General features: G+C 36.5%; 4 protein-coding genes, 1 long non-coding RNA gene and 2 pseudogenes across 5 annotated transcripts; 2 read left to right on the top strand and 5 right to left on the bottom strand.

Annotated features, from left to right (window-relative positions):
• Positions 1–1,753: 1,753 nt before the first annotated feature.
• Positions 1,754–2,672, bottom strand: LOC149223676 (21 kDa protein-like). Its single transcript, XM_089383383.1, has one exon. The coding sequence runs from the start codon at positions 2,517–2,519 to the stop codon at positions 1,884–1,886; it is 636 nt and encodes a 211-aa protein (XP_089239509.1). The 5' UTR covers positions 2,520–2,672; the 3' UTR covers positions 1,754–1,883.
• Positions 2,673–26,674: 24,002 nt separating this feature from the next.
• Positions 26,675–28,098, bottom strand: LOC149223675 (G-type lectin S-receptor-like serine/threonine-protein kinase At1g11330). The gene is made up of 5 exons (XM_089387969.1): positions 27,991–28,098; positions 27,660–27,819; positions 27,434–27,558; positions 27,134–27,350; positions 26,675–26,989 (listed from the first exon to the last, which is right to left on the bottom strand). The coding sequence occupies exons 1-5, from the start codon at positions 28,096–28,098 to the stop codon at positions 26,829–26,831; spliced, it is 771 nt and encodes a 256-aa protein (XP_089244095.1). The 3' UTR covers positions 26,675–26,828.
• Positions 28,099–29,818: 1,720 nt separating this feature from the next.
• Positions 29,819–31,111, top strand: LOC149223674 (nematode resistance protein-like HSPRO2 pseudogene; annotated as a pseudogene).
• A 19,518-nt stretch (positions 31,112–50,629) lies between these two features.
• LOC149223673 (uncharacterized) lies at positions 50,630–51,479 on the bottom strand. The gene is made up of 3 exons (XM_089383382.1): positions 51,369–51,479; positions 51,143–51,268; positions 50,630–50,899 (listed from the first exon to the last, which is right to left on the bottom strand). Exons 1-3 carry the CDS (start codon positions 51,456–51,458, stop codon positions 50,714–50,716), a joined length of 402 nt encoding a protein of 133 aa, XP_089239508.1. The 5' UTR covers positions 51,459–51,479; the 3' UTR covers positions 50,630–50,713.
• A 3,429-nt stretch (positions 51,480–54,908) lies between these two features.
• On the bottom strand, positions 54,909–56,201 carry LOC149223672 (nematode resistance protein-like HSPRO2 pseudogene; annotated as a pseudogene).
• A 2,133-nt stretch (positions 56,202–58,334) lies between these two features.
• LOC149223671 (uncharacterized) lies at positions 58,335–58,838 on the top strand. Its single transcript, XR_016248991.1, has 3 exons — positions 58,335–58,362; positions 58,464–58,588; positions 58,672–58,838. It is a non-coding gene; the product is annotated as an uncharacterized LOC149223671 (long non-coding RNA).
• A 3,090-nt stretch (positions 58,839–61,928) lies between these two features.
• Positions 61,929–63,052, bottom strand: LOC149223670 (21 kDa protein-like). The gene has a single exon (XM_089383381.1). It carries the CDS (start codon positions 62,690–62,692, stop codon positions 62,057–62,059), a length of 636 nt encoding a protein of 211 aa, XP_089239507.1. The 5' UTR covers positions 62,693–63,052; the 3' UTR covers positions 61,929–62,056.
• Between the last annotated feature and the right edge of the window lie 9,037 nt (positions 63,053–72,089).

Genomic DNA, 72,089 nt, shown 5'->3' with positions numbered 1-72,089 from the left:
GTCGGTAGCAACGAATTTGACTCCTGCAGAGGATAAAGCGGCCACGGATGGAATAGCTTGTTCGTCTCGTGTGGGCGGTATGATCTTTTCAGTGGATTCTTGGCCCTCCCCCTTTTCGGCTCCCTCTGCATCCTCCTCCTCAGATTTCATCTCATCTTGATCGACAAAAAGAGACAAGGGTTTCTTCAGAGCACTCAGAGCAGGCAGATTCCCAATAATAGAAAGAAGATGTAAGGGCAACTTCATCAGAAATCGCAGAGGCCTCCCGTTCAGTGATTGCCGAGGCAAATCTGTAAGAAATCGAAAGGGACCTACCTTAATAGAGGACAAAGTCTTCCATAGCAAACTGAAAGCCTGTGTAACGGTTGACATGTTCTCTGTATCAGCCGTATCTTTCCCCTCCTCAGTTGAAGTTAAATTTTGATTGCTGGAAGCAGGGACGATAGCGTAATACAACACCTCAAGCACATGCCCTTTCTCGTTTATATGGAGCTTTGAATCCTCGGGCAACTTGAAGCTGAAAGGCGATAATTCTTGGCACACAAGCCTCAGCAAACTCGACAGCCTCTCTTCTGCCTTGGCTCTAGAACCCAATTGCAACTCCAAAAGATTTTGCAAAAGAAAGAGCGGCAATTGATTTTCCAGCATCATGAGATCTCTGAAAATGGAGTTGTGGGTAGAACCAGTGCTAGTCGGATGTAAGACTCGCCCCAGCCTAGGTAAGTTTTTCATATGCCCTTTATTCCTAGCAAGATCTATTTCAAAAGCAGCAAGCAGCTCCACTGATATGAAATTAATATGAAATCCTCTCTGAAAGAAGGTGAAGATACAGGGCTCCGCTACCAGATCTAGTTCTTCTAGCAGGTGAAAAAGTAACTAAAGTAAAGGGGTAGTTCATAGAGGCCGCCAAACCTGAAAGCAACTCTCGTGAGCTAGACAGAAAGCTACTACCAGAGCTAGCCCAACCACTGGTTCAAATACAACTGATTCCGAATCAATAGGCTTTCGAACTAAAGGATCCGTCTCTGGGCGAGGTGATAGCAAAGAGCATTGGTTTTCATTCAATCTCCATCGCAGCGACAGGACCAGGTTCAGGTTATACGGATCCAGAGCTACTAGCATCATATTGAGATCGAGCAGTTCCACCGCCTTACCCCGACAGCTGTTGAACCATCGCATGCACCAGCTGCCAATCCACAACTTTGTAACAGGGAACACGAAACCTTACGAAACCTTCGCATACCCTAGCAGATAATAGGAATCGAAGTAATGTTAACATTAAAACCAGACCGGTGACGGTTAGCGACGAAAATGCACCGGGCTTATTGCTTTTAAGCTATGCTCGAGCCTCTTCCGCCTCGGGAAGAGGCCAAATAAGATCGCGAAGCCTGAGGTGTGAATGAAACTTAGCTTAGGTCGGCATATCCCCGCACACATCATTTCCAAACTTTAAGAGAACAACCGAATAACACCTAAAAACTAATGCTATCTCCGTCCGGAACGATTACTATAGTCCTTGCCGGATGCCCAATGGCAGGGACTAATAAAGAAAGGAGCTTGGTTATTTCCCCATCAAGCTTCAAAATTCCCATAGAGATGCATGTGTGTCCTCGGGCCAGTTAAGCAGGGCCGTTTCATATTACTGAATCCAGACCCAAACGGGCATTCAGAATTGTATTTTAAAGATAGCAGATACCTTCCCAGGCAAAAGCGTGCATGCATTAATAACAAAATTATTTTAACGAACATTTATTATATCACTATCACATAATTTGCAATAAAAAGCCCCAAACTTTGCCTCAAGGCCACAGGCTAAAATCTATGGTATACATATTCTATGAAATACTGATTATATTATTTGAGGCGAGGCTCCCTTGAAGGCTTCAGACATGGAGCTCATCTCCTCTTCCGGTGGCAGCTAATGTGTTGACAAGAGCGAGGGCATTACTTATCAATTTGCGAAAATTTTGCATTTGGCCGGTGACCATGGCCGTAACATTCCCGCTGGTGTTGAGATCCTGAAAGCCAGTGAGGCAGGATTCCTGGTCTGTGAGGGCCGCGCTCATCCATGTTTGCACGTTGCTCATATGAAACTGGAAACTGTACGCTTTCAGTTGCTTGAGCTCCACCAGAGATCCTCTAATCTCGTACGTGGCATCCCTGAAATTCCCAATACAATCCTTAAGCGCCGCGTTTTCTCTTTCACTCATCATGGCGCCTCTGGCTTTGAGGCCGGCGGCGCAGACGGAAACGTTGCGAGCATTAAGCAAGCTGACTATCACGGCCGCCTTCACGAGATCAGTCTGCTTCGCCTTGAGAGGCCCGGCGTAGGAAGAGAGCGACGAAACGCAGAGCTGCGGATAGAGAGTCACGTTGCACGAAGTTTTAATGAATTCCGCGATATCTGTGTGGTTATAGTACGCGGGATATTTCACGGCCTCCGTTGTAGCTGCTGCAGCAAGTGAAGGCATTATGAGAGCAAATGTAAGAACAGATAGAATAGCGAGTAATTGATCCATACCCGTTCGAACTGTAGAAAATAAGCAATAAGATGTAAAACCAAGCGAATGCGAATATAAGCTCTCGAAGAGAATTGTAGGTGTGCTTCTTGCTCTGGTGGTTATAAATAGGGGAGTTGGGATGATTATTGCCGCTTTTCCAGGTATTTTTTCAATGGCCCGCCTCCGGCCGCGGCTGGTTAAAGTCGGTGACACGAGTGGATCTTTAATGATGGCGCTAGGAATCCTGTAATGTTTCGCACTCTAGCATGCCTTCCACGATGACCTGTGGCCACACTGGTCAAATTTTATAACAAGTTAAAACGCCGCTTACACAACCAAGCAATTTCAGCACAGTTTGTATAACCAGCGTGCTCAGAAATCCGGGTATTAAGTGGGTTGCCGTATTTGTACCGGCGTAATAGTTGAGCAAACTAATTTTTATAAATCAGGAAGTTTTACTCCAATTATTTCATGAATTCAATATGAGCAATGTCTGTGACCAAACTGAAAGTCGGTTCCCGAGTGGGAAGGCGTTTGAGAGACTTTCACTATGACACATTGTACTTTTAATGATTAAAGTTGGAAATTACACTGATAACCCTCACTAAAGTTGGAAAGTAATTTCATATTTAAAAATAATGTATTAATATTTTATGAGGTACAAGGAGTAAAGTTGGAAAGGATAAGGATAATCCTCATTGAAGTTAAAAGTAATTTCATATTAAAAAAAATAATGTAATCATATTTTTAAATAGAAATTAAAAAAATAATGTAGGGATATTTTTGAAATAAAAATATAAGTATTAATTTGGAATTTCATATTAATTTTTTGTAGCAATAATTTTAAAATAAAAATATAAGTATTAATTTGGAAAGGATAAGGATAATTTTCACTAAAGTTGAAAATAATTTTATATTAAAAAATTAATGTATGAATGTTTTTGAAATAAAAGTATAAGTATTAACTTGGAAAGGATAAGGATAATCCTCACTAAAGTTAAAAGTAATTTCATATTAAAAAATTAATGTATGAATATTTTTCAAATAAAAACATAAGTATTAATGTTGTTTTATTAATTAATATATATTTTAAAAAATTATATGAATATTTTTTTAATTTAAACCAATTATAATTTTATATTTCATTTTTATCATTTAATTTAATTTTAATGTAATGTAATTTAACATCTTTTCCTTACTAGGCTAAATAGCACCCATATGAGAAATAATATATTTTAAGCTATTTTAAATTTTTGTATTAAATTTATGTTAATTAAATTTATTATTTTAAATTATCATTTATCAATATTTATAGTTTGTAATATAAATATTTTTATTTTTGAATTTTGTGAATTTTAAAATATAGTAAAAAAAAAATTGTGGAGGGTAATCTATTTTTATATTTTTTTAAATATTAATGTTATTTAATATATAAAATTTTGATGTAATTAAATATTGATTTATGTTTAATTAAAAAGTTTTCATTTAATTAAATATTGATTTATATTTAATTTTGAAATGCAAACCTTTTTAATTAAATAGTGAGAATAATTTTATTTTTATTATCTAGATGATAAAAATGGTCATCTATATAAAGCAATTTAAATTAGACAACAAAAACATTAAATAATCTAGATAGATAGAAATGGTCATATACTTATATAGAGTAAAAATAATTTCAAAGAGCCATAAGATAAATGTAGGTAAATAATTTCAAAAAGCCATAAAATAAATGTAGGTAAATGTTGTTCATCCCATCCATGTAAGATGGAAGGACAGCCTAAGTAAATAAGCATAAACATACTCACCCTATCAACTTGTAGTCATCAAACTTTCCTTGCTAACATAGCCTAACAAGTCTTGTAAGAATATTGTTTCTACAACTTCATTGGTTTGTGAAAACACTCGATGCATGCACTTGTTATCTTATCAATCTCATTATCAGACTTAATCTCTTTTGTACCACACTTGCTACTATTTATAGAAGTAAATGTTGGTAAATTTTTGGGACTCGGTGCTACTAAATTTGAAGTTCCTTTGAACAAAAACTCAAGCTCATGCAACTGCAAGTATTGGTCCATAGAGGAAAACTCCACAATATTAATTGTAGAGTGATGGCCTTCGAGTTTGAATTTTCTTGAAAGTGGTGTTTAATATTCCATCTGTGGCGTTAAGTGACTTTAGTGGATATGCCTTCTAAAATGTTTTTGTTCTTAAGGAATCCAATTAAAAGGAGCTTGGCCTTCATTTCATCAGCTTTATCCTTAAGGCCATTGGATTTCCCCTTGACCACAATCCACAAATGCTTCACAAATGTTGTACCCTCAATATTAAAGTCATTTGGAGAATTAGAACTGGTGTAAAATTTATTGGGTATTGGGTGGAAAATATATGTGATAATGTTCATAGAGGTGAGAACCAACTTGTAATTACAAAAGGCCACAGAGCACGATTGAGTTCCTTACAAGTGAGGAAGATGATCTGTTGTCAAGTGTTTGAATCACGCTAAGGCAGTTAAGAGACCAATCAAACACACCTTGTACTGTAACAACCTTTCACCTCCTCCCACTCCCACCTATACATGTCTAGGAACAAATTTAGTGAGAAAGAAACAACAATGAGTGATTGGTTGATAAATTAATAGATTTATACATTTACTTTTGTCCTGTTGAAGCTAACATATAATTGTGTTTAGTTTTTTTTTTTTTTACATCTATCACCACAATATGTAATGTGTAATAGAGCTGACATTTAAAAGATGTTGACATACTTACATTACACCTACACATCTCCCCCATAATAGGTTGTAGAGCATCTCTCAACACAATAAACCTAGAGAATGATTTATATCCTTCTGTAACCCTCGAACACCTAAGACTAGTTGCAATTGTCATGTCCACCAGTTATACATGGACTCCTTTTTCTAGCTTGGCTCCAATCATGTAGGTTTGATTCATTCATGCTAGTGAATCTTCATGGCATATTTCCACTCATACCTTGTTAGTTTTAACCCTATAACCTCAAAGGAGGTTCCATCAAAGTAGTGGTAAGAGAGGTACCGTTCCTTCCAAGGGCATCAAAACTCTCTAATCTACATATTATATTAATTTATCCTTAAAATAGAATTTAAAGTGCTCTTTATACACACATACATAAACATATTGGAGAATGAGCAAATTCTTCTTTCGTAAGAATTTATAGCTTAATGTAGGTCATTATAAGATGTGGTTTATTGATTGTCACAACTCTCCACTTCATTAATTTACACATATAAGCCTAGACAAAGGTACGTATCCTTCCACCTCCCTTAAGCACCTAGGGCTACTTGCGTCTATCATCTCCAACAATTCTACATGAACTCCATTGGATAGCTTGGCTCCATTCTTGTAATTTGATTGATCCCTCTTGGTGCATCTTTAAGGCATAGTTTCACTTACACTTTTCTAGTTTCAACCCTACAACCTTATGGTAGGTTCTATCAAAGTAATGATAAGGGAGGTTACATTACCTCTAAGGGAATTATATCTATCTAATCTACATATTTCATTGATTTATCTTTATAATATTATTTATATTACTCATTAGTTATATTTTAGATATTGTTGTAGCGGCTGCAAAACACTCCAAAATTTTGGCCTGCATCCAAATTTCAGAGCCTTCCTTGGTTTTTCCCCTTGATGGTCGCTGATCCAAAATGGATCCTAAAACCTCTAAGTCTAAGTCTTTAATACTATCGAAAAACACTATTGCAGAAGAAAAACCATGAAGAATGGAGGAAAATAGAGTAAAGCGAAGGTTGAAGTATCGTTGAATCAGAGTCGTTGGATCAGACCGTTCAACGATCCAGATCAAATAGGTGGACCGCATTGGAGGGTTCGGCGATATCGCATCGACAGAGTGTGTCGGGGATGGCCCGAGGGGAAATACGACTGTGATTAGCGACACAGCGCAAACTGTTGATCCAGCGTGCAGATCAACGGATGCGATTACACCATTGCATCACAGGTTTCCAAGCGAAGGACTTACCAAGGGCCCGAAGACCATGCGATATGTGATTGCGATATATCGCATCGCAAAAATACAAAGGGGTGAAGGCTCATAGCCCGTGTGATTTGCGATAGTGATCAAGGCTGACCCAAAAGGGTTTATAAATGCAGCTCTATGAAATTTGAGTTCTGATTTAAAAGTGTTTTGTCGGGATTTTTCTGTGTATTGGTGTATTTCCGTTATAAAACTGAAATACAAAGGAGACATGGCATATGGCACTACAGTGATAAAACACGAACCTGAAAGGATTTATGAATGAAACTTTATGTTATTTGGGTTCCGTGGTAATTGGTATTTCAGGCGAGCTTTAGGCAGTAAGTGGTATTGGATGGGCTCCTCCCAATCCCATACACTAATCGACACATAGCACGCAGCAAGGAGAGAGAAAACCGCTTTTTCAGGCGGGTGATCTCCACACAAGTAAGTCATCCGAAATGCACATCAACTGTCAGATCAAATGGTCACAAATCAACGGTGCAGAATGCACGAGCAGGTCGGATGATCAGGATGGATGTGAACCGTCGGATGAGAACAGATCTACGGTGTGGGATGCCAAAGGACTGATAACAAACGAGGCGTAACAACCGTCCAATTCCTTTGTTTTAGAGTTTTCCCCGTGTATTTCTCTATGTAAACAAAGAATCAATTCTTTGAGATTTTTCACCGCGCCAGTCTTTCTGTTTGAAAATAGGTGGCCACCATACCTTAAACGTTTCACAATGATTGTTTAATGGTCGATAGGGAGTTGAACGGACAACGGCCGGGAGCTAGAAAGCCCAAGAACGTAAATGAATGGACATAGCCGAGAGGCTTAAAAGCAACTCTAGGCAGACAAAGAGGACAGAGAAGAGGAGAGCAAGAGAAAGCAGAGGATAGAGAGCAAGAGGGAGAGTCTGTGCACTCTTTTAGTGGTGGCCTGGGTGCAGGCAATATGGATAACCTCTCAAATCTGGTAGCAATTTCTTCAATATCAAGCCAAATTCCCCTCTCTGCTTCAATTGGCGTATCAGTCATTTAACTGACAGCTTCATGGATTTTCCTTCGATCGCCACAACCCTTGTTAATTGAGAAACAGGGGCTCTGTTCCTATCAGAACTGTAATTCCAAAAGAATTAGTCAAAAACACTATCAGCGGGCTTTTAGTGTGGAATTCATGCAACACACTATCGACGCTTTATCAAAACACTGTCATAGATTATAACAGTCTTGGCGTAATTCCAAATGAATTACACTATCGATGCTTTTATATTCCAAATTTTGTGTTATATGCAATATACACTATCAACATGTTTAATGCCCTTCCTCCTTCCTTTTCCCAATGCAATAGTCAGCAATTGCTATTAGCGGCCTCCAAAGCACCAATACTTGGTTCCTCTTGCCTCTAGGATCGTGATGCAATCGTCCTCACGGACCTAACACCTCTTTCCACCCTTCTTTATAATGTTTCGGTTCTAGAATGTCGGGGTTTCGCACTTCGGCAGTTACAAAGGGCTCTCTACTTGTTTGCGCTTCTCCGATGCGATATTGGTTTGGACCCGATACGGCATGAACCAAATCCAATAAAGTTTCAAGTCCGAAACAGTGTTCTGCTTAAGAAAATATCATGATTTCTCTGTGTAAACAGAGTTTGCCCACAAAACCTTGTAAAACAACTTAGAAAGCCTGGACTCACCGATATGAAGGAAAAAACGATCCTAAAGGCTTCAGTCAAGCATCACTTTGGAAAATAATGCGAATTCATCAATTTTCAACTTAGAATAAAACAATTGAGCTGATATGCTCATACAGATATCAATTAGCAGAAGGCCATTAATTCAAATAAACAGAGAGAGAATTTTTCAAGGATAATGCTTCCAGGCACCACTCTTCTGAGAATCTCATTGTCTCTTATTTATAAATAATTGATAAAGCCTTCTCGGCCATTATCCTTTACAAAAGCACACTTTACATAGAATGATTTAAAGTGTAAAGCTTTATTACAGCTTATCCATTAGTAATATAATTAGCATGTTTTATTCTTAATTCTACTCTATCTTGAACTAGAAAAGCATGGAAATTGCTGGCTAAAGGACCCCACTCCCTTGCCTGTAGATTTTTTTTTTGGATTTTTGGAATATGTTTGAAGATGTTTTCCCTCTAAGTCACATGCTCCTACATCAGATTCCTGAGGACAAAATTCTTCATGCGCTCATGTCCATGAGTTCATTTATAGAACTGCCCAGTTTCTGTGGGATGTCTTCTGTAACCCAAGTAGCTTCAGCAGTCGACTGTCCCTTCCATTTTACCAAATACTGGAAGTACTCTCGTCTCCTTGTCTTCTTAAACACCTTCTTGTCTAGAATTCTTTCTGGCTAGAAATTATTTGCTATGGGTAACTGTTTTACCCAATCAATCTCTTGGGTTTCTTGATCTTGTGTTGTATCATCTGTAGTTCCACTCTCATACTTGTACAAGTCTGCAACATTAAAAATTGGTGATATTCCAACATCAGGGGGTAACTCAATCTCATAAGCATTTGCAGAGAATTTCCTCAATACTTTGCATAGTCCAATTTTCTTGAATTTCAATTTATTATACTCCCTCTTTGGAAATCTCTCCTTTCTGAGATGTGCTAAAACCAAATCCCCAACTTCAAAGTTCACCTCTCTTCTTCTCATGTCTGCTCTAGTTTTGTATTTGATGTTGCTATCCTGCAGCTGTTGCTTCACTTGTTCATGTATTACCTGCATTTCTGAAGCAAAGTCTTCACCCTCTGCACTTCTCATCTCTTCTTTTCCCAAATTTCTTAATTCAAATATTCCTCTTGGATGCATTCCATAAAAAATATGGAATGGACTCTGTCTTGTGCTCCTATTAGGTGAGTCATTATATGCATACTCAGCTTGTGCTAACACTTGATCCCATTGCTTTGGATGTTCTGCAGTAGGGCTACTGAAAAGATTGCTTAAATTCATGTTCACAACTTTAGTCTGTCCGTCAGTTTGTGGATGATAGGCAGAACTAAAACATAATTTAGTTCCTAGCTTCTTCCATAGTGTCCTCCAGAAATGTCCCACAAATTTCGAATCCATGTCTGAGACAATACTTTTGGGAAACCCATGAAATCTTACAATCTCCTTAAAAAACAAATTAGCAATGTGAGAAGCATCACTAGTTTTATATAGAAAGGAGGTCTTTTCATTTGTATCATCCAAGAATTGTTCATTTGTGTAATGTAAAGGAGGTTTCCCCCTCGAAGAGGATGAATTCTAAGGCATTTATCTCTCTATTCTATCTTTTTGTGAGCTGGTTTCATAACATTTGGTATCAAAGCTTTGGATTCTAGGGTTTCGTTGCTCCAAACAGGTCATTGTGGAATTTTCGATATAACTTTTTTTATGCGACGTTTCAGAAGCTAAAAAAAAAACCCATTTGATAAGAAATCACGTTGAATCTTGGGTTTGAATTTCAGATGTTTTCGCACTATATTTCCGGAGATATGATCTGAGGAAGTTGGTATTTTTGCAGACTCCTAAATTACATTCCAAACAAGTGACTTGGGGAAAATCGTCATAACTTTCTCTCTGAGCATCGGATTGAAATTTCGTAAGAAGGTACGGAAATAGGATGGACTGTAGTTTCTTGTATATATTTTTCAGTGCCAAAGGTCGAAACAGTGACACGTGGTAGTTCATACAAGTTTGCTCTTTTCGAAAGGTCTATAATCAGGTCATCTTGGGAGATTGTGCATAACTCTTTCTTGGAGAATACAATTTGGATCAGACTGGTAGCATTGGAAAGAGGACACAGAGGGCTACTACAAGTCGCAATTTTAGAACTTAAAGATCCGAAAGTACAGAGTTACAATCGTTTCAAGATCGAGCTCCTAAAATCAAGAAAAAGCAAGATGAGGAAATTTGATGGCAAGGATCCAGTATATTGGATACGTATAATGGAGCAATATTTTGATCTACATGGTGTACCACTGTTACAAAAGGTATGTATTTCATCTTCATATTTAGAACCGGATCAATTTTTATGGTATGAAGGGCTTTGTTCTCGTAAACAACTTGTTACGTGGTCAATTTTCACGGAGGAAATGGTAGCACATTATGAGGATACAAAGAGCAACACCACAACAATTGGAAATGGTAAAAGGGCTTTGTGACATAGTGGAAAGAAAAATTATGTAAACCAGGAAGCATAACCCTCACAACTATAAAGATGGAAGTGTTGTTTCTCCTAGCCTTCCACAACCTACAAGGGTTACACCACAACAATTGGAAGAAAAAAGAGAAAAAGGGCTTTGTTACAATTGTGATAGCAAATGCACTAAAGGTCATAAGTGTGCTGAGAAGAAATTATTTTACATAGAATATGAAGAGGAGGAAGAAAAGGATCAAGAAACATCAAAAGAAGAGGATATACACCAGGAACCCACCCCAGAGAAAGAAGAAATGAATCAGACCATATCTTGTAAAGCATTGGCAAGAATTACCACTTCTCAAATTCTCAAGATAGAAGGACATATCAAGAAGAAAAAGGTGCAAGAAGTGAAAGATCACATCGAGAAAGAAGAAATGAATCCAACCATATCTTGTAATTCATTGGTCGAAATCACCACTCCTCAAACTATCAAGATAGAAGGACATATCAAGAAGAAAAATGTTCAAGAAGTGAAAGATCACATCAAGCATTAAGAAATGAATCTGACCATATCTTGTAAAGGATTGGAAGAAATTTCCACTCCTCAAACTCTAGAGATAGAAGGAAATATCAAGAAGAAAAAGGTTCAAGCAGTGAAAGATCACATCGAGCATCAACAACAAGTTCTCCAACTTTTAAAGGATAACACCACTTCGGTGCAAAATCAAACGAAACAACAGGTAGATCAACACCGTAGTGAAAAATGTTTTGATGTAGGTGATTGGGTATTTTTACTGCTACATCTAAAGCAAGTTATTTATGAGAAGGAAATGTTGGCAATACTACATGCACTTAAAAAATGGCGACCTTACCGAATGGGAAGACTCTTCAAGGATGAGGATGTGGAAGCATTGTTTTTTACTATTTCTATTATCCAACCAGATTGGATAAATGAAGCAAGGGATGAATGGAATAAGGACGAAGAAGTATGGCCACTTATTCAAAAGTTGCAAAAGATCCCAATTCAAACAATATTGCTAGAAATTGAAGAGGAAGGAAAAATCATATTGGAACCTGGAGCAGTCACAGAAACAAGAACCCAAAAACTACGAAATCAATCAATTTCAGAGTATCTCATCAAGTGGAAGAACTTAACCGCTGAAGATTCCACATGGGAGGACAAGAATTTTATACAGAAGCATCAAGAACTACTCAAGTGTTGAAGACAATGCGTTTTGAAGGAGAGGGGCATGTTAGGCCCCTATACTACTAGTGTAACCCATTATTGTTATTAGTACAACCCACTTATTATATTGATGTACCCATGTAGTGCCCATATTGTTACTATTGTGCCCCATAGAAGCCCACTATTGTTATTATTGTGCCCTTACATTATTATTGTTATGTCGGCTCTGATTATGTTATGACCCCTTAGACTCCTATATATAGAAAGGAGGTCTTTTCATTTGTATCATCCAAGAATTGTTCATTTATATAATGTAAAGGAGGTTGCCCCCTCGAAGAGGCTGAATTCTAAGGCGTTGATCTATCTTTTCTATCTTTTCTTGAGCTGGTTTCATAACAATGATAATCTAGCAACATTTCCCTTGGACTTTACACACTGTCCTGAATAATGTCTTCCTTTGTGATGGTTCAACCATCTCCTTTCCTGGCTTAAGCAGAAATTTATTAACTACCAAAGATTCTCCTCTCTGTGGTATATTTTCTTCTTCTGCTACTGCTGCCACTGGTGCTTCTCCCTCAACTGGAGCAACAATTGCATTCCTCTGATTTGTTTCTGCATTCTTTGGGCACTCAAAAGCTCTATATCCCAGCTTGTTACATCTGTAACATCTTATTTCTCTACCTCTTCCTCTGCCTCCTCTTCCTCTAGAAAAACTCCCTCTACCTCTTGCATCACCTCTTGTGGGTGCATGCTAGGTTGAGCTACTGCTAGCTCCATCTTTAGGTGCTATAGATCTTCCTCTACCACCTTAACTTCCCCTTCCTCGGAAAGTACCTCTCCCTTTGGCAGACTACTTCCTCATGAGTTTTTCTTCAGCTTTCAGTGCTATCTGATAAGCTTCCTCTACTGTTTTAGGAGACCGTAGACTTGTCTCGTCTTGAATGTCCATCCTGAGGCCACTCATATATCTAGCCACCTTCTCATATGTATCTCGGGCTTCTCCAGCTCTTATGCTTACCTTATATTACTCCTTTGTGTATTCTTTTACTGTCAAAGATCTCTGTCTAATATTTTGCATTTGTCTAAACAAAGTTTGCTGATAATTACTTGGAAAAAAATTACCTCTTAGCTTTGCTACCATCTTGCTCCAATTCTTGATTGGTTGCTTGCCAAGTCTCTTCCTTTCTACCTGCACACCATCCCACCAAAGCACTGCATGACCTTTTAACTTGGTGACAACAAACTTCACTTTCTTCTCATCTTTTGTTTCTTCATAATCGAAGAATTTCTCCATGCCATTAATCCAGTCGATCAATTCTTCTGGATTCAGTCCTCCTTCATATATTGATACCTCGATCTTTGGCCTGGATGTGGATCTCAACACTTACTGAAATAATATCATCTCAGGAGTAATTGCTATAGCTTCCTCCTCTGCAACTTGAATCTCAAGTTCACTAACATCTCCATCATCTATGTTTCTGCCTGTTGTTAATGCATCCAATCTAGCTTGCATCTGTTGCACAACTTCCATTACTTCAGGGTTTGTAATAGGCTGTCCTCTTCCACCACATCCTCGTCCTCTTTCAAATCTGAAAGCCATAGTAACTTTCCTTCTCCTGCCTCTGAGATTCAATCCAATGTTAGTTGGATGCTCTGATACCACTAATGGTGGCCTGGGTGTAGGCGATATGGATAACCTCTCGAATCTGGCAGCAATTTCTTCAATATCAGGCCAAATTTCTCTCTCTGCTTCAATTGGCGTATCAGTAATTTAACTGACAGCTTCATGGATTTTCCTCCGATCGCCACAACCCTTGTTAGTTGACAAATAGGGCTCTATTCCTATCGGAACTGTAATTCCAAAAGAATTACCCAAAAACACTATCGGCGGGCTTTTAGTGTGGAATTCATGCAATACACTATCCGTGCTTTATCAAAACACTGTCATGGATTATAACAGTCTTGGCGTAATTCCAAAGGAATTACACTATCGGCACTTTTATATTCCAAATTTTGTGTTATACGCAATATACACTATCGGCACGTTTAATGCCCTTCCTCCTTCCTTTTCCCGATGCGATAGTTGGCAATCGCTATCGGTGACCTCCAAAGCACCAATACTTAGTTCCTCCCGCCTCCAGGTTTGTGATGCGATCGTCCTCGCGGACCCAACGCCTCTTTCCACCCTTCTTTATAATGTTTCGGTTCCGGAATGTCGGGGTTTCACACATCGCAGTTCCAAAGGGCTGTCTACTTTGCTTGCGCTTCTCTGATGCGATATTGGTTCGGACCCGATACAAGCATGAACCAAATCCAATAAAGTTTCAAGTCCGGAACAGTGTTCTGCTTAAGAAAATATCATGATTTCTCTGTGTAAACAGAGTTTTCCCATAGAACTCTATAAAACAACTTAGAAATCCTACACATGCCGATATGAAGGAAAAAATGATCCTAAAGGCTTCAGTCAAGCATCACTTTGGAAAATAAGGTGAATTCATCAATTTTCAACTCAGAATAAAACAATTGAGCCGATACGTGCATGCATATATCAATTAGCAGAAGGCCATTAATTCAGATAAACAGAGAGAGAAGTTTTCAAGGGATAATGCTTCCGGGCACCGCTCTTCTGAGAGTCCCATTGTCTCTTATTTATAAAGAATTGATAAAGCCTTCTTGGCCATTATCCTTTACAAAAGCACGCTTTGCATAGAATGATTTAAAGTGTAAAGCGTTATTACAACTTATCCATCAATAATATAATTAACATGTTTTATTCTTAATTCTACTCTATCTTGAAATAGAAAAGCATGGAAATTCTTGGCTAAAGGACCCCACTCCCTTGCCAATAGATTTTTTTTTTTGGATTTTTGGAATATGTTTGAAGACTTTTTCCCTCTAAGTCACATGCTCCTGCATCATTTATACTTGAGGATTTCAAGTAAATCCCTATTGTTTTGTCACTATTATGTTGAGACTCTATTCAAGCTCACACTTGTAATCATTTGTTCTTGAAGACATAATATAGAGGTCTACATTGAAAACTAGACCAGGAGACGTATCCAGGAAGTCTGGTGAACTCCTTGATTATTTGTTCTGTTGATGTGTGTGTTTATTATGTTCATTGTTTATATTATTCGTAATCATTTCGATCCATTGCACTAAATAATATAGGCATTCCTGCACATGAGTCTGTAATACCTTAATATTGATTTAAGATCTCATTTTCAGATCAGTCGCAAACAATCAGGCTCATCCCATGATCTCTTGTCGAGTTTTCACACCCTCTTCACTTGATTGATCACTGGTACTCTTTTGGCATGTTGATCGCTATGTCATTCTTGTGAATTTGTTTTGGCAATTTTGAAGTTTTTTTTTGTGTATGAGTTGTTTTCACTCTGTCGACATCATCTGCACTCACACAAAAAATTGTAAACATTTTCACACAAGTGTTGTCATGGTTGTTCGAAGACATATTTCAATCGTTGCACTTGTCACTCTCAACGTTCAAGTCAGTCTCATTGAGCGCTTGTTGTCTTGTTGGTTTGAGGTGTCATGTCGTCGAGTCATGCTAAGTGTGTGATCAAATTGTCATGTATGTACAAGTACACTTGCTTTCATACTTAGTCAATTTTCTTGAAAATATGTCCCAGACAACCCTTTGTCAACTGGACCCGATATCAATGACCTTGCACTATTGCTCAGAACTGCGCAACGCTTGAGGCTGTCCTAGGGCAGCTTGCTCTATGCAATTCTGGAAATCAGCCAGCTGACTGACTCCCAGAACTACGCAGAAGTTGCCCTAGAAGTCGATCCAGTCTACGCTTCCCGCAAGATGTCCCATCAAGCCTCCCGGTGGTCAACCAAAGAATGAACCTGAGTTGTGACCCAGGGTTGTACTGATCTCAAAAATTGTGTAGATCTATTCTACCAGCTCTTCTTCCCTGCTCTGCAACTAGCTCAAGAATTGCGCAGAACTGTCAGAGCCTAGAATGTCTCCCAAGATTGTTCAATTTTGACTGGCATCTCCTACAACCCGATCTTTTTCTCCTCTTGAAAACTGCACATATTTTTCTTTGAGTGACTCCTGCTAGCTGCACTATGTTCCCCAAAGAAATTGTGCAGATCCCAGCTGGATGACCTTCCTAGTGCTCCCCTAGAAAATTGCACAAATTAGCCCAGCAACTCCTCGACACCCCGCCTAGCCTTCCTCCCATAAACTACGCAATTTTGCCTCCCAACTAGGTTTTTCCCTGCAACTGTCACTTCTATATCAGATTGTGAAAAGCCGTCTCCGAGTGACATCTACACAAATTTTCCCGACAGTGCTCCGAAGCCTCACGTCCCATCCTGTGTTGTGCTCTCTGCAGTCTTAGTGGCTTGTCCCTCTCCCGGTCACATGCACCGAAATGGAAAACAATGCATCATAGTAGACTAGGAGATTTTTGGATTTGATGTCATCTCATCATCAGTGATTGCAAGAACATGTACATCGATGAAACATGGCGTGAAAACGAATGGGATGGAAAAGAAGCACATGCTAGAAGAACAAGGATAATTTTAGGGATGAATGTTCGCCCTTTGGGGAAATTAAGGGGTTTTAAATTTTTAGTGGGCGAATATTTTGTATCATAGTACATTTTTACAAATCACCTCAACTAGCCCACCTTATTTTAAGGGAGAGGGTAAAAAAGGTAAATTTAGCCCTTGAAATTAGGACTTACAACCTTCCATTCGCCCATTTTCAAGAATAGGTTTTATTTTTAGTGAATCCTATGGGCCAAATACCATATTTATAAAAGAGGTATGGTAAATTAATAAAAATATAAATAAATGAGAGGTATGGTAAATAAATAAAACATTTTTTATATTTACTCCATAAGTCAATATACATGTAAGGATGTAAACAAATAAAAATATAAGTAAAGTGGAGGTATAGTAAATAAATAAAACATCTTTTTATAATTACTCAAAAGGTATGGTAAATAAATAAAAATATAAATAAACTAGATGTATTGTAAATAAATAAAACCTCTTTTTATATTTAGTCCATAACCCTCGTTCTATTTATGAAGGCTCAAGAAAGAGGTTTTATTTAAGTGAATCCTATGGGCCAAATACCATATTTGTAAAAGAGGTATGGTAAATTCATAAAAATATAAATAAACTAGAGGTATGGTAAACAAATAAAACATTTTTTATATTTACTCCATAAGTCACCTTATATTTACGAACACTCAAAAAATGGGTTATATTTAGGTGAAACCTATGGCCAAAATACTATGGGACAAATACCATGGACTAGATTGTTATTAATACCATGTAAAAAACCATTATTAACCCTAATATTAGAATTAATAAAAATAAAAATGGCACATGGTATTGACCCATGGTATTCACCAAAATAGCACATGGTATTGACCCATGGTATTCACCTGGAATGTAGCCTATTTAAATGGGGGAATTAAACCAGCATGTAGCCTATGCTAAGATTCACTAGGACTTTACAAAGTTTTATTATTTAGTGAAAGACTCGCCAAGATCTTACTCCATGCCTGGTGAGAGATTCGCCAAAAAATTATATATACATATTATATTATTGATAAAATAGCCTTCCATTTTTCGTATATACCATGGAGATTCGCCCATTTATTATATTTATAAATTTAGGGGGGTTCTTAAAATTTTCCCTGTAGAAGAATTTCTCGTGTTCGAACGAACACATGAAGCACATCGAGAAAGCGAGTGAAAGGGACACATTCACATGCACCATCAAACAAAGGCAAATACCATCGAACACCCCACATACTTTTCCATGCGGAGGTGAAGACATATTACACTGAGAGCATATCATCACTCAACAACACAAAAACTCGACATGGACACCACAGGTAGCCAATAGATGTCAGCAGTGTCTTGTCAAGTTGTGTCATGAGTTGTCTCAACCACATCACTACTATGGGCCATACTTGTTGTAATCAATGTAATGTAAAGTGGACGTCTAAGAGACCCACATATGAAGTCGAAAAGTCATGTAAAGTCGAAAAGTCATAGGAAGTCAAACAATCATGAGGGAAGTCGAAGAGTCACAAGGGTCATTTATACCCCCTTGGCTATATATACCCCCTCATTGTATGAGCAAAAGAATTTTCACCTTGGCTCCTCCCACATAACCTCTAGAGTCTGTAATTTTTTCTTTGAGGAGCGAGAAGTGGCTCCAATGTCCCACTACTGGGACTAGTGGTGTATGGTGTACATATGTGTCTTGGATATTTTTCTTAATTTAGAAGCCTGTCTCATGCCAACATGTTTTCACACATGTTTTATATCTATTTGTAACACTATTCTTTAAACATTATAATGCATGTTTGCTTAACCTATACTAAGATAGTTGAAATACTTCGGTTATTTTAGTACTCATATTGTTGAAGATGTGTTGTATTGTTTATCACTATTGTCTCGTCTGCTTGGACTACTCCACCAGACATTAGACAAGCCATCCTTGTTTTTTCTTGGTTATAACGACCCTCACCCCCATGTGGACTATTTCGCTGGAGGGTGTATGTGTTTTCTGTTGAAATTTGGTTTTCACAACTTCCACATCCGCTGTGGACTATTCTGCTGGATGCTGGACAGACCCTTGTTATTGTTCGCGTGTGTTTCTTCCTAGGTTGGGACTATTCCCTCTCATCAAGAGGCTCACTTTACTACCCTGTTTTTTACAGCAAGAGAACCCGGACATAGAGTTAAATTGCGCACTCACCAGACACACTGACCTCACTTTCTTGAAGTTACAAGCATAAAACTGTCATGTGTTGAAAAAAAAGAACTAAGGCAAATCTCTAAGAGAATGGCAACCGCGCCATCATATCAGATGGGACTCCTACACCAAAAAATGTGAGGTTTAGTTGGGACTTCATACCGGGGAGATCCCCTGAATGTTGGCGGGTCCAACACTATCAACATATACATATCTTTATATTGGAGAACGGGGAAAATATTCTTTTGTTATATTCTCTCTCCCTCTTTTTCTTTGGTTTCATTATTTATGGCTTGATCCTTTCTATGATTTTATTTTGGGTATGCCTCACTCAAGGTAGCCCTTCCTCACTTTGGAATAATTATCTCTCCCTAAATATTTTTCTCAATGTATCCCCCACACATATGGTCCATGTTCCATAACCTATATCTATGGATCCCCTCCTAAAACTATGTTATCTTCGCATTTTCTCTCTTGTTCTCCCATTTCCTTCATTGGCATATAATTGGCATTGCTCTCCTATGTGTTCACATTAAATGTTTTCATATGTCACCTCATGTGGTTACATTAACTCCATATTGATGTATGTCACCTCATATGCTCACAAAAACCTCAATTTGATGCATGTTATCTCGAATGATCAAATTGAATATCAATGATAATATGTTTCCTTATGCTTACAATCACCCCAAACTAGTGTGTGTCACCTTCCTTGCTCACACTGAGTCTAGGTTATCATAAGTCAACCTTGATATTCTAATGACTCTAGCTTAGTGTATGGCACCTATGTTTCTTGCATTATGTCTTAACAAGTAATTGTCACCTCACACATTTGATAACAATTTTCTATAATTGCTTCCTTCCTTCTATTGTGTTTATTAGAATCACCCTAGTATCATTACCTCCTACATTTCTCTTTATGTATATTATTTGTCTTTTCCTTGAGGGTTGGTATCACTATATTACCCCACTCAAGGAAAGCCACTAATACTGATCTATATTAGATCATTATATTCTTTTCACCCATATCGATGCTTTCAGAGTGGAAAAGGTGGAGGAATGAACTCGCAGGATTGTTTTTACTGATAGGATATAGTTTGGCAAATTGGGGTTGAAATCTTCCGGGATCATTTTCAGGCATCAAACAATGCTTTTTTGGGGTAAAAAATTTCCACATTAGTGCAACTATTTTTTTTTTTATTCTACACATGTATACTTTTTCAATGACACAAGAATCGCCTCAGTCAGTGTCACTCAGAAGTTGACCTTCCTATTTTGTATACCATAATTCAAGAGGATTGTAGAATTTCCCACTGTAGATCACCTGATAATGCAATGTACTAAAGAAATATACTAGATCTACTTCTACAAGCAAACTTGCAAAATCTTAATCAATTTGAGCATGATCAATTTAGAACACATATAACAGAGAATGAGAATTCAATCACACATGAACACAGAAGAATAATCTGGGGAAAGCCTCAGCTAAAAACCCCTCTATCTGTATTATCAAACAAGTGGAAACATATTAGAGATTACACAAAGCTTTAGCTCACAAGCTATCCAACTCTCAGTACAATCCCTCAACACAGCTCATAGACTAAATAGACACACCATATGCCATCCTTCAATCCTCCAAGCCTCCTATTTCCTTGCTCAGTTTCTCTTGGGCTCCAAAAGATGCCACCTATGTGAAATTACCTCACACACACTCTCTGACCTCTGATCTAACTGCGTAATCCTCAAGGAAAGAATTCTTTCTGCATGCAAGAGATATCCTCATGGGAATATTCCTGCAACTAATAATACATTGTCCCATCATCTAATTTCAATTGGGTCTCTGACTGAACTGACATGCATGAGTTATTTATGAGATAATACTTAGTTATCTGAAGTACACTAGTTACATGCATGCATGCATTAACTAACTGAAATCACAATTAGTTCCTCCAACTGTTGGAACTAATCTAACTGGACTTAACTCAGTTAATTGAGCTAACTAATTACAACTCAACCTTATCTCCTTAATTGATGGATAACTTCCTCAATCAAAGGGATAACTATTGCATGTCTCCACATAGACTTCATGTTTGATTTTCTGCAACTAATTAACTCAAGATGAATTAATTAATTATTTTTCAAACAACTGCTAAGATCAAATTCGAATTTTAATTCTCAATTTTAGTTCAAGGACTAACTAAAATTGGAATGTATCTCGAAATTCTATTTATAGAAATGCTAATTTTAGCACTTCTATATTTATCATTTCTTGTTGCTATTTTCAACACTCCCTCTCAACAAGAAAGGGATTATCTGTCACCCCAATCCTGTCTCTGTGAAACTCGAACTTGCATTTTGACAATGCCTTAGTTAAAATATCTGCATCCTATTCCTCAGTCGAAACATACAGCAACAACATGATCCTCTTCACCACACAGTGTTGAAGATGATGATACCAGATATCAATGTGCTTGGGCCTGTCATGAAATACTGGATTCTCAAAGAGTTTGATACAACTCTTATTATCTCAATAGATCACAGTTGGATCCATCCTCTGACCAAACAATCCAACTAGAATTTTCCGCATCCAAATGGCCTCACATGTTGCCTGACTGGCAACCATGTATTCAACCTCTGCTAAGCTAAGTGCAACTGACCTCTGTTTCTTGTTGTGCTAAGAAACTGTAGTTGAACCAAGGTTGAAAATTCCTCTTGAAGTTCTCTTCCGGTCTAATGGACTCCGCGCCCAATTTGCATCTATGAATCCTTGAAGCTCCACTCCCTCTGTCCATCTGTACTACAATCCATACTGAGATGTGCCTCTGAGGTATCTCAGCACATGCTTCGCTGCCTTCAAAAACAACTTGGTAGGTTGAACCATAGCTTGACTCAGCTTATTCACTGCAAAGCACAAATCTGGTTGTGTGTTCACTAGATACATCAATGAACCCACAAGCTGTCGATAAACAGTAGCAGCTACTACCTCACCTGAAGTAGTATCCTCCTTCCTCTAGTTATCAGCTAGAGGAGTCTGCATGGGCTTGCACTTCTCCATGTGGAATCGTCTAAGTATCTCATTGGCATACTTGCCTTGAGACACAAACACTTCCCCATCTTTCTGCCACACTTCCATGCCTAAAAAGTAATGAATAAGGCCCATGTCCTTCATCTTGAACTCTCTTGTAAGATCCTCCTTGCAAGACTTGATCAATTGATCATCACCTGTCAATATCAGATCATCTACATAAAGAACAATGATCAATGGCTTACCTTTTACCATGATGTGGTAAAGGTTCGCATCTGTTTCACTCTTGGTGAAGCCCAACCCAGTGAAATAGCTGTTGATCCTGGTGTACCAAGCACGAGGTGCTTGCTTCAGCCCATACAAATCTCTCTTGATTCGACACACATGTGACTCACGATCGAAGGTCTCAAATCTTCCCTGCTGCTCAATGTACACCTCTTCTCAATCTTGCCATTGAGGAATGCAGTCTTTGCATCCATCTAATGGATCTTCCAACCCATCTGAGCTGATAGTGCCAACATCAATCTGATAGATGAGTGCCTTGCTATAGGAGCAAAAGTCTCATCGTAGTCGATCCCCTCGACCTGTGAGAAACCACGGGAAACAAACCTTGCCTTATGTTTTGCAACACTGCCATTAGCTGCTTGCTTTACCTTGTAAAGCCATCGGGAACTCACCACTGACTTGTCCTCCAGTCTTGGGACAACATCCCAAACATAGTTCCAAAAGATAGAGTCGTACTCCTCCACCATTGCATCAACCTAGATTGGTTGTTGCACAACTTCCTCAAAACAAGAAGGTTCGGTCTCAACACACTCCCCAACCAGGGCCATGTAACCAGTGTCCTGCTTGGGTGACCTCCTTTGTCTGGGTTGAGAGGATGGCTGTCCTACATTCTCTCTCGCATCCAACATCAACATATCAGCTTCCCTTGAGCATTTTCGCCCATCTCAAGAAGACTCTGCATGAGTGGATGTCTCCATTCACAGATCCTCTACATGCGGCTGCTCCGCATCAGTCTGAGACTCCTCCTCCTTAGGAACTAAAATTTCCTCCTCTGCATGCAACTTGAGCTCCCTCTCAAGTGACACTCGCATGGTTTTCTGCTTGTCGAACTTCAGATCTTTGCGTACCACTTTCCTCTGACTCATAGGCAGGAACACCCAATAGTTGTGGGGTGTCAGAAAATAAAAATAAAATCATTTCTTTGTTTCTAAAAAGTAACATCATCACGCCTTTTGATTATCTAACTAAAATCCCTCTTGATCTCTGAAATCAGAGATGTATGTGAATTCTATGAGAAATGTTCATAAATACATGGAATTAATTCCATATACTTGCAGATATTAATTCCAAATTTTATATTTAATTATTTAAATAATATAAATATCAATAATAAATTTATAAAATATTACATCAATTAATAAATTAATTAGATAATTTAAAATATTTTTGATGATGATGATGATTAACGTCCGCTGAGACCAAATAATGGTCTATCGGACCTAAAGAAACAAATTATCTATTTTGATTTAAGATTTTATTCCTATGCTCAAAAAGCTTGGAGAGAAGCCTCCCGAGCTCACTATAATTTTGACATTGTAAAAGGCTAGGAAGGTCAGTATTGTAACAAAGATTGTGAAACTGAGATCTAATGTGGTTATACGCAGGGCATTCTAAGAGAAAGTGGTTTTCATCCTCGATGTTCCTATTCTCACATATATGGCAAATCCTTTCCGTCCATGGCGTTTTAGGAACTGCCCAACGACCTGTTTCACTATGGAGCTCATGAGAATTCGTTCTAATCTTTGCTATATTAATTTTCTTCTTTGAGCTAGTTAAAATAGAGAGATACTTTTGATCTTCTAGGGTGGGGTTGATGACTTTCTTATAATAACTTAATTTTCTTTTAGCCGCTAAGTCTTTCTCACACCACATTTTTTCTTTGAACTTAGAAGTAACAATATCTTTAATGTTATTTATGTTTTGCAATGCATCATTTTCGTTGATCTCCCAATAGTTTAACCAGGCCCTTGTGTCTTTATGCCACCCTCGATTGAGCCTTAGGTGGTTTTGGCTAGAATTTAAAGCTAGCTTAGGAAGTCTATGATCGTCTATGTTACTGATTTTGTGCTTGTACAACAGAAACCTAAGCATAGCTACGCTCTCAATAGGGGAAAGACCAACTTCTATAAGGAGAATAGGATAGGGTGTATTACTTTTAATTTTCAGGTTATAAGTTATAAAACGCTTCTGGATTTGCTCAATCTTTCTCCATGATTCTCTGGAGATGCTGCAACCCCAAACCTCACAGCCATATAAGATAACAAGAGTGACTAAAGTTTCAAAGAGGAACTTCTTTTTATCCCACATTACAAGGTTTGCTATTTTACAATTATTTTCAAGACCAAAGTAAGCTTTCCACCCCCCATTAATCCTTTTCTCAATGCTATGGTTCCAGTTGAGCTTGTGATGAATATCAATTCCTAGGTACTTGTAAGAATACACTTCCTCCAAGTTATTATTGTCATACATAAAATTAGCATAAGTGTCCTTCTTGGATTTGATAATCATAACTTTTGTTTTGTCAGTGTTAACAGTCATACCCATGGTAGAGCAGAAATCCTTAAGAAGCCTGAGTTGCTTATTAAGATCAGATGGGCACCTTGCCAAAAGAACAATATCATCAGCATAAAGAAGAAGGATGACGACTATCCCAGCTAAGATCGTGCCATCACATCCTGCTTCCTCTAAATAGCCTTCGAGCTTATCGATGTAAATGCCAAATAGGGTAGGGGAGAGGGGGCAACCTTGTTTAACTCCGATGTTACACTTAATATCTTTCGACCACCCTTCATTTCTCTTTAGCTTGGCAATTACATTCTCCTATAACCTTATAGTAGCAGCTCTCAACTCGAGCTCTTCTAATCTATTCCAAAGGTTGTATCTAGGAACCATATCGAAAACCTTTCTAAAGTCCACAAAGCAAAAAAATAAATTGGATTTCTCATTACGACATTCCTCCGCAATGATCCTAAGCGTAACAAGGTGGTCTATTGTTGAGTGATGCCTTCTGAAACTTGCTTGGCCTTTAGCCCGCTTACCTTCACTTTCAAGCCATATGCTTAACTTCTTTTCCAAAATACTACCATATAACTTGGCTAAGAGAGGGCTGATCATAATTGTTCTATAATTAGAGGGGTTATTTGTATCCCCACTTTTAAAAATGGGGATAATGAGGCTCTCAGTCCAAGGTTTAGGGAACTCTTGCTTGACTGCTTGATTGAAAAGCTTGTGGATGTGGGGGATGAGGACAGGACCTCCAATTTTTAAGATTTCCGCTTGGTAACCTTCAATGTCCTTAGCTTTCCCATTAGCAAGGCGATTAACCCCAAACTTAATGTCTTCTAAAGAGAAAACTTCTTTCGTTGTGAGAAGGGTTTCCAAATTATCCATGACATTTGGAGACTCATAAAGCTTTTTAAGATAGGAATTCCAATCGTGAAGAGCAATTTTATTATTATCCTTAGTCTTCCTAGTTAGAATCTGCCTCCAAAATTTCTTAGGAGCTACCTTAGAGAGGTGTAAGAGATTCTCCTGTCTTTGACGGATGTACTGCCTCTTTTTCCTTTTAGTTAGGGCTTTGTATATTTTTATCTTGTCCATTTTAAGAGATTCATCAACAGCTTCCTTAATTGCTCTCCTTGCACTTTTACAATCTTTGTCATACCATGGATTGGTTTTGCTATTTCTTTTATTATTTGAAACTTCAATTGAGAACTTGTTAATAGAATATGAGAGGGTTGTAGTAAAATTATGATAGAGGTCTTCTATGTTGTCTATATTAGATAAAGGAAGCAAATTAGTTTTTAATTCATTTAGAAAGAGATCATTTTTATTTCTATCAAATATTAAGTTCTTTTGGCTATATAAGTATTATTTCTATGGGAACTCTATGCATGACAAAATTGAGAGTTATAAGTAAAGGCCTATGATCAGAGTAAGGTTCGTGGTCGTTTAAGATGTCAAAATTTATTATTTCGTTGTATAATGGGAGATCGGAAATAACGTAGTCTACCACACTGCTACCAAGTCCATGGATGCAGGTCATCTTGCTAGAATTGGGCCACTTCTTTAGACCGTTGCAAATTATGAGATCCTGAGCACTACAAAGCTTGACTAGATCCGACCCAAACAAATTATTATTAATAATAAAATTATTTATTTAATATTTTTTTTAATAGTAATCATTATATATTTTAATATTTTATTATAAATTCCTTTACTCTTAAGTAAGAGGTGTATATGTCTATCGTCTTATGTGAAGGTGTATATGCCCAATTATATAAGCCAAGCTCATTACTTTAGCGAAGTACATAAGTGAACGTAGATTCCACATGCGCTAACTATGCCAAATTTCAACGTAAGATGTGACAAGCGTTTAACAATGCCAAAATTTTAGATATTAAATACTGGGTAGAATTTTTAAGCTTAAGATAAAGCTAAAAGAGGTAGCTATGACGAGGTAGTGTTCAAATTAATCATTGTTCCTCCATAAGTTTGACTCTCCATCTCTATCATAATTGTAATAACGCCGAAGGAAGATTCTCCACCGATCTTCATCGGGCGATTCCTATTTCCACCTCCATAGCAAAGTTAATGCTATGGAGGTACCCTCTGACAGCCCGACGACCACCATCCACCATGCATCATATTTCCATCCATCATCGGTCTCCGGCATCCCTCTCCAGCTGCCCATCTGCGCCCCGGCGACCCTGCCCGCAGCTCAAATCGTATTGATTACAGATTGATCAAATCGCAGCCACCCTCAAATCGATCGTATTGATTACAGATTGATCAAATCGCAGCCACCCTCAAATCGATCGTATTGATTACAGATTGATCAAATCGTATTGATGACATATTAATCAAATACGACGAGTGGCCTCCACTCACTCAAATCATATTAATTCCCGGGAGAGCTCATTTACAGGTGGCAAGAATGCGACCACCCTCCTCCCGCCTTCAAAACCCTTCCTGCTCCGCGGCAAACAGAACAAAACCTGCAAAACCGAACAGAACATTATCTGCGAACAGCTGCAAAACCATTCTGCGAACAGCTGCAAAACCATTCTGCGAACCGAGGAGCGTTCAATTCAATACCTGGAGGAGCTGCGGCTGGCAAGGTTAGTGCCGAATTCTTGGTGAATTTTGTAATATCTTCTTGTAATAATATCTTATACGTTCATGTGTAAATTTGTTTTCCGTCGGTCGCCATTGAAGGCCTCGAGCTGTGCCCTCTATAATCTTTAAACGATTTTCCCAACTCAAAGGATTCCTTATCTCTCCTGTAGATCTCCAAAAAAATATTTGCAAGCTTCAATACAGATAATATTTGAATGCTTCAATACATGTAATTGAACCAATACAACTTTTTTTTTTAACGAACAACTTGAATCGCTAAAACCACAGCTTTAATGAGAACAGCTTACCAAACAAATGCTTGTCAAGACTGTTATTTGACATAAATTCATAAACCAGCAAGCGTTCATGCCCTCGCGTGCAACATCCAAACAAACGAACAAGATTACGGTGACGGGCGCTGCTGATGAGCCTCGCTTCTGTGAGAAACTCCTGTGCGGCTTCAGTAGTCTGATGCCTTCCATTCAGTTTTTTAATCGCAACTTCCCTCCCATCCGGAACTCTTCCCTGCTCGTCTAAATAATTAGAATCCATCTGCAAATAATCCATATAATTGAACAGACTCACAAAAGGCACTTTTGATATTATACCTTATAAACTTCACCAAATCCTCCTCTGCCAATTACATTGTTTCTTTCAAAGTTCCCGGTAGAATTTTTCAGAAACTCGTAATCGAAAACCTCAAAGCTTTCCTTAACCGCAGTTAGGTTGTCATCTGCACACAGTATTTCTCACAACGATTAAATAAGACCAAGTCAAAGAAATCCGGAAAATGTAGTTTGGATTCTGGAAGCCCTAATAGTGATGATAAATCACCTGGTCGACTGCAACTCTTCCATTGTCTACTTCGTCGACATAACAGTACGAAACACACCACCGCAACCAGCACTGCTCCGCCAATGCTGACTGACAATTTGGTCACTAGTTTTGAAAGTTGATGGCGAGGAGGGCCGAAGATGGAAAACCAAAGGGAAAGCTGATGGACGGGTTAAATAAGGGCGTCGATATGCATGAAGCTGAGAGACGGGTGGATGATTTGAGCAACCTGGCAGACAAGGGCGATGGCGTTCCTGCATGGAAAAGGACGTGGAGGAGCGAGCAGCTGGCAAGGGAGGCTTCCTGATTGGGCGGTTTAATCGCTGATTGCCAGTTGTCGTTGTCCGGAGGTCATCGTCTCTAGGTCATTGCCGCTTATAGCCAGTTGATCATAGCCTTGGTATTGCCAGTTATCGTTGCCAATAGAGCGAGGCGTCATAGAGTGTTGTCGTTGCTGCTACATAGTAGGTTGTAAATATTTAAATATATAAATTGAGTTTATTAATAATTTAATTTATATGATTAAATTAATTTTGAAATTTTGTAATGTAATATGTATAATTATTATATTAATATTGGTTAAAAATTTAATTTATATTATATAAATAAAAATTATGAGTTAATTATTAATTTAAACAACTCACCAAGTTGGAATAACCTCTGCAAGGTAGTTCCGATAACACAGTGAAGAGAACAAACTATCGAGCTCAGTTAGACAAACATGGTAGGTTAAACAATAAGAATTTAGTAGCAAAACCGAGCAAATCTCTATCGGAATGAATTGGTGAAATGAGATAATGTTTTGGCAAAGGGAAGGTTGATATGACCACCATTGGATCAAAATGAATAAATTCCAACCATTGATTAAATACCTGGGGGCTAACCATAGATTGCATGTGAAGTCATCTGGACTCGTGTAGGGGGACCAATAGATAAGCCCCATATAATCAAAGTTATACTGTGTTTATTCCATATTATGGCATGTATAATAAAGAAAAGTACTTTGGGAAACCATCAAATAATACCTGTGGTGGAACGCTAGTATAAATAATAACATAAAGTTTGTTAAGTTGGTTCAAATCACCGTTGCATACATCAAAACTATATTTCACCATTTTTAGATAGGAACTTAGGACATATAAGATATATGTCACAGAAAGGAAACACGCCTATATACATACCAAGTAAGAAACAATGTGTATCTACCAGAGGAACTTAGGTTAAAAATGGTTAAACCCTATTTTATATTTATTATATATAAAGGTGTGTGAAGAAATGTTAAAGGGCTATAAAGCCTTGTTAAAATAACTAAAGGGAAAAAACAAACATCTATGTAGTTAAGGAAGCCAGGGAAAAGAAAAGTTGAAGAAATTAAAGAAGGAATAGAACTAAATAATTAAATAACAAAAGCTTAACATAATGTTATTTTGTTGAATCTGGAAGGAAGCCAGAAAGAAAAGAAAAAAAAAAAAAAAAAAAAAGAAGTTGAAGAACTTGAAGAAGGAATAAAACTAAATAATTAGATAACAAAAGCTTAACTAATTTTATTTTCTTGAATCTGATCTTCTCTTCTATGACTAAAATTAAAGAGAGACAAAATATGGAAAAATTGAGCATCTCTCACTCAACCTCTAGATTCACTAGCATGAAAGTAGATACATTTAAGGTATTACAAATCAGCTAAAGAGTTGGGACAAATTCCTGATAAATACGATCTACATCTTAAATAAATCTCACAACTTGACTAAGAAACCATAATCTCAACAAACATATGAAAATACAACGAGAATGTACGAGTTTGAAGTAAATTTACTTTTTCGTTTCATAATAAAAAAATCCCAAAGTGACACTGACCAACCACCGTATATTTAGCTTATATCTATTCACTTTGTTAACTGGAAAAATTTATATTTATGTGTTGACATTATTTAACTCTTTTCATTATTTATGTGTTGAGTTTTTATCATCTACATAAAAAGTTTAGTTGCAACAAATAGATATGTTTTTTGTCCAGTAACGTATTATATATAGCGTTTAAAATGTATTTTAGTGTTTATTCTATTATTATGTTGTTCTTTTTAGATTATGGTATATGGAGAGCATTAGTGTCTTTACTCTCCTCGTTATATTTGCAGGAAAAAAATATGTCCTATAAAAAAATGGCATCCTATTTTGCCTTTGTTGGAGAATCCATAGAGCCCTCCCCCATGGAGTGTGCGGGTTACGAGCAGTATGTGCATCTCCCCGAGCTCAGTGCCATGTGGAAATTCAAGGAATGGCCTGGTTGGTCTAGAGAGGGGTTGGTAAAGGCTGCCTTACAGTCATTGGAGATTACTTTTCAGTTTGTTTCGTCTGTGCTCTGTGACACAAGGACTTACATTGACAAAGAGGAATGGAAGAGAAGGCTTGAATCCTTAATTAGTTCCCAGATTGAGTTGATTTCAATGATTTGTGAAAATGACAAGCAGGTTCCCACTCTTTAGTTGTCAGTAAGTAGTGGTGTTCTCTCATGGAAAGTTTTCCATGAGGTATGGCAGAGACCTGGTGCTTTACCTGTGGTTAGCAGAACAAGTGAAGAGAGCTTACTTCCTCGTTTGGGTACATGGAAAAGCGCTGAAGCTATGGTTTCTAGAATATGGCTTGCCATTGAAGGCCATATGCAGAGGACTCCCTTCACTTTAGGTCTGGGGGAACCAAATATGTCAGGTAAGCCTCTTCTTGAATATGATAGAATCTGCAAGCCAAGATATTTGCACTCTTTAAAACAACATAAACAGTTCCATAATCTAGAAGATGCCAAACTTTGCAATGTCCTCCAGATCTTTGAGGCGTGGGTATTTGTAGGCCAAGAATTGTTGCAGAGAGTATATGAAAGAATAGACTTTGGGGATTTCGTAGGAGCATCCGCAGACTGTTGGATGGTTGAAAGGATGTGGAACATGCTCACAGAAATTGTGAATTTGCTTCTAGTGATGGACCCAGATGATTTCCTTTGCCTTAAACACCAGTTGGCAATTAGTAGCACTAGTACACTTGCAGGCGCATATTGCCTTCGGTCTGCCCCCCTTAGAGACCTTACAAATGCATGCAAGGAACTAAGGCATCTGGTGCCCAAAGTCATCGGTGTTGAGGCTGATCCAAAGGGTGGACCAAGGGTCCAGGAGGCACTTATGCATTTGTTTCATTCACATGGACTGCGCTCACATAACACTTCAGGTGCTTACCATGTTGCAACAATACATGTTCTGTTGGCCTTCCAGGCAATAGAAGCAGCGGTGAAAAGGTTTTTCTTCTCATATCAGCAGCTGGTAGTAACAACCATGGGTAGCACTGAAATGAAGGGTCCATCATATCTAGGTGCTTGTGATGCCCTACGTCATATATATTTTGAACCACCTTATTTCCCTAGTGTGGATGGTGCAAAGACATTTTTGGGTTACTATTGGCACTAAAAGTTACAACTATGGTGGATGGTACACTGGAAGATCTACAGACAAATCAAGTGAAGTGTACAAGAGAAAGAATAGTGCCTTGAGTTTTTCAATGTATTACCCCAAATTCATACATACACTTTTTACATTGACAGTTTTGAGTACTATACGTAGAATTATATTGGATATAGGATTAGACTCATTTTTGTTCATCCCCATCAGTAGGACCAATCAATAGAACAGTGGTAGAAATTTGGGATTTTTTTTTTCCCTCTCCAACATGGATAGGATACTAAGGATTCATAGTGTGCAATTCCTCCTTCGTTAAATAGTGTATGAGATTGTCCAAAATTAAAAAGGTAATTATTAAAATTATTAAATTTTACGAGTTGTTTCTTTTTTTAATTTTTTAATTCTTTACCTAAATTTTATGATGGATTTAATGATATTTATATAATTCATTATAAATTTTAACATGAAATGTAGTTTAATGCTGTTATTTTTATATGTTTTTTTAAGATTTTTTTATTCAGTGTGTGAAACTGAGATAATTTTAATTTGAATTTGTTAAGTTTATTTAATGGAATGCATCATAATTTTTTTAGATTATTGAATTTATTTAATGGAATGTATCATAAAAAATTTAATGTATTAAATCTATATCATATTCAAGCTACATTCCTACCATAAATATCCACTCATTTCCAAAGTTTTGAGAAAAAATATTAGATAATGCAGTTCAGATTGACTAATAACATATAATTAGTATAGTTTTTTATCTCTACATTTATTTTACAAAGTACTCTGATACTTCTTCATACTCTACTTTAATTTTCTTGCACATGGCCTTGTGTTATTGCTTAAGATGTCATTTAATTTAACTGAATTTATGGTAAAGGTATAAATTTTGCCTTTAGTTCTTCAATACAAATTTGTTTTAATGAGATTGTAAATTTTAGTCAAATTATTTCTAGTATAGTATCATTTATAAAATACGTTGTTCTTTAATCATATAAGTTTAAATTTAGAACATTGATAATGCATATTGCTTATAATCATTGTCACTCTTAATATCTATAATTTGGCTTAACACTTATCATTTTCTTGCAGATTGACACACAATTCGCTCGCTTGTGCAGAGCCTAACCCCACAGTTTACAAAGAACAAAAACAATCATTGTAATTTTTCTTTCATGGGTGCCTGGCAACCTTTAGTGAATTGCCTTCACCTCTGCAATTTTGTTCCATATAGTTCAGATTGTTTTAATAATCAGTATTAGTAGGGCAATTACTTAGCATTTACTTTAAAAATTTTACATTTCACACATAGCTTAATAACGGGAAAAGTAAGTGGCCATAATCCACACATTTTTTCAATTTGTTTTGCTCTTTTACCGAAGTCAAATAGTTTAATTAGCAAAGGAGTAAGTGGCCCATAATTCACTCATATTTTTTACTAACCAAAGCATCTTTACTTCATTAGCATTGGGACTAGGAACTGGTGTTATTAAAGAAAGGGAGTAGCCCCTGCTTCCCTTGCGACTTTTAGACGATCCTGGGCTTGCATCTGAAATCTTTCTGAAAGCACTAAGTTTTTCATCTCCCTTTTTAGGCTCACATAGTGTAATAGGAAGGAAGTAAGTGGCCCATCAACCACACATTATTTTATTTGCAGGTAAGGAACAAACATAATGTACTGTAAGTAGACGAATTTGAAAAGGATCATCGAATATCCACATGACTACAAACTTTGTATGTTCACTATGTCACTTACACACACATTTCACTACACACACTAAGCTACTCTAAACTTTGAACAATGGGAATCAAGTGTAAAAACCCTTTGTACTTAGATTATTTAAGCATTTTTAGTCTTTTGAAGAAAAAGGAAATTTCATGAATAATTAGTGGTCATGAGTTGCATGTTTTGAAAAGATAAAGAAAATTGTTTCTTTGATTGTCTTTGTTAAGAAAGTTGTTTTCTATAAAATTTGCATTCTTCCAACTCTCTTAGCTAGGAGATTCATTGAAAAAGAAAAGTAGTGTAAATCATCTTAGGTGCATATTTGTAGTGGTTGAGAGTCGAGTCTACACACCACCAGTTTCATCTCCACTACCTTTTGTCTTAAGAAAGCCATAAAATTAACGCTTAAAGTAAAATCAACTTAGTAACTTTTTATTTACTAGGGCTCTGAAACACCAATATAGATCAGGCTAGTGTCTTGGAGTAGGAGAGTAATAAACTCTCCAAGACAACAAAACCAAACAAGTAGCTTATCTTGTGATAGATTAAATCTAGTTGTTTCATTTATACTCTGGGAAAGCTCCTCTTAAAGGAGAAGCACGAGCTCGTGTCCGAACCAGTGAGGGGATCAATCCTCCCTCGTTGGGAACGACGCCAGACACGCACGTATTACAAACGGTAAACCTCGGATTAACCATTGTCGAGGAGCCAGGGGTCACTTGTCGGTAAACCTTGGATTATTGTCAAGGAGCCGGCAAGGGGATTGAGCTTGATACTCTGCCCTTGCGTGTTGTCGGAGTGTAGACTGTTCCCCCAGGTGTACTTGTTGCTGTTGGTAACCTTAGTGACCATAATCTTTAGGATTCTACCGAGGTGACGGTGGAGGGAAGATCCCACTGTACCTGGAGCAGACGTCGGCTAGACTCACTTGGATTTTCCGGGGGGTTCACTTCACTCGAGACGGTTAAAGTGGAGGAACTTGTGCCGGTCTATTCATTAAGCAGGTTGCCGGGGTAACTGTTCCACCCGCCACTTCTGTACTGAATCCGGCGATGTTGGGTTTCATCTCCAACTAGCGCTTTCAGTCCGGAAGGCTACTGTTTGTGCTTGGTTTGATGCTCTAGATTCTTTAGGCGTGTGCTTCAAATTTGTTTGGTTCTTTAGAGACTTTAGGCAGTTTTCTTTGAGATTTTACTTTGTTTGCGTGTGCAGTAGTTAAAAGTCTTTAACTGTGGCGGAATTACCGAGACAGTCGCGTAGACTTCGGGGCCAGTCTCCTGAGATTATTTCTGTGGCCGAATTGTTGAGGACATCCCGTAGAATTCGGGGTGAGGACACAAATTGCGTCTGGGGGGCAACCTCAAGGACAGTATATACCAGTGGTACAATACATTCCTCAAGGTCAACCCCAGCCTCAATATGTACCCCAAGGTCAACCCCAGTATCAGAGCCTTGTTTTGTTCATTTGTTATTAACCTTGGAATTCCCTAGCATTGGTAATCTTCAAGCTTATTACTCTTGATATTGGGGGTTTGTTGGGGACAGGTTTTATGTCTCTCCCTTTCATCCCTATTTGAAGGGACCCATTAACGCACCATCTTATGTGTCAGTGTTAGGCAGTTCCCTTTGACCAATTCCAGCGTAGCGACTCATCACAAGTCACCCCTCGACAATAACATGGTGGCCCCACCTCCAGAAAGAATTCATATGTCATGCATGGGTTAGTCTAAATTTTTCAGAGATATTTAAGCTTATTAATGACCCAATTTATTATGATCTTAGTTATCGTACAATGTCATCTAAGATCCCCTGAATATTACTAAAAAATGAGACTTCCATGCTTAGTACGCTATGCATTGATGAAGACCATATTATTTACTCAAGCTAAATTATTTTCAATGCAATTTGTATAGGTATTTTAAGAATGAATAAGTGGGGGAGGATTAACGAGTTGGAAGTTGAAGACCTGGAAGATATGATACAATTTTCAGCAGAAGACTTAACATGGACAGAGATTGAGGGGGACCAAGTTGCAGTTATTCCATATTGTCGTCTTGATGATTTCATAAGTGGAGAGGAATCAAATGAAAGTGCACCCACCCAATTTCTTCTTAAGAATCATCGTAGTAAAAAAATAGAGGATATCAAAGTCACCAATTACTCAACATTCTTGGAGTATAGTGTGTGAGTCTCTATATGCTTTTTCAAGATATGTGTAATTTTTTCAATATGCATAAATATTATATCTAATTTGTAGTAATTTTTTTACGTACAGTTATTGGTGTTCATATGGTCCACAGTCGACAAGGAGAATTAGGAGTGCATCATCAGATCCAAAGACAACCCGCAATCGACATGAAAGTATTAAAGTTGGTTGCCAATGTCACTTCTTTGTGCGACGACTTGTGATGAGACCAGATGATGCTGTAATAATATATACTGCATGTAGACATATTGATGAATCCAATGTTATTTGTCATGGGACAGATGCAATCGGAAGGTCCATGAGATTCAATTATGCACCACATTTAAGTTGGCAAATGCGATCTAGAGTCCAACATTTCGTTAAAAGAGGTTTTAATGTTACAATGATATGGGACAAGTTCATCTCTAATGTGAAGGATGGATCTGGTGAGTTATACACAGGGATACCTCGAGATACCTACATGACAAAAAAAGATATAAGTAACATTTACAATGATATCATAAGGCTAGAGTATGTTAAAGATCAAAGTGATCCAAAGAGTGTGGAGTGCTGGTACAAGGAAAACCCAGAGAGTTTTTTCTTCTACCAAAAACAAGATCTTGTTGAAAATATCCCTTTTATCATAGGCATACAAACAAAGTGGATGTGTTCAATGATGCTGAAATACTCTCACAATAATATTATCTCAATGGATTCAACCTTTAGTACAAATAAGTACGGGGTGAGTACATATTTATCCTAAATCCGATTCATTTATTTAACCTCATATTAATGCATGTATCGTATATAAATATAATTATGCATATTTTTTGTAATGCAGTATCAATTGTACACCTTAATGGTTTTCGACGAACATCACAATGGGGTTCCAATAGCTTGGGTGATATCATCACGCAACACTATAGCTGATCTTTCTAAATGGATGTTGGCCTTACTTGCAATTGGAAACAAAGAGCGACCAGATTGGCATGTTCTTGCCTTCATCACGGATGATGCTACTGCTGAAATTGAAGCATTGAGGTGATGTGCTTATTATTTTTACAAGAGGCATAAAAAATATTGTTAATGTATAATCTCACTAAAAATTATGTTATTGCAGGTCTACGATCAAGTGCAAAGTATTATTATGTGTTTGGCATGTTCGTCGTGCATGGTTGAAAAATGTTGGAAACAAGGTCAAAGGGAGGGAAAACCAAATACGCATTTTTCGTGGATTAGGTGAAATCATGCACATGTGTAAAGATGATGAATCTGTGCGAAAGAAAGTTGAAAGCTTATTTGAAGAATTCAGTGAACAAAAAAGATTTTTGGAATATTTTAGAAATACTTGGATGTCCAACGACAAAATATGTAAGCTTCTTATTGGTGGTTATAATGACTCTATTTTTCATGTCATATGTATACTTATTAATATATAACTAATAAATTTCTTTCTACAGATATGTGGGCAAAAGCATACAGAAATTTTCCACATTCAAACCAAGATACGAACAACGCCATTGAATCTTACCATCGGTATATCAAGGAAAGGTACCTATGTGAGAAGAACAATGCATGCCACAGAAGGGTTGATTGGTTAATCTATGTTTTGTTGACAAAGGTTGTATTATTTTACAATCATATGCACCGTTTAAAAGAAGCTGGTTTTGTACGACCCAGAAAAATACAGGAACAACTGAATTCATCCAAGTGTAGAGCTAAGAAAATCCCAAATGAAGATTGTGTGCCTGATGAAAAGAGTAATGACTACTGGGTTCGTAGCCAAAATAAGGATACTCGTGACATTTGGTACAATGTCATATATAAGGGTTCTAATCTACACTTCTGCAATTGCAATTGGGCCCTAAATGGAAATATATGTAAACATGTATTGAAAGTTGAGATGTTAGTGAGTAACACTATTTTGGGTGAAAATGTAGCACCTGGTGTCACTGATCCCACGACAGAAAGGCCTAGAATTTTATTTGATTTGAATGAAACACCCATATTGGTCCCAGAAATCCAAACAGAGCTTTTTCCATGCTTTGATTCTCCTCCCAATCTGAATTATCATAATGAAACAAGCATTGATAATTTAGAGAATTTCTCATACAATGTTGAATCGACCAATGTACGACAAGATAGTGCAATCTCTGAACATGATGAGATAAAACGTGTTAACTCATCAACTCTTGAGAAATTGAGATCCATAATACCTACAAATTTGGAACAGGCATATGCATTGAACAACTTGGTAGACAAAGCATGTCAAGAATACAACAAAATGTTTTTCAATACTATAACTCCATCCAAGATCACTACCAAGAGAAAACATAGTTTCTTGAGTCCAGTAAATAAAAAGAGGCGATGTGGTCGCAAGTCAAAGTCAGGGACAGATATACTACAATTTGAAAGGGTTGGACGAGTTCATGCAAGGAAAAAAAGAATGGATGAACAATTGCAGTCATCTTCTCAAAAACAAGGAAATATGGACCACGCGCCTGAGATAATTCAAGATTCTATTATACCCAGTATTGGTATGGAAATGTCATGCTATGCATTGTTTTACGTTAAATGCGATATATTATCATGTTCAACACATTTGCATGACTATACAAACTATTTTTATTGTTACAGCTGAGGGACCCACATCTCACGCCATTCCAAGTTGTCGAATTCGTTTATTCGATGAACATGCTACCGAAAAAAGATCTAGCATTGGGGACACTGCTTCAGCGATTAACACCGCAATATCCTCCCCAAGGGTGCCCCCCCCTATTGTTGAACCAATTAAGATGTATCATCGCCCACACCCACCACCTCTTTCCTCCACAAATTCTTCCATGCCTATAACCACCTCTGTAATACCTTCCCAATGCTCACCCCTACCCTTCAATCATCCACCATTCTCATTTTTTCAATCGTCCACCCTTAACATTCCAATTCCCCCCCCTAGGTCAATCCCCCGGCCTAGAGTGCTTCCCAGTATTGTACAACCGGTGGGGGTGTATCGTCGCCCGCACCCACTACCTTTTCCATATTTCACATCCACCATGCCTTTATCCAGCGCCCCTGAACCATGCCTATATCCGTCACCAAGTGCTCCGCCATCTACCCAGGAAGGGTTGTCTTCTCCATTGCCTCAAATCCTCACGGTGAGAATGAGTATTTGATCAAAATATCAACATGAATTAATGAAATTGATTATATGCCTTTCAATTTTTACAACTAATTGATTATTGTACTTTTTTGCAGAGACATCAATTTGGAAATCCACCTGGGAGTGCCTCATGGGACGAGGGTGACTTAGAGACCCATATGGTAGATCGATCATGATGTTGTTTTTCTATTATGTCATTGATGGGCATGAGATTCCATTATTTATGTTGGAAATGAAGTTCTATTTTGTAAAAAAAGAAACATGTATAGTTGGACCTATTTTGAATAAAAAATACATAAATTTATATTTGTGTTTATGACAACATCTCCATTGAATTTTAAATCCTTATGTGGATCCGATGTTATATTCTATCAATGTTACATTACTTTTTGATGAATAGTTGTAACGGATTTTGTTTTTATTAGTTACAAATTATCAAGTTTATAAGTTAAGTTAGAAATTATCCAATTCTTTAAGGTTTACCAAAATTCTTTGTGATCAAAGCCAAGGTTAATCTTCCATGCCAAGGTTTAAGTTAAAATTCAAACCTTATTTATTTAAGTTTTAATTAATTTCAAAGTTGGTAATAATTATATTGGGTTGTAATTAAGTTTTAATTAATTTCAAAGTTGGTAAATATTAGCTTTAATTTTAAAGTTGGTAATAGTTATATTAGGTTGTAATAACAAGCTAGGATTATTTCATTTATCCACTAAAAAATAAAGAGCCACTAAAATTAAGGGGAAAGTGATTGAAACTGTAATGAGATGAGATGAAATAATTTTTAATTTGGATTGAATATTGAATATTTAATCTATTATAAAACTTTCTGGTATGTAATTGAAAAATAATTGTTTAATGGTGAATAGTGTGTTAAATGTTTCTAATATCAGGGTGTTGAAAGATAATCAAGTCGATTGTTAATTTTCTATGTCAAAGTTTAAGTTAAAATTCAAACCTCATTTATTTAAGTTTTAATTAATTTCAAAATTTAGGTTGTAATCACCAAGTTTGTTAGGAATAACAAGTTAAGATTACTTCAAATAGCCACTAAAAATTAAGAGTCACTAAAATTAAGAGGAAAGTGAATGAAATTGTAATGAGATGAGATGAAATAACTTTTAATTTGTGTTGAATATTAAATATTTTATCTATTATAAATCTTTTTGGGATGCATTCGAAGAGGAATTGGTTTGGGCCACACCATGGTTGAGCTTATTGTTGTAATGAATATTTTTATTATATTAAAGATAAAAAAAAATATGTAAATAATTTATGCTATTAAAAAATATATGTTTATAAGTAAGATATTAACTTTACATAATAATAAATTATGTTACATAATGTGAGTCACAACTATTAATTATTTGTGGCCTTTTTATTTTATTAACTATAGAGGGAACAAGAAAATAGTTCATGCCATTCAAAAGTATGTATCTATAAATAAGAGATCAACTTTATAAATAAGAGATCAACTTTACAAGATAATAAATTATCAAACATAATTGTTAGTCACAATTATTAAGTTATTTATGGCAGTGGTAGATCTATTAAGAACAAAACTTGAATATTATTTAGTTTTACAAAATTTGATTATGTGTTTTGAAATGATATATTTATAATTTTCCAAACCTAAAAGTAGATATTACGTTAGGCCTCGTTCTTAAAGTTGAGCCTATTATATATGAAGCTCTATACCATATGAGTACTCTAAAATCATATAAAGTTTAAAATATAATGGTAGGAATCGTTATATAAAGGATACATTCACACTAGAGTTTCACCATGGCGAGCATTTATGTTTATGTAAAAAACATATATATATATTTAAATTATATATTGATTATAGATAATTAAATATAGAATCTATTAAAAAAGATAATGGGAGAATTTATGTTTATGTAAAAAAATAAATATTCAAATTATATATTGATTATAGATAATTGAATAAAGAATTTATTAAAAATAAATATCTTTTTAAGGATTAAGGATTTGTTTCATGGCATGATAGAAGGAAAAGTCTTTTGCAAGATTGAGTAAAGTCACAATATTTAGAAACGTGGATCAAGGATGAGGATATATATTAAGATTTTTAAAACATATTACAATCAACATGAATTTATGCCAATGTGGTGATTGAACCACCAATTATTTTTATGTGATTAATGAATATTGTCTTTTGTAAGCATTTAGCACATTTTGTAAGCATTTAGTTACAATTATTTTTATAAGATATTTACTACCAAATTTGAGCAATTTAAAGTAGCACGCTATAAGTGACTAACTTAAACTATTAATATAGATCAAGATGAGCACACAACTAGATACTGACTTCATAAATATAAATTAATAGTATTGCTTACTTATACATAATTGAGTTTAATAATGTAGTAATTTTAGAGTTCTTTTTATCATGTTCATGATTAGGATTTTTAATGTTGAATTCATTTTTGTAGTATCCATGGATATGTTGAATATGGGCCATGAAACTATACCCAATAATATGTACAATATAATTATTTACATCATGAATTGAAACTCAATCCTAACCCACATCTTTCTAGCTAGCTTAATGTCAACTACATTAATTTCAATCCAAATTTGAATATTGTCACTTAATATAATTGGATTAGGTGGTTGAATATGTTGTACAATAATTCATTTTTAATCGATTTCATATCACCTGCGATATCTTATAATTCACGAATATTGCCAAATTGATGTTATATGTCGTCAATACCTGGCTCATCCTTATAACGACAACATTTGATAAGAGACATTAAAGGATTGTGCCTAGAATGTAATCTATAGTATAGTTATCTTAAAAACCTATGTGTGTGTGAGAGAGAAATATATAAATTACACACATACACACAAAATATTACAAAGTGATATATTAAATGTAAGTTAGTAATAGGTTGTGTAATATATATAAGTAGAAAGGAGTCATTTCCAAAGGAGCTCCGCATCAAGCACGCTGAACTAGGGTTTACAATAAGGTTTCAGTGCTGGTTTCCGTATATGCGCACATCTTCCGTATATGCCCAGGTTTCGTATATGCGCACATCTTCCGTATATGCCCACATCTTCCGTATATGCCCAGTTTCCGTATATGTCCGGTTTCCGTATATGCCTACATCTTCCGTATATGCCCAGTGTCCGTATATGCGCACATCTTCCGTATATGCCCACATCTTCCGTATATGCGTACATCTTCCGTATATGCCCAGTTTCCGTATATGCCCACATCTTCCGTATATGCCCAGTGTCCGTATATGCGCACATCTTCCGTATATGCCCACATCTTCCGTATATGCCCAGTTTCCGTATATGCGCACATCTTCCGTATATGCCCAGGTTCCGTATATGCGCACATCTTCCGTATATGCCCAGTTTCCGTATATGCCCACATTTTCCGTATATGCCCAGTTTCCGTATATGCGCACATCTTCCGTATATGCCCAGGTTCCGTATATGCGCACATCTTCTGTATATGCCCAGTTTCCATAATTGCGCACATCTTCCGTATATGCCCAGGTTTCGTATATGCGCACATCTTCCGTATATGCCCAGTTTCGAATATGCGCACATCTTCCGTATATGCCCAGTTTCCGTATATGCCCACATCTTCCGTATATGCGCACATCTTCCGTATATGCCCAGTTTCCGTATATGCCTACATCTTCCGTATATGCCCAGTTTCAATATATGCGCACATCTTCCGTATATGCCCACATCTTTCGTATATGCCCAGTTTCCGTATATGCGCACATCTTCCGTATATGCCCAGTTTCTGTATATGCCCACATCTTCCGTATATGCGCACATCTTCCGTATATGCCCAGTTTCCGTATATGCGCACATCTTCCGTATATGCCCACATCTTCCGTATATGCGTACATCTTCCGTATATGCCCGGTTTCTGTATATGCCTACATCTTCCGTATATGCCCAGTGTCCGTATATGCGCACATCTTCCGTATATGCCCACATCTTCCGTATATGCCCAGTTTCCGTATATGCGCACATCTTCCGTATATGCCCAGGTTCCGTATATGCGCACATCTTCCGTATATGCCCACATCTTCCGTATATGCCCAGTTTCTGTATATGCGCACATCTTCCGTATATGCCCAATTTCTGTATATGCCCACATCTTCCGTATATGCGCACATCTTCCGTATATGCCCAGTTTCCGTATATGGGCACATCTTCCATCTTCCGTATATGCGCACATCTTCCGTATATGCCCAGTTTCCGTATATGCCTACATCTTCCGTATATGCCCAGTTTCTGTATATGCCCACATCTTCCGTATATGCGCACATCTTCCGTATATGCTCAGTTTCCGTATATGCGCACATCTTCCGTATATGCCCAGGTTCCGTATATGCCCAGGTTTCGTATATGCGCACATCTTTCGTATATGCCCAGTTTCCGTATATGCGCACATCTTCCGTATATGCCCAGTTTCTGTATATGCCCACATCTTCCGTATATGCGCACATCTTCCGTATATGCCCAGTTTCCGTATATGCGCACATCTTCCGTATATGCCCACATCTTCCATATATGCGTACATCTTCCGTATATGCTCGGTTTCCGTATATGCCTACATCTTCCGTATATGCCCAGTGTTCGTATATGCGCACAGTTTCCGTATATGCCCACATCTTCCGTATATGCGCACATCTTCCGTATATGCCCAGTTTCCGTATATGCCTACATCTTCCGTATATGCGCACATCTTCCGTATATGCCCAGTTTCTGTATATGCGCACATCTTCCGTATATGCCCACATCTTCCGTATATGCCCAGTTTCCGTATATGCGCACATCTTCCGTATATGCCCAGTTTCTGTATATGCCCACATCTTCCGTATATGCGCACATCTTCCGTATATGCCCAGTTTCCGTATATGCGCACATCTTCCGTATATGCCCACATCTTCCGTATATGCGTACATCTTCCGTATATGCTCGGCTTCCGTATATGCCTACATCTTCCGTATATGCCCAGTGTCCGTATATGCGCACAGTTTCCGTATATGCCCACATCTTCCGTATATGCGTACATCTTCCGTATATGCCCAGTTTCCGTATATGCCCAGTTTCCGTATATGCCTACATCTTCCGTATATGCGCACATCTTCCGTATATGCCCAGTTTCTGTATATGCGCACATCTTCCGTATATGCCCACATCTTCCGTATATGCCCAGTTTCCGTATATGCGCACATCTTCCGTATATGCCCAGTTTCTGTATATGCCCACATCTTCCGTATATGCGCACATCTTCCGTATATGCCCAGTTTCCGTATATGCGCACATCTTCCGTATATGCCCACATCTTCCGTATATGCGTACATCTTCCGTATATGCTCGGCTTCCGTATATGCCTACATCTTCCGTATATGCCCAGTGTCCGTATATGCGCACAGTTTCCGTATATGCCCACATCTTCCGTATATGCGCACATCTTCCGTATATGCCCAGTGTCCGTATATGCGCACATCTTCCGTATATGCCCACATCTTCCGTATATGCGTACATCTTCCGTATATGCCCGGTTTCCGTATATGCCCACATCTTCCGTATATGCCCAGTGTCCGTATATGCGCACATCTTCCGTATATGCCCAGTTTCCGTATATGCGCACATCTTCCGTATATGCCCAGGTTCCGTATATGCGCACATCTTCCGTATATGCCCAGTTTCCGTATATGCCCACATCTTCCGTATATGCCCAGTTTCCGTATATGCGCACATCTTCCGTATATGCCCAGGTTCCGTATATGCGCACATATTCCGTATATGCCCAGTTTCCATAATTGCGCACATCTTCCGTATATGCCCAGGTTTCGTATATGCGCACATCTTCCGTATATGCCCAGTTTCGAATATGCGCACATCTTCCGTATATGCCCAGTTTCCGTATATGCCCACATCTTCCGTATATGCGCACATCTTCCGTATATGCCCAGTTTCCGTATATGCCTACATCTTCCGTATATGCCCAGTTTCCATATATGCGCACATCTTCCGTATATGCCCACATCTTCCGTATATGCCCAGTTTCCGTATATGCGCACATCTTCCGTATATGCCCAGTTTCTGTATATGCCCACATCTTCCGTATATGCGCACATCTTCCGTATATGCCCAGTTTCCGTATATGCGCACATCTTCCGTATATGCGCACATCTTCCGTATATGCCCACATCTTCCGTATATGCGTACATCTTCCGTATATGCCCGGTTTCTGTATATGCCTACATCTTCTGTATATGCCCAGTGTCCGTATATGCGCACATCTTCCGTATATGCCCAGTTTCCGTATATGCGCACATCTTCCGTATATGCCCACATCTTCCGTATATGCCCAGTTTCTGTATATGCGCACATCTTCCGTATATGCCCAGTTTCTGTATATGCCCACATCTTCCGTATATGCGCACATCTTCCGTATATGCCCAGTTTCCATATATGGGCACATCTTCCATCTTCCGTATATGCGCACATCTTCCGTATATGCCCAGTTTCCGTATATGCCTACATCTTCCGTATATGTCCAGTTTCTGTATATGCCCACATCTTCCGTATATGCGCACATCTTCCGTATATGCCCAGTTTCCGTATATGCGCACATCTTCCGTATATGCCCAGGTTCCGTATATGCCCAGGTTTCGTATATGCGCACATCTTCCGTATATGCCCAGTTTCCGTATATGCGCACATCTTCCGTATATACCCAGTTTCTGTATATGCCCACATCTTCCGTATATGCGCACATCTTCCGTATATGCCCAGTTTCCGTATATGCGCACATCTTCCGTATATGCCCACATCTTCCGTATATGCGTACATCTTCCGTATATGCTCGGTTTCCGTATATGCCTACATCTTCCGTATATGCCCAGTGTCCGTATATGCGCACAGTTTCCGTATATGCCCACATCTTCCGTATATGCGCACATCTTCCGTATATGCCCAGTTTCCGTATATGCCTACATCTTCCGTATATGCGCACATCTTCCGTATATGCCCAGTTTCTGTATATGTGCACATCTTCCGTATATGCCCACATCTTCCGTATATGCCCAGTTTCCGTATATGCGCACATCTTCCGTATATGCCCAGTTTCCGTATATGCGCACATCTTCCGTATATGCCCACATCTTCCGTATATGCGTACATCTTCCGTATATGCTCGGCTTCCGTATATGCCTACATCTTCCGTATATGCCCAGTGTCCGTATATGCGCACAGTTTCCGTATATGCCCACATCTTCCGTATATGCGCACATCTTCCGTATATGCCCAGTTTCCGTATATGCCTACATCTTCCGTATATGCGCACATCTTCCGTATATGCCCAGTTTCTGTATATGCGCACATCTTCCGTATATGCCCACATCTTCTGTATATGCCCAGTTTCCGTATATGCGCACATCTTCCGTATATGCCCAGTTTCTGTATATGCCCACATCTTCCGTATATGCGCACACCTTCCGTATATGCCCAGTTTCCGTATATGCCCACATCTTCCGTATATGCGCACATCTTCCGTATATGCCCAGTTTCCGTATATGCGCACATCTTCTGTATATGCCCAGGTTTCGTATATGCGCACATCTTCCGTATATGCCCAGTTTCGTATATGCGCACATCTTCCGTATATGTGCACATCTTCCGTATATGCCCAGTTTCCGTATATGCCCACATCTTCCGTATATGCCCGGTTTCCGTATATGCGCACATCTTCCGTATATGCCCACATCTTCCGTATATGCCCAGTTTCCGTATATGCGCACATCTTCCGTATATGCCCACATCTTCCGTATATGCCCAGTTTCCGTATATGCGCACATCTTCCGTATATGCCCAGTTTCTGTATATGCCCACATCTTCCGTATATGCGCACATCTTCCGTATATGCGCACATCTTCCGTATATGCCTAGTTTCCGTATATGCGCACATCTTCCGTATATGCCCAGTTTCCGTATATGCCCACATTTTCCGTAAATGCGCAATTTCCGTATATGCGCACATCTTCCGTATATGCCCAGTTTCCGTATATGCACACATCTTGTTGGACCTCCAAAGGAATCTTGAGTCAATTCAACCCCTTAGTGGGAAAATTCATGAATTGGTTTTAATTAAAAGTTATTGAGTCTTCAACATGTGGATGACTAGTAAAAACATATTATAGAGGAAGAGTCCAACTAGCCGTTAGCTAGTCGTTATCTAACCATTAAGAAAAGTTTTACAAAAGGCTAGTCTCTCCTCTAGTAAGTGTTGTTGATTAGGAGATGATTTTGACGCATTAATACAAAGAAACTATTTGTGAAAATACTCTCTTATGCATTGAGTTGATCTTCTATGCCTTTTCTTCTTGGTTTTTTCCTACAATCTTGTGCTTTTAAGGACTAAGTTGCAGGTATACTTAAGCTATCACAATAGTATCACAACAGTCTGTAGAGGGTCATGTGGAAGGGGAGATCAAGGCCCAGGTCTTCACTAGTCCAAACTTATACCTTCTAACCTCCTCCCAAGCACTTTTGGGTGAATCTCAAGGGGAAGTATCGAGAACATTGACTTTATATAACCATAAAATTAAACAATGCTCCCGTAACATCTTTGGATGGACTTAGTTGTTACAATTAATATTAATGTGCAAAAGAAGTTTTTGAAACTTTGATATAAGAAAAATAGTATTACATTGGAGGATATTTCTCTTGCTAAGAAAGAATAACGCACATGAGAACTTAAAGAAGTCCTTACAAGGTATCTAATTGCAATACCTTATGACACATTAAATGAAAAGTTTGAGAGTCAATAAATACATGAAGAAAAACTCTAGGAAGGGAATTATAAGGAAGGGAAAGCTAAGGAGATAAATTGACTCAAAGTAAACACATGTTGAAGAAGGAAAGAAAGAAGAACCAATCAGTAAGGTTGTTGTATATTGCCAGCCACACCACTCGAAGAAACAATAATCACCATGGCAAGGGTGTGAGTGTTAAAAAAATTACTATGTGTTAACATGGAACCAAAAAGACACCCTATAAGGAGGAATATATACAACTAAAATAAATGCATAAGGGTATCAAAGTAGAACAATAAAGACATGGAACAAAATAATTAGCTAGAATCAAGAGCAAGGAGTAAATACCATAGTCGGACCCCATATCCACATTTTCACTATGATGGATGGATGCTTATGCATGGTGTTAATTGGCTAAATTAGTTAGCAAGTCATATTATATGATTTCTTCTCATGGTTTTGGGATGAAACAAGTGAATAATAGTGGAATGTAATGTGCCCAAGAAGGATAATATGGAGTATTTAGGGTGCTACACAAAGGGGTAATGAATGTATTATGGACACAATGATAGATTAAACCCACTTGGTAGTTGATGGGTAATAAGTAAGCTCATTAAATAGTGAATAGGAAATAACATTTTAAACAATGTGGATATATTTTTGCACTTTAGAATAGTAATGGGCATACAAAGATTCACAACTTGAATTTTAAGAATTTTAAGATTAATTTCACTATATGTATACATTTTGTATTCAATTTCAATCAAGAAGGATTTTCACATTTTCCACTAAAGTTTTATATTAAAAATATTTATTTAGCATTTTAAGCTAAAGTAGTTTAAAAGTAGAAGTCAAAAGGTGTAGACTAACTTATAGATTAAATGACATTTTTTCACCGCAATCCGATAATACAATTTCAAGCAAATTTGTGATTTTTTGTTGTTTAAAATATATTTTTGAATGCATAAATAGATTCAACACCCCAATAAAACTCTAGAGCACTCAAATTCTACATATTAAACAATTTAAACTCAAGTTTTTAAAAGTCTTAGTCATATTTTGGTTAAAATTAACGAGAAAAATATTCTTAAAAAAACCATTTCATTTATTAATTACACTATATAAAAACCAAAATTACAGAATTACAAAATATTATATTATGTATTTATAAATTCTATTTAATTTTCATATTTATCCTATAAATAAAATTACATAAAAATTTAAACTTCATATCTCTCATTAATTCATATCTCTGATTAATTTTCTATATATATATATATATATATATATATATATATATATTTTAATAAGTTTAATAAATTAATTTGAGTGATTAAATGTAATGAATTATAAACTAAATGTTATTATATAATAAATTTAAATAAGTTTTATGAATTAATTTGAGTGAGAAAATTGCGAATTACAACCAGATGTTATCATGTTTCATAAATTTAATTTTCAAAAAAAATATAAATATCTTTTAATAAGTTTAATAAATTAATTTGAGTAACTACATGTCATGAATTATAAACTAAATGTTATTATATAATAAGTTTTATGAATTAATTTGAGTGAGAGAATTGCGAATTACAAACCAGATGTTATCATGTTTCATAAATTAATTTGAATACTTTAATATTATTAATTATAACCCATATATCACAAACTCAAGTTCATAATCTATTTGTTTATACGAAAATAATGGACTTTATTTAATACCCATTATTAAATTATCAAAATTATGATGAATCGATTTACCCTACATACCAACAAAATACTAAATACATTTCTCCAAAATATACATTTTGCTTTTTATTAAAAAAAAAAAAAACCACACTTTATAATTATCATTACTCTCACATCTCACCACTAACCATCATTAACATAATTCTCCAATAACTTACGATCTCGTTACAGTTATCATTACTTTGACATCTAACTACTCATCATAACTAACATAATTCTCCAATAACTTCACCAATAGTTGACTAGGTAAAAGACAAAGCCAATAACCCATCTACACCTCTTAGTTGTCTCTCCCAGTCCAACAAAAATAACTCTAGTATCTTAATATCACTTAAAACCATTTTCCACAACTAAAGTATCTTAATCAAATCATTCTCAATCTCCCTGTAGCATTCCAAAATAGTTGGTCTTTGCAAGGATTGAGAAAACTAGGAATTGATGCCCAATACTAAGATAATCATGTATTTTCACATTTAAAAAAGATCAATGATCATGCACCTAGGTAAGATAAGATAGTCATCCAACTCTTGGAAAGTTAATCAATCTTGTATTTAGTAGATTCATGGAATTTTAGTGCCTTTCTTGTAGTCCGATTCAATAATTAAATTTCCACTTCACTTTAATGGACTTTTGACTTTTGGATGGTGATTTTACATTCCATTCCAAACAACATTTTTGGACCATGTGATTTGAAGCAATCTCGTTGTTGTTGGGACCATGGGACTTGAGTTATTGTTCGTTTACCCTTTCCCAATGTTGGCTTCTATCTATAAAGTTTTCATTCAATTAAATGCTAACATAAAAGGTACTTGGAAGGTAAAAGTAAGAAAAATTTTGACATAGTTTTCGAACTAAGGAAATATACTCCTTTATCATAACAGATGATGTAAGTTATTGTTAAGGAGTATAGTGCATTGTTTTGGTCCATGGTTAGGAATGATTTTAATATTAGTTAAAGGTTTAAGGTTAAAGTTGTTATAATTATGATTAATACGTTGATTGTTAAGTAAATTTGATAACTTATTTATTTTTATTTTTTTGGTATTTTATCTTAATATTGTGTATAAAATGTAGTACATATTATATATTTGATTAAGTTATTGTTAAGGAGTATAGTGCATTGTTTTGGTCCATGGTTAGGAATGATTTTAATATTAGTTAAAGGTTTAAGGTTAAAGTTGTTATAATTATGATTAATATGTTGATTGTTAAGTAAATTTGATAACTTATTTATTTTATTTTTTTGGTATTTTATCTTAATATTGTGTATAAAATGTAGCACATATTATATATTTGATTAAGGGTAAGTGAGGAGTTTTCGATTCTAGAAATATATTAGAGAAGTAGGACTTTCAAAAGACATTATATTTTCATTAATGAAGTTGATACTTACAAAGTGAATGATTTAATAACTATCCAAAAATGTAGTAGATATCCTCTACGAGTGAAAAAATGAACATCAAGTTTCACCCAGTAACTTACTATTATTCATTAAAACATGAAGACACTTAAAAAAAATTTAATCTACATTTAATATGCTTAGTTGATAGAGGTAATATTGGTATATGATGGCTTAAATATTTAATTTTATTTTTAGTTTATTGTTATTTTTAATTATTTCTTCAAATTTGTTTATGCATTTAAAAATATAATAAAATAATTTTCAATTTTTCTCAACACGTTTTAGTTTCATGTTCCTTTTGTTAGAAATAAGTCTCACCATTTTGCAATGACATAACTTAACTAGTGAAGGAAATCCACTTAATGAACTCATTTCATGACCATAAATATCCTTTACTATGCTATCATTACCTTCAATAAGGGAAATGGAAACAATTTTTGGAAACAAAAATGATGTATTAAAAAGTCTAAAAAATACAGAGATTACATATATTGAAACTGTCCTTGTAGCCCCTTTATAGATAAAACAATGGCTAAAGTTGTATTATTGTAGCCTAAGTCATTTAAACTTGCTGGAATGTTTAGCCTTCAAAGTAGCAAACCTAGTGGGTTTAGTGAGAGCAATGCTAGTTGAGCATATATGCTCTATGTATTGTTTGCGTGACTTGAACCCACGTGCTTTCAAGTCCTTTGGCGTGATTTTGGTCCTTTTAACCATAGCATCAACATTTATCTTTTTTGTTTTCTGTGAAAATTAAAACATTATCAATAAATATCAAAATCCACATAGATATAATGAAAATATGCTCACCATGTAACGAATATGAAAAGACATTTCATTGACTAGCTATTAATAAATATCAAAATCTATATAGATATAATGAGAATATGGTGAACATGTAAGGAATATGAAAAGAAAATGCATTGACTAGTCATAAAAAAATATGTCAATGTTATTATGAGCTAAGATATGTAGTATATAACTTACCTCTCCTAATTTATCTTGAAGTCTAGATGAATGCCGCAATGGTTGAGGAGAATGTGATTTTTGCTGAGTATCATGTCCACCATCATACATGTGCAAAGGTGTTTTAGGAGATGTATATTCATTACTCTGAACATTAGATTATACATAGATATAAGTATGTGAATAAAAAAGAATTAAATGTAAAAATATGATAAAATTATAAGAGTATAAATAAATATAGTCTTACCTTGCATTGTGACATTGGACATGAAGATGGTTGTAGCATTTGAACCATTTCATTTCCATTCTTCTTAAGGCTTCTACAAGGGGTTTTCATTGATTGTGATTGTTCCAAAGGGAACACCTGCACCATAAATAAGAAATAACACACACGCACATAATAAAAAAAAATCAAAGATAAGGATATATAATACAGAACATCCATTTCTCATCCCATCATTATGGTAAAACATAACAATTTATGTATTAATATTTTCGGTGGAATAGGTTATATGGATTAAAAACTTACTGGCCCAGTAACCCCTTGAAAACCTTGAAATCTAGGTGAGCGTCGCAATGGTTGGTGGCTTGAATTTGGGGAATTTTGTTGATTTTGCTGATACTGGGGTTGACCTTGGGGTACATATTGAGGCTGGGGTTGACCTTGAGGAATGTATTGTACCACTGGTATATACTGTCCTTGAGGTTGCCCCCCAGACGCAATTTGTGTCCTCACCCCGAATTCTACGGGATGTCCTCAACAATTCGGCCACGGAAATAATCTCAGGAGACTGGCCCCGAAGTCTACGCGACTGTCTCGGTAATTCCGCCACAGTTAAAGACTTTTAACTACTGCACACGCAAACAAAGTAAAATCTCAAAGAAAACTGCCTAAAGTCTCTAAAGAACCAAACAAATTTGAAGCACACGCCTAAAGAATCTAGAGCATCAAACCAAGCACAAACAGTAGCCTTCCGGACTGAAAGCGCTAGTTGGAGATGAAACCCAACATCGCCGGATTCAGTACAGAAGTGGCGGGTGGAACAGTTACCCCGGCAACCTGCTTAATGAATAGACCAGCACAAGTTCCTCCACTTTAACCGTCTCGAGTGAAGTGAACCCCCCGGAAAATCCAAGTGAGTCTAGCCGACGTCTGCTCCAGGTACAGTGGGATCTTCCCTCCACCGTCACCTCGGTAGAATCCTAAAGATTATGGTCACTAAGGTTACCAACAGCAACAAGTACACCTGGGGGAACAGTCTACACTCCGACAGCACGCAAGGGCAGAGTATCAAGCTCAATCCCCTTGCCGGCTCCTTGACAATAATCCAAGGTTTACCGACAAGTGACCCCTGGCTCCTCGACAATGGTTAATCCGAGGTTTACCGTTTGTAATACGTGCGTGTCTGGCGTCGTTCCCAACGAGGGAGGATTGATCCCCTCACTGGTTCGGACACGAGCTCGTGCTTCTCCTTTAAGAGGAGCTTTCCCAGAGTATAAATGAAACAACTAGATTTAATCTATCACAAGATAAGCTACTTGTTTGGTTTTGTTGTCTTGGAGAGTTTATTACTCTCCTACTCCAAGACACTAGCCTGATCTATATTGGTGTTTCAGAGCCCTAGTAAATAAAAAGTTACTAAGTTGATTTTACTTTAAGCGTTAATTTTATGGCTTTCTTAAGACAAAAGGTAGTGGAGATGAAACTGGTGGTGTGTAGACTCGACTCTCAACCACTACAAATATGCACCTAAGATGATTTACACTACTTTTCTTTTTCAATGAATCTCCTAGCTAAGAGAGTTGGAAGAATGCAAATTTTATAGAAAACAACTTTCTTAACAAAGACAATCAAAGAAACAATTTTCTTTATCTTTTCAAAACATGCAACTCATGACCACTAATTATTCATGAAATTTCCTTTTTCTTCAAAAGACTAAAAATGCTTAAATAATCTAAGTACAAAGGGTTTTTACACTTGATTCCCATTGTTCAAAGTTTAGAGTAGCTTAGTGTGTGTAGTGAAATGTGTGTGTAAGTGACATAGTGAACATACAAAGTTTGTAGTCATGTGGATATTCGATGATCCTTTTCAAATTCGTCTACTTACAGTACATTATGTTTGTTCCTTACCTGCAAATAAAATAATGTGTGGTTGATGGGCCACTTACTTCCTTCCTATTACACTATGTGAGCCTAAAAAGGGAGATGAAAAACTTAGTGCTTTCAGAAAGATTTCAGATGCAAGCCCAGGATCGTCTAAAAGTCGCAAGGGAAGCAGGGGCTACTCCCTTTCTTTAATAACACCAGTTCCTAGTCCCAATGCTAATGAAGTAAAGATGCTTTGGTTAGTAAAAAATATGAGTGAATTATGGGCCACTTACTCCTTTGCTAATTAAACTATTTGACTTCGGTAAAAGAGCAAAACAAATTGAAAAAATGTGTGGATTATGGCCACTTACTTTTCCCGTTATTAAGCTATGTGTGAAATGTAAAATTTTTAAAGTAAATGCTAAGTAATTGCCCTACTAATACTGATTATTAAAACAATCTGAACTATATGGAACAAAATTGCAGAGGTGAAGGCAATTCACTAAAGGTTGCCAGGCACCCATGAAAGAAAAATTACAATGATTGTTTTTGTTCTTTGTAAACTGTGGGGTTAGGCTCTGCACAAGCGAGCGAATTGTGTGTCAATCTGCAAGAAAATGATAAGTGTTAAGCCAAATTATAGATATTAAGAGTGACAATGATTATAAGCAATATGCATTATCAATGTTCTAAATTTAAACTTATATGATTAAAGAACAACGTATTTTATAAATGATACTATACTAGAAATAATTTGACTAAAATTTACAATCTCATTAAAACAAATTTGTATTGAAGAACTAAAGGCAAAATTTATACCTTTACCATAAATTCAGTTAAATTAAATGACATCTTAAGCAATAACACAAGGCCATGTGCAAGAAAATTAAAGTAGAGTATGAAGAAGTATCAGAGTACTTTGTAAAATAAATGTAGAGATAAAAAACTATACTAATTATATGTTATTAGTCAATCTGAACTGCATTATCTAATATTTTTTCTCAAAACTTTGGAAATGAGTGGATATTTATGGTAGGAATGTAGCTTGAATATGATATAGATTTAATACATTAAATTTTTTATGATACATTCCATTAAATAAATTCAATAATCTAAAAAAATTATGATGCATTCCATTAAATAAACTTAACAAATTCAAATTAAAATTATCTCAGTTTCACACACTGAATAAAAAAATCTTAAAAAAACATATAAAAATAACAGCATTAAACTACATTTCATGTTAAAATTTATAATGAATTATATAAATATCATTAAATCCATCATAAAATTTAGGTAAAGAATTAAAAAATTAAAAAAAGAAACAACTCGTAAAATTTAATAATTTTAATAATTACCTTTTTAATTTTGGACAATCTCATACACTATTTAACGAAGGAGGAATTGCACACTATGAATCCTTAGTATCCTATCCATGTTGGAGAGGGAAAAAAAAAATCCCAAATTTCTACCACTGTTCTATTGATTGGTCCTACTGATGGGGATGAACAAAAATGAGTCTAATCCTATATCCAATATAATTCTACGTATAGTACTCAAAACTGTCAATGTAAAAAGTGTATGTATGAATTTGGGGTAATACATTGAAAAACTCAAGGCACTATTCTTTCTCTTGTACACTTCACTTGATTTGTCTGTAGATCTTCCAGTGTACCATCCACCATAGTTGTAACTTTTAGTGCCAATAGTAACCCAAAAATGTCTTTGCACCATCCACACTAGGGAAATAAGGTGGTTCAAAATATATATGACGTAGGGCATCACAAGCACCTAGATATGATGGACCCTTCATTTCAGTGCTACCCATGGTTGTTACTACCAGCTGCTGATATGAGAAGAAAAACCTTTTCACCGCTGCTTCTATTGCCTGGAAGGCCAACAGAACATGTATTGTTGCAACATGGTAAGCACCTGAAGTGTTATGTGAGCGCAGTCCATGTGAATGAAACAAATGCATAAGTGCCTCCTGGACCCTTGGTCCACCCTTTGGATCAGCCTCAACACCGATGACTTTGGGCACCAGATGCCTTAGTTCCTTGCATGCATTTGTAAGGTCTCTAAGGGGGGCAGACCGAAGGCAATATGCGCCTGCAAGTGTACTAGTGCTACTAATTGCCAACTGGTGTTTAAGGCAAAGGAAATCATCTGGGTCCATCACTAGAAGCAAATTCACAATTTCTGTGAGCATGTTCCACATCCTTTCAACCATCCAACAGTCTGCGGATGCTCCTACGAAATCCCCAAAGTCTATTCTTTCATATACTCTCTGCAACAATTCTTGGCCTACAAATACCCACGCCTCAAAGATCTGGAGGACATTGCAAAGTTTGGCATCTTCTAGATTATGGAACTGTTTATGTTGTTTTAAAGAGTGCAAATATCTTGGCTTGCAGATTCTATCATATTCAAGAAGAGGCTTACCTGACATATTTGGTTCCCCCAGACCTAAAGTGAAGGGAGTCCTCTGCATATGGCCTTCAATGGCAAGCCATATTCTAGAAACCATAGCTTCAGCGCTTTTCCATGTACCCAAACGAGGAAGTAAGCTCTCTTCACTTGTTCTGCTAACCACAGGTAAAGCACCAGGTCTCTGCCATACCTCATGGAAAACTTTCCATGAGAGAACACCACTACTTACTGACAACTAAAGAGTGGGAACCTGCTTGTCATTTTCACAAATCATTGAAATCAACTCAATCTGGGAACTAATTAAGGATTCAAGCCTTCTCTTCCATTCCTCTTTGTCAATGTAAGTCCTTGTGTCACAGAGCACAGACGAAACAAACTGAAAAGTAATCTCCAATGACTGTAAGGCAGCCTTTACCAACCCCTCTCTAGACCAACCAGGCCATTCCTTGAATTTCCACATGGCACTGAGCTCGGGGAGATGCACATACTGCTCGTAACCCGCACACTCCATGGGGGAGGGCTCTATGGATTCTCCAACAAAGGCAAAATAGGATGCCATTTTTTTATAGGACATATTTTTTTCCTGCAAATATAACGAGGAGAGTAAAGACACTAATGCTCTCCATATACCATAATCTAAAAAGAACAACATAATAATAGAATAAACACTAAAATACATTTTAAACGCTATATATAATACGTTACTGGACAAAAAACATATCTATTTGTTGCAACTAAACTTTTTATGTAGATGATAAAAACTCAACACATAAATAATGAAAAGAGTTAAATAATGTCAACACATAAATATAAATTTTTCCAGTTAACAAAGTGAATAGATATAAGCTAAATATACGGTGGTTGGTCAGTGTCACTTTGGGATTTTTTTATTATGAAACGAAAAAGTAAATTTACTTCAAACTCGTACATTCTCGTTGTATTTTCATATGTTTGTTGAGATTATGGTTTCTTAGTCAAGTTGTGAGATTTATTTAAGATGTAGATCGTATTTATCAGGAATTTGTCCCAACTCTTTAGCTGATTTGTAATACCTTAAATGTATCTACTTTCATGCTAGTGAATCTAGAGGTTGAGTGAGAGATGCTCAATTTTTCCATATTTTGTCTCTCTTTAATTTTAGTCATAGAAGAGAAGATCAGATTCAAGAAAATAAAATTAGTTAAGCTTTTGTTATCTAATTATTTAGTTTTATTCCTTCTTCAAGTTCTTCAACTTCTTTTTTTTTTTTTTTTTTTTTTTCTTTTCTTTCTGGCTTCCTTCCAGATTCAACAAAATAACATTATGTTAAGCTTTTGTTATTTAATTATTTAGTTCTATTCCTTCTTTAATTTCTTCAACTTTTCTTTTTCCTGGCTTCCTTAACTACATAGATGTTTGTTTTTTCCCTTTAGTTATTTTAACAAGGCTTTATAGCCCTTTAACATTTCTTCACACACCTTTATATATAATAAATATAAAATAGGGTTTAACCATTTTTAACCTAAGTTCCTCTGGTAGATACACATTGTTTCTTACTTGGTATGTATATAGGCGTGTTTCCTTTCTGTGACATATATCTTATATGTCCTAAGTTCCTATCTAAAAATGGTGAAATATAGTTTTGATGTATGCAACGGTGATTTGAACCAACTTAACAAACTTTATGTTATTATTTATACTAGCGTTCCACCACAGGTATTATTTGATGGTTTCCCAAAGTACTTTTCTTTATTATACATGCCATAATATGGAATAAACACAGTATAACTTTGATTATATGGGGCTTATCTATTGGTCCCCCTACACGAGTCCAGATGACTTCACATGCAATCTATGGTTAGCCCCCAGGTATTTAATCAATGGTTGGAATTTATTCATTTTGATCCAATGGTGGTCATATCAACCTTCCCTTTGCCAAAACATTATCTCATTTCACCAATTCATTCCGATAGAGATTTGCTCGGTTTTGCTACTAAATTCTTATTGTTTAACCTACCATGTTTGTCTAACTGAGCTCGATAGTTTGTTCTCTTCACTGTGTTATCGGAACTACCTTGCAGAGGTTATTCCAACTTGGTGAGTTGTTTAAATTAATAATTAACTCATAATTTTTATTTATATAATATAAATTAAATTTTTAACCAATATTAATATAATAATTATACATATTACATTACAAAATTTCAAAATTAATTTAATCATATAAATTAAATTATTAATAAACTCAATTTATATATTTAAATATTTACAACCTACTATGTAGCAGCAACGACAACACTCTATGACGCCTCGCTCTATTGGCAACGATAACTGGCAATACCAAGGCTATGATCAACTGGCTATAAGCGGCAATGACCTAGAGACGATGACCTCCGGACAACGACAACTGGCAATCAGCGATTAAACCGCCCAATCAGGAAGCCTCCCTTGCCAGCTGCTTGCTCCTCCACGTCCTTTTCCATGCAGGAACGCCATCGCCCTTGTCTGCCAGGTTGCTCAAATCATCCACCCGTCTCTCAGCTTCATGCATATCGACGCCCTTATTTAACCTGTCCATCAGCTTTCCCTTCGGTTTTCCATCTTCGGCCCTCCTCGCCATCAGCTTTCAAAACTAGTGACCAAATTGTCAGTCAGCATTGGCGGAGCAGTGCTGGTTGCGGTGGTGTGTTTCGTACTGTTATGTCGAAGAAGTAGACAATGGAAGAGTTGCAGTCGACCAGGTGATTTATCATCACTATTAGGGCTTCCAGAATCCAAACTACATTTTCCGGATTTCTTTGACTTGGTCTTATTTAATCGTTGTGAGAAATACTGTGTGCAGATGACAACCTAACTGCGGTTAAGGAAAGCTTTGAGGTTTTCGATTACGAGTTTCTGAAAAATTCTACCGGGAACTTTGAAAGAAACAATGTAATTGGCAGAGGAGGATTTGGTGAAGTTTATAAGGTATAATATCAAAAGTGCCTTTTGTGAGTCTGTTCAATTATATGGATTATTTGCAGATGGATTCTAATTATTTAGACGAGCAGGGAAGAGTTCCGGATGGGAGGGAAGTTGCGATTAAAAAACTGAATGGAAGGCATCAGACTACTGAAGCCGCACAGGAGTTTCTCACAGAAGCGAGGCTCATCAGCAGCGCCCGTCACCGTAATCTTGTTCGTTTGTTTGGATGTTGCACGCGAGGGCATGAACGCTTGCTGGTTTATGAATTTATGTCAAATAGCAGTCTTGACAAGCATTTGTTTGGTAAGCTGTTCTCATTAAAGCTCTGGTTTTAGCGATTCAAGTTGTTCGTTAAAAAAAAAAAGTTGTATTGGTTCAATTACATGTATTGAAGCATTCAAATATTATCTGTATTGAAGCTTGCAAATATTTTTTTGGAGATCTACAGGAGAGATAAGGAATCCTTTGAGTTGGGAAAATCGTTTAAAGATTATAGAGGGCACAGCTCGAGGCCTTCAATGGCGACCGACGGAAAACAAATTTACACATGAACGTATAAGATATTATTACAAGAAGATATTACAAAATTCACCAAGAATTCGGCACTAACCTTGCCAGCCGCAGCTCCTCCAGGTATTGAATTGAACGCTCCTCGGTTCGCAGAATGGTTTTGCAGCTGTTCGCAAAATGGTTTTGCAGCTGTTCGCAGATAATGTTCTGTTCGGTTTTGCAGGTTTTGTTCTGTTTGCCGCGGAGCAGGAAGGGTTTTGAAGGCGGGAGGAGGGTGGTCGCATTCTTGCCACCTGTAAATGAGCTCTCCCGGGAATTAATATGATTTGAGTGAGTGGAGGCCACTCGCCGTATTTGATTAATATGTCATCAATACGATTTGATCAATCTGTAATCAATACGATCGATTTGAGGGTGGCTGCGATTTGATCAATCTGTAATCAATACGATTTGAGCTGCGGGCAGGGTCGCCGGGGCGCAGATGGGCAGCCGGAGAGGGATGCCGGAGACCGATGATGGATGGAAATATGCCGGAAACCGATGATGGATGGAAATATGATGCATGGTGGATGGTGGTCGTCGGGCTGTCAGAGGGTACCTCCATAGCATTAACTTTGCTATGGAGGTGGAAATAGGAATCGCCATCTTCATCGTCTGTCGAGAGCATATGAGAAAGCGCCACCTAAGTATCAGTCAGTTTTGGACGGACCACCCGCGACACTGAAATGCCTGCACTTCGATTTTTTATCTACTCCTTTGACATGTAATCTGCCACTCTCGAAACCATCTTCACTCGCTTGCTCACAGGTTCAGGGTATTTAAATTTTATACTCCCGGAGTGTAAAGTGTATAAAGTCCGTATGAGTTAAGTGTATAAGAGCGTGTATATATATGCAGATTTATTACTCTTACTATGATTCTAATTACTTTGTTCCGTGGGTGCATAATGTTTACGAATGTTTATGAATGTTGCATAATGTTTATCCAATGTAATATTCTAAAAGTAGATAATGTGTTGAGTATATATGAGTGTAAATTATATATTATATACGGAAATACCACATTTTTAAAGTGTAAATATATAATATATAGAAATATTAAGTTAAAGAGGATATATAAACTATATACTGAATTAAATATAGGTTTAGAAAATAAGAAATGTAATTTTTTATTATTATTTTAAAATATTTCATAGATATTTTAATTTTATATATATAATATTTTAATATTTATGTAAAATAATTTTATCATTTTTATATGTAAAACAATTTTTATTTCATTGATTTTTCAATTTTTTAATATGAGAGAGGGGATTTAGGATGTAATATTTAAAAGAATATTAATTAAAAAAACAATAGAGAGAGATAATAAATATTTTAGTGTGAATAATGTGGCTTATAAATTAAATATTTCAATAATCATATTAATTAAAATATTTGAATGTATTATATAAAACAGTGTACAAAATGTTATAGTTAAAACAATTTATTGATGTGTTGGTCAAAATGAAAGAAATTTGTAATTACTTCTTTCTTAACCTGATTAAAATTAATTTTCCTTTTTTCTTTAATTTTTTTATTACATTACATGACATCATTATCTTGGATCTTAGGAAGAATATATTGATTTCATCTTATTGTAATTTTTTGTTAAATGTAAATTTACATTCATAAAATCATAATTTTAAATATATAAATAACATCACAAATTTCTATATCTTAACATTATAATTTACAAATTGTAATTGTTAAAATCATAATTTCACATTTAAATAAGAATTTAATTAAAATTTATATTTAAAATATTCCACATTTTTATGTGCTTATTTAAAATAATATTTTTATATCTTAATTTAATTAATAATTCTTACCATTACATAAATGATAAGTATTAATCCCTAAATGATAAAAATAATAAATTTAATCTTTATAGTTAAAAATCTAGTTACACCTTTCCTTAAAAACATACGAATTTACTAATTATTTAATTTTACACCACTGCCCAAATTAAAACTTAATCACGTACTCGCTAAAGCGTGGCCACTTTGAATTTCAAAAAGTGGCAAATCACGAAAAGAAAAGATAAAGCTGCGGTGACCACGGTCTTGTTCGTCGTTCGTAACTCTTATTGTGGGGTCGAATACGTAAGGACGGTCTGCGAGCTCGTGACCGACAACAAGGCGGCATGAAGACCTAACTTCAATTCACACGTCTACAATCTAGTCACACTGCACCGATTTTATATAAATCTAGTCAATGGATGGGTGAGCAAAAGGATTTCTCTAGAGAAGCAGACCATCTTAAGGCACAAAAGCATTTCTTTAAATCATATTCCTGCTCTTGGTTACTCTGCAAACTAGCATCATCCCACAACATAAAATAATTGTTCAATTAAGTGAAAGTTAGAAATCTTCAGGGAAATTTTGATACTAGATTAATGAAAAACATTTACAAGCTTTATTACGGAAAGGCTCATTGGAACAAGGTGGTCTGAGGCGCAGAACACCAAACATTACTGACTGGTGGCTACGTTTTGGCTATCGACAGAGGCTAATTTCTAATTTAATGTTTATGTTTACTTTTAAAATTAAAATTTAAAAGTAAAATACAATCACAATTTTAAATAAGGAAAGGAGCTTGGTTATTTCCCCGTCAAGCTTCAAAATTCCCATAGAGATGCATGTGTGTCCTCGGGCCAGTTAAGCAGGGCCGTTTCATATTACTGAATCCACGACCCAAACGGGCATTCAGAATTGTATTTTAAAGATAGCAGATACCTTCCCAGGCAAAAGCGTGCATGCATTAATAACAAAATTATTTTAACGAACATTTATTATATCACTCACATAATTTACCATAAAAAGCCCCAAACTTTGCCTCAAGGCCACAGGCTAAAATCTATGGTATACAAATTCTATGAAATACTGATTATATTATTTGACGCGAGGCTGCCTTGAAGGCTTCAGACATGGAGCTCATCTCCTCTTCCGGTGGCAGCTAATGTGTTGACAAGAGCGAGGGCATTACTTATCAATTTCCGCACATTTTGCACTTGGCCGGTGACCATGGCCGTAACATTCCCGCTGGTGTTGAGATCTTGAAAGCCAGTGAGGCAGGATTCCTGGTCTGTGAGGGCCGCGCTCATCCATGTTTGCACGTTGCTCATATGAAACCGGAAACTGTACGCCTTCAGTTGCTTCAGCTCCACCAGAGATCCACTAATCTCGTACGTGGCATCCCTGAAATTCCCAATACAATCCTTAAGCGCCGCGTTTTCTCTTTCACTCATCATGGCGCCTCTGGCTTTGAGGCCGGCGGCCCAGACGGAAACGTTGCGAGCATTAAGCAAGCTGACTATCACGGCCGCCTTCACGAGATCAGTCTGCTTCGCCTTGAGAGGCCCGGCGTAGGAAGAGAGCGACGAAACGCAGAGCTGCGGATAGAGAGTCACGTTGCACGAAGTTTTAATGAATTCCGCGATATCTGTGTGGTTATAGTACGCGGGATATTTCACGTCCTCCGTTGTAGCTGCTGCAGCAAGGGAAGGCATTATGAGAGCAAATGTAATAACAGATAGAATAGCGAGTAATTGATCCATACCCGTTCAAACTGTAGAAAATAAGCAATAAGATGTAAAACCAAGCGAATGCGAATATAAGCTCTCGAAGAGAATTGCAGGTATGCTTCTTGCTCTGGTGGTTATAAATAGGGGAGTTGGGATGATTATTGCCGCTTTTCCAGGTATTTTTTCAATGGCCCGCCTCCGGCCGCGGCTGGTTAAAGTCGGTGACACTAGTGGATCTTTAATAATGGCGCTAGGAATCCTGTAATGTTTCGCACTCTCACATGCCTTCCACGATGAGCTGTGGCCACACTGGTCAAATTTTATAACAAGTTAAAACGCCGCTTACACAACCAAGCAATTTCAGCACAGTTTGTCTAACCAGCGTGCTCAGAAATCCGGTTAAGAAGGGCTTAAGTGGGTTGCCGTATTTGTACCGGCTATCTAGTTGAGCAAACTAATTATTATAAATCAGGGAGTTTTACTCCAATTATTTCATGAATTCATTATGAGCAATGTCTGTGACCAAACTGAAAGTGGGTTCCCGAGTGGGAAGGCGTTTGAGAGACTTTCACTATGACACATTGTACTTATGAGGTACAAGGAGTAAAGTTGGAAAGGATAAGGATAATCCTCATTAAAGTTAAAAGTAATTTCATATTAAAAAAATAATGTAGGGATATTTTTAAATAAAAATATAATTGTTAATTTGGAATTTCATATTAAAAAAATAATGTAGGAATATTTTTGAAATAAAAATATAAGTATTAATTTGGAAAGGATAAGGATAATCTTCACTAAAGTTGAAAGTAATTTTATATTAAAAAAATTAATGTAGGAATATTTTTGAAATAAAAGTATAAGTATTAAGTTGGAAAGGATAAGGATAATCCTCACTAAAGTTAAAAGTAATTTCATATTAAAAAAATTAATGTATGAATATTTTTGAAATAAAAACATAAGTATTAATGTTGTTTTATTAATTAATATATATTTTAAAAAATTATATTAATATTTTTTTAATTATATTACGGTTAGTGTAAATTTAAATTAATTATAAATTTATTATCGTCTAGAGGATTTTATTTTATTTATTTATTTTGCCTAAAAGATATTTGTAATTTAAGAGATTTGGTTTCTCATAATTTATTAGATTTGGATTTGATCTCCTTCCTAATTTAGTAGATTTAGAGTTAAGATGGATTTAGAGATGTTTAATTATTAATTATAATCAGTTATAGTTATAATTATAATTTTATATTTCATTTCTATCTTTTAATTTATTTATTTTTAATGTAATGTAATTTAACATCTCTTCCTTACTAGGCTAGATAGCACCCATATGAGAAATAATATATTTTAAGCTATTTTAAATTTTTGTAATAAGTTTATTAAATTTATGTAAATTAAATTTATTATTTAAATTATCATTTATCAATATTTATAGTTTGTAATATAAATATTTTTTATTTTTGAATTTTGTGAATTTTAAAATATAGTAAAAAACTATTTGTGGAGGGTAATCTATTTTTTAAATTTCTTTTAAATATTAATGTTATTTAATATATAAAATTTTGATGTAATTAAATATTGATTTATGTTTAATTAAAAAGTTTCCATTTAATTAAATATTGATTTATATTTAATTTTGAAATGCAAACCTCTTTAATTAAATAGCCAGAATAATTTTATTTTTATTATCTAGATGATAAAAATGGTCATCTATATAAAGCAATTTAAATTAGACAACAAAAACATTAAATAATCTAGATAGATAGAAATGGTCATATACTTATATAGAGTAAAAATAATTTCAAAGAGCCATAAGATAAATGTAGTTAAATAATTTCAAAAAGCCATAAAATAAATGTAGGTAAATGTTATTCATCCCATCCATGTAAGATGGAAGGAAAGCCTAAGTAAATAAGCATAAACATACTCACCCTATCAACTTGTAGTCATCAAACTTTCCTTGCTAACATAGCCTAACAAGTCTTGTAAGAATATTGTTTCTACAACTTCATTTGTTTGTGAAAACACTCGATGCATGCACTTGTTATCTTATCAATCTCATTATCAGAATTAATCTCTTTTGTACCACACTTGCTACTATTTATAGAAGTAAATGTTGGTAAATTTTTGGGACTCGGTGCTATTGAATTTGAAGTTCCTCTGAACAAAAACTCAAGCTCATGCAACTACAAGTATTGGTCCATAGAGGAAAACTCCCCAATATCAATTGTAGAGTGATGGCCTTCGAGTTTGAATTTTCTTGAAAGTGGTGTTTAATATTCCATTTGTGACGTTAAGTGACTTTAGTGGATATGCCTTCCAAAATGTTTTTGTTCTTAAGGAATCCAATTAAAAGGAGCTTGGCCTTCATTTCATCAGCTTTATCCTTAAGGCCATTGGATTTCCCCTTGACCACAATCCACAAATGCTTCACAAACATTGTAGCCTCAATATTCAAGTCATTTGGAGAATTAGAACTTGTGTAAAATATATTGGGTATTGGGTGGAAAATATATGTGATAATGTTCATAGAGGTGAGAACCAACTTGTAATTACAAAAGGCCACAGAGCACGATTGAGTTCCTTACAAGTGAGGAAGATGATTTGTTGTCGAGGGTTTGAATCATGCTAAGGCAGTGAAGAGACCAATCAAACACCCCTCATACTGTAACAACCTTTCACCTCCTCCCACTCCCACCTATACATGTCTAAGAACAAATTTAGTGAGCAAGCAACAACAATGAGTGATTGAGTGATCGGTTGATAAATTAATAGATTTATACATTTACTTTTGGCCTGTTGAAGCTGACATTTAATTGTGTTTAGTTTTTTTTTTTTTTTTTACATCTATCACCACAATATGTAATGTGTAATAGAGCTGACATTTAAAAAATGTTGACATACTTACATTACACCTACACATCTCCCCCATACTAAGTTGTAGAGCACCTCTCAGCACAATAAACCTAGAGAATGATTTATATCCTTCTGTAACTCGCAAACACCTAAGACTAGTTGCAATTGTCATGTCCACCAGTTATACATGGACTCCTTTTGCTAGCTTGGCTCCAATCATGTAGGTTTGATTCATTCATGCTAGTGCATCTTCATGGCATATTTCCACTCATACCTTGTTACTTTTAACCCTATAACCTCAAAGAAGGTTCCACCAAAGTAGTGGTAAGGGAGGTACCGTTTCTTCCAAGGGCATCAAAACTCTCTAATCTACATATTATATTGATTTATCCTTATAATAGAATTTAAAGTTCTCTTTATACACACATACATACACAGATTGGAGAATGAGGAAATTCTTCTTTTATAAGAATTTATAGCTTAATGTAGGTCATTATAAGATGTGGTTTATTTATTGTCACAACTCTCCACTTCATTAATTTACAAATATAAGCCTAGACAGAGGTACGTATCCTTCCACCTCCCTTAAGCACCTAGGGCTACTTGCGTCTGTCATCTCCAACACTTTTACATGAGCTCCATTGGATAGCTTGGCTCCATTCTTGTAGTTAGATTGATCCCTCTTGGTGCATCTTTAAGGCATAGTTCCACTTACACTTTTCTAGTTTCAACCCTACAACCTTATGGTAGGTTCTATCAAAGCAATGATAAGGGAGGTTGCATTACCTCTAAGGGAATTATATCTATCTAATCTACATATTTCATTGATTTATCTTTATAATATTATTTCTATTATTCATTAGTTATATTTTAGATATTGTTGTAGTGGCTGCAAAACACTCCAAAATTTTGGCCTGCATCCAAATTTCGGAGCCTTCCTTGGTTTTTCCCCTTGATGGTCGCTGATCCAAAATGGATCCTAAAACCTCTAAGTCTAAGTCTTTAATACTATCGTAGAAGAAAAACCATGAAGAATGGTGGAAAATAGAATAAAGGGAAGGTTGAAGTATCGTTGAATCAGAGCCGTTGGATCAGACCGATCAACGATCCAGATCAAATCGGCGGATCAAGGGTTCTGCGATATTTCATCAGCAGAGTGTGTTGGGGATGGCTCGAGAGGAAATACGACTGTGATCAGTGACACAATGCAAACCATTGATCGAGCACGTAGATCAACGGCTGCGATTACACCATCGCATCACAGGTTTCCAAGGGAAGGACTTACCAAAGGCCCGAAGACCATGCGATATGTGATTGCGATATATCGCATCGCAATATCACATTGCAACAATACAAAGGGGCGAAGACCCATAGCCCATGCGATTTGCGATAGCGATCAAGGATGACCTGAAATGGTTTATAAATGCGGCTCTATGAAATTTGAGTTTCGATATAAAAGTGTTTTGTCGGGATTTTTTTGTGTATTGGTGAATTTCCGTTATAAAATTGAAATACAAAGGAGACATGGCATATGGCGCTACAGTGATAAAACACGAACTTGAAAGGATTTATGAATGCAACTTTATGTTATTTGGGTTCCGTGGTAAATGGTATTTCAGGTGGGCTTCAGGCAGTAAGTGGTATTGGACGGGCTCCGCCCAATCCCATACACTAACCGACACGTAGCACGCAGCAAGGAGAGAGAAAACCGCTTTTTCAGGCGGGTGATCTCCACGCAAGTAAGTCATCCGAAATGCACATCAGCTGTCAGATCAAATGGTCGCAAATCAACGGTGCAGAATGCACGAGCAGGTTGGATGATCGCGATGGATGTGAATCGTCGGATGAGAACAAATCTACGGTGTGGGATGCTAAAGGACCGATAACGGATGAGGCATAACAATCATCTGATTCCTCTGTTTTAGAGTTTTCCTTGTGTATTTCTCTATGTAAAGAAAGAATCAATTCTTTGGGATTTTTCATCGCACCAATATTTCTGTTTGAAAACAGGTGGCCACCATACCTTAAGTGGTTCACAATGATTGTTTAATGCTCGACAGGGAGTTGAACGGACAACGGTTAGGAGCCAGAAAGCCCAAGAATGTAGATGAACGGACGCCGAGAGGATTAAAAGCAACTCTAGGCAGACAAAGAGGACAGAGAAGAGGAGAGCAAGAGAAAGCAGAAGACAGAGAGCAAGATGGAGAGTCTGTGCACTCTTTTAGTGGTGGCCTGGGTGCAGGTGATATGGATAACCTCTCGAATTTGGCAGCAATTTCTTCAATATCAAGCCAAATTCCTCTCTCTGCTTCAATTGGCGTATCAGTCATTTAACTGACAGCTTCATGGATTTTCCTCCGATCGCTACAACCCTTGTTAATTGACAAACAGGGGCTCTATTCCTATCAGAATTGTAATTCCAAAAGAATTACCCAAAAACACTATCGGCGGGCTTTTAGTGTGGAATTCATGCAACACACTATCGACGCTTTATCAAAACACTGTCACAGATTATAACAGTCTTGGCGTAATTCCAAATGAATTACACTATTGATGCTTTTATATTCCAAATTCTGCGTTATACGCAATATACACTATCAGCATGTTTAATGCCCTTCCTCCTTCCTTTTCCTGATGCGATAGTCGGCAATCGCTATTGGCGGCCTCCAAAGCACTAATACTTGGTTCCTCTTGCCTCTAGGTTCGTGATGTGATCCTCCTCACGGACCCAACACCTCCTTCTGCCCTTCTTTATAATGTTTCAGTTCCAGAATGTCGGGGTTTCACACTTCAGTAGTTCCAAATGGCTCTCTACTCTGCTTGCGCTTCTCCGATGCGATATTGGTTCGAACCTGATACGGCATGAACCAAATCCAATAAACTTTCAAGTCCAAAATAGTGTTCCGCTTAAGAAAATATCATGATTTCTCTGTGTAAACAGAGTTTGCCCACAGAACTCTGTAAAACAACTTAGAAAGCCTGGACGTGCTGATGTGAAGGAAAAAACGATCCTAAAGGCTTCAATCAAGCATCACTTTGGAAAATAAGGCAAATTCATCAATTTTCAACTCAGAATAAAACAATTGACCCGATATGCGCATACATATATCAATTAGTAGAAGGCCATCAATTCAAATAAACAGAGAGAGAAGTTTTCAAGGGATAATGCTTCCAGGCACCGCTCTTCCGAGAGCCTCATTGTCTCTTATTTATAAATAATTGATAAAGCCTTCTCGACCATTATCCTTTACAAAAGCACACTTTACATAGAATGATTTAAAGTGTAAAGCTTTATTACAACTTATCCATTAGTAATATAATTAGCATGTTTTATTCTTAATTCTACTCTATCTTGAACTAGAAAAGCATGGAAATTGCTGGCTAAAGGACCCCACTCCCTTGCTTGTAGATTTTTTTTTGGGTTTTTGGAATATGTTTGAAGACTTTTTCCCTCTAAGTCACATGCTCCTGCATCAGATTCCTGAGGACAAAATTCTTCATGGGCTCATGTCCATGAGTTCATCTATAGAACTGCTCAGTTTCTGTAGGATGTCTTCTGTAACTCAAGTAGCTTCAGCAGTCGGTTGTCCCTTCCATTTTACCAAATAGTGGAAGTACTCTCGTCTCCTTGTCTTCTTAAACACCTTCTTGTCTAGAATTCTTTCTGGCTACAAATTCTTTGCTATGGGTAACTGTTTTACCCAATCAATCTCTTGGGTTTCTTGATCTTGTGCTATATCATCTGCAGTTCCACTCTCATACTTGTACAAGTCTGCAACATTAAAAACTGGTGATATTCCAACATCAGGGGGTAACTCAATCTCATAAGCATTTGTAGAGAATTTCCTCAATACTTTGCATGGTCCAATTTTCTTGAATTTCAATTTATTATACTCCCGCTTTGGGAAACTCTCATTTCTGAGATGTGCTAAACCCAAATCCCCAACTTCAAAGTTCACCTCTCTTCTTCTCATGTCTGCTCTAGTTTTGTATTTGATGTTGCTATCCTACAGCTGTTGCTTCACTTGTTCATGTATTACCAGCATTTCTGAAGCAAACTCTTCACCCTCTGCACTTCTCATCTCTTCTTTTCCCAAATTTCTTAATTCAGATATTCCTCTTGGATGCATTCCATAAAAAATATGGAATGGAATCTGTCTTTTTCTCCTGTTAGGTGAGTCATTATATGCATACTCAGCTTGTGCTAACACTTGATCCCATTGCTTTGGATGTTCTTCAGTAAGGCTCCTTAAAAGATTTCTTAAATTCTTGTTCACAACTTTAGTTTGTCCGTCAGTTTGTGGATGATAGGCATAACTAAAACTTAATTTAGTTCCCAGCTTCTTCCATAGTGTCCTCCAGAAATGTCCCACAAATTTGGAATCCCTGTCTGAGACAATACTTTTGGGAAACCCATGCAATCTTACAATCTCCTTAAAAAACAAATTAGCAATGTGAGAAGCATCACTAATTTTATAACATGGAATAAAGTGTGCCATTTTTGAAAATCTGTCCACTACAACAAAAATTGAATCATTACCTCTTTAAGTATTTGGTAAGCCCAACACAAAATCCATACTTACCATATCCCAAGGCTTATCTATAATTGGTAATGGGATATACGAACCCGTGTTTTGGCTCCTTCCCTTTGCATATTGGCAGATTTTGCAAGTTCTCACATACTTCTCCACTTCATATTTCATTTGCGGCCAAAAATAAAATCTGTTTAGCTGTTCAAAAGTCTTCTCTACACCAAAATGTCCTGCAAGTTCTCCACTATGTTTCTCTTTGATTAAATTCTCTCTCATTGAACAATTTGGTATACACAGCTGATTTTGTTAAATAACAGTCCATCTTGTGGGAAGTAATCCAACCATTTGCTCCTATCCACCAAAACAGGATTTTTATAAGCGTCAAATGCCTTCTTAAAATCTGAATTGGTTTCATATAGTTCCTTAAGAAAATCAAAACCCAACACTTGGATTTGACTCTCTTGAAGTAATACATTTCTCCTACTTAAGGCATCTGCAACTTTGTTTGACTATCCATTTATATGGTTCAAAACAAAATGGAAACCTTGAAGATATTCTACCCATTTAGCATGTTTCTGGCTGAGCTTTGGCTGCTGCATTATAAATTGTAATGCGTGGTTATCTGAATAAAGAATAAATTCTTTTGACATTAAATAATGCCTCCATTTATTCAATGACTACACAACTGCATAGAACTCCTTATCATAAGAAGAATACTTCTTTTTTGAATCATTTAGCTTTTCACTAAAATAAGCTATTGGTCTATCTTATTGGCTTAAAACATCTCCAATTTCTTCTTCGTTGGCATCACACTTCACTTGAAAAGGTTTGTTAAAATTAGGCAGAACCAAAATAGGCTTTTCAGTGATTTTCTTCTTTAACAGCTGAAATTTTTTCTCTGCTTCAGCGGTCCATTTAAATGGATGTTTGTCCTTCTTTATGGTCTCAATAATAGGTGCATTAATCTTACTAAAATTCTTAATTAATTTTCTATAGAAGCTAGCAAGACCATGAAAACTCCTTACCTCAAAAACACTCTTGGGTGAAGGCCACTCCATAATTTCCTTGATCTTCGCTGGATCCATCTTCAGCCCTTCAGCAGAAATAACAAATCCCAAGTACACTAGCTCTTCTTTCATGAATGAACACTTCTTCAGATTCAACAATAATTTTTCTTGCTGCAGCCTTTGTAAGAAATAATTTAAATGCCTCACGTGCTCCTCCTTAGACCTATTGTAGACTAATATATCATCCATATATAATATTACAAACTTACCAATGAACTCTTTAAGAACTTCATTCATGAGTCTCATGAATGTACTTGGTGCATTTGAAAATCCAAAAGGCATTACTCTCCACTCATACAGTTCCTCATTTGTCTTAAAAGCGGTTTTCCACTCATCCCCTTCTCTTATCCTTATCTGATGATGCCCACTTTTAAGATCTAGTTTTGAAAAATATTTTTCTCCACTCAAGCAATCCATTAAATCTTCAATTCTAGGTAATGGAAATCTGTAGCTAATTGCGATTTTATTGATGGCTCTTGAATCTATACACATTCTCCAGCCTCCATCTTTCTTTGGGCTCAGCACTGTTGGTACTGCACAAGGAGTCAAGCTTTCTCTGATCAGCCCTTTGTCAAGAAATTCTTGCACTTGCTTTCTAACTTCTTCATTTTTTGTAGAAGTCATTCTGTAAGCTGCTTTGTTAAGCAGACTTTCTCCAGGAATCAAATCTATATGATGGCTGATTCTTCTAATGGGTGGTAATTCATTAGGCAAATCATCAACAATAATATCACAATATTTCTCCAACATTTCTTGAATTTCAATGGGTAAATCAGAAACTTTAGTAGAGGTCATTATTACCTTGGGCTTGCAAATTACAACAAAATTTACCTCATTTTATTCAATCTGCTTCAAGTATTCCTTTCCTCCAAGTAACAGAGTTTTTGGATCAGTCTTCTTTCTTGGTACATCTTCTTCTTGCAGAGGCAGCAACGTATGATTGACACCATCCTTTCCAAACTTGTA

This window comes from Pinus tabuliformis, chromosome Q (genome assembly GCF_031772625.1).
Source record: "Pinus tabuliformis cultivar Carrire ecotype Pingquan chromosome Q, CPIR1, whole genome shotgun sequence".
In the NCBI taxonomy this organism is placed as follows: domain Eukaryota; kingdom Viridiplantae; phylum Streptophyta; class Pinopsida; order Pinales; family Pinaceae; genus Pinus; species Pinus tabuliformis.
This window is presented reverse-complemented; position numbering and strand designations above follow the sequence as displayed.

What these genes read in the sequence shown, in the direction of transcription:
- LOC149223676 (XM_089383383.1), bottom strand. Translation starts at nt 2,519, where the DNA reads ATGGATCAATTACTCGCTATTCTATCTGTTCTTACATTTGCTCTCATA.
- LOC149223670 (XM_089383381.1), bottom strand. Translation starts at nt 62,692, where the DNA reads ATGGATCAATTACTCGCTATTCTATCTGTTATTACATTTGCTCTCATA.
- LOC149223673 (XM_089383382.1), bottom strand. Translation starts at nt 51,458, where the DNA reads ATGAAAACCCCTTGTAGAAGCCTTAAGAAGAATGGAAATGAAATGGTT. An exon ending in GTCCAATGTCACAATGCAAG is followed by an intron (nt 51,269 to 51,368) that starts GTAAGACTATAT and finishes TCTAATGTTCAG; the next exon opens with AGTAATGAATATACATCTCC. An exon ending in TTCAAGATAAATTAGGAGAG is followed by an intron (nt 50,900 to 51,142) that starts GTAAGTTATATA and finishes TAATTTTCACAG; the next exon opens with AAAACAAAAAAGATAAATGT.
- LOC149223675 (XM_089387969.1), bottom strand. Translation starts at nt 28,098, where the DNA reads ATGACGCCTCGCTCTATTGGCAACGATAACTGGCAATACCAAGGCTAT. An exon ending in CCTCCGGACAACGACAACTG is followed by an intron (nt 27,820 to 27,990) that starts GCAATCAGCGAT and finishes CCCGTCCATCAG; the next exon opens with CTTTCCCTTTGGTTTTCCAT. An exon ending in TCTTGACAAGCATTTGTTTG is followed by an intron (nt 26,990 to 27,133) that starts GTAAGCTGTTCT and finishes GGAGATCTACAG; the next exon opens with GAGAGATAAGGAATCCTTTG.